Source organism: Molossus molossus, unplaced genomic scaffold (assembly GCF_014108415.1).
Source record: "Molossus molossus isolate mMolMol1 unplaced genomic scaffold, mMolMol1.p scaffold_m16_p_13, whole genome shotgun sequence".
Lineage (NCBI taxonomy): Eukaryota > Metazoa > Chordata > Mammalia > Chiroptera > Molossidae > Molossus > Molossus molossus.
The window spans coordinates 81,267,353-81,338,680 of record NW_023425348.1 but is presented as its reverse complement, the minus strand read 5'-3'; the positions used below and the strand labels follow the sequence as shown (position 1 = coordinate 81,338,680).

The window sequence follows — 71,328 nt, the reverse complement described above, 5'->3', positions numbered from 1 at the left end:
CTGCTTTAGCTCTCAGCAGTCCCCACAGGACTCGAGCACCCAGTGCGGAGCCCAGAAAATAAGGGTTTGAATCAGTAAGTGTCTCCGACCCTTAATGCCTGAGTCAAAGACCCTTTTTTTCTGGCAGACTTTTTACAGTATTTAAGAGAAAAAGAAAAAGGCCCCAAACCAAATAATTTGTCCACATTTTATAATGGCATTAGTCGTGCATTTTCAGAGCACTTTTGATGTTTCCGAGAATTTTTATGTTCCTTCGGCTTGAACCTGGAGTGTAGAGTAGCGACAGGAGTGAGGCAGTTGGTTTTGCAGGGAAGTAAGCGGAGCTGCGGGCGCTGCTTCCAGCATGGACCGCAGGGCTGAGGGCCAGGCTGTGGACCCGGGGGGGCCGGGTTCAAGCCTGCTTCGCGACCCCTGCCTGACCTCACGAAGAGCCTCACTGCTCTGAGCCCGCGGCCTCGTCCCTAGAATGGGGACAGTGACAGCCGCCTTATGGAGCTGTTGCTAGGATGACATGAGAACACGTATACTGTTTAGAATAAGGACACAGTAAACTGCAGCTCTCTCCTGGTATCAGTGGAAAGATGTTACTGTGGCCTTGGAGTTGTCACCAAGCTAATGCACCTAAGATAGTGAGCCTTAGAACGGAATTCTTTTTCCGACTCAGCCACAGGCCTGGAACAGGACCCTGGCTTCTCTGCACCTCGGTTTCCTGGTCTTCCAAACAAGGGGGGAGGACCAGATTGGGGTGCAGGGCTCAGCATTCTTTCATCACAAGAAAGTATGTGCGGAATCCATTTGAAAACCAAGTCAGGTGCCCAGTTTAGAGACAGGTGGGACCCCTCACCCCAAGGAGCTCTTGGGGCACTGCTTGAAGACAGCAGGGCAGCTGGCTTGGCCAGAGGTCAGCCCCGGAGAGTGGGGCCAGATTAGACCTGCAGACTTCTCTTGGGTGTGAGGAGTTAAAATAAAAGGTGTGTGTGCGGAAGCAGGGGAGGGAAGGGGAGGAATCAGTGGATTTCAGTGTCTTTAGACGGGGTCCTGCTCCGGACAGTAACCCAGTTTGATCCATGTTCAAGCTTCCCCAACCAACTTTTGGAGAGCACACTTCTCTCAGGGAGTCAGATCTCCCCACTCATCCTCCACACACCTCCCGCCCTGCTCTGTTCCCTTCTTTCCTTGATCGAACCTCTTACAGTTATAAACCTTAAAGCAGCGGTTCTCAACCTGTGGGTCACGACCCCTTTGGGGGTCAAATGACCCTTTCATAGGGTCGCCTAAGACCATTGGAAAACCATATTTCCGATGGTCTTAGGCACCGAGACACCGCTCCTCTATCCGTCTCCAGGCGGGTCCGCCACATGCAGATACGCCCACACACAACAAAAGGAACAGTATTCAAGAGTCGTGGCTTAGGGAGGTTGAGAACCACTGCAAGGGTCCTGGTAGCATGACACCGGGCGAAAGGCTGACACAAGGCGGAGCAGTGATCAGAACCGGTGCAAGAGCCCCACACCAAGGACCAGTCCAGATTCTACTTAACATCTGAAAATCTTGGAAAAGTTTTGCACCTGCCTTTCCCCTTCCACCTTCACTGCTATTACCTACACCTGAGCAAAAGAAAAATAGTCCCGAGCCCCAGAGACAGGGCTTCCTGTTCTTTATATTGTTAAGCTGTGGCGAGGGAGGCCGGGGCCAGGGGAGAGCAGACGGTGGCCATTACGATGCTAGGGGAAAACCCACTGAGCGGATCTTCTTCCCCAAACGACTTTCCTTGCGTAAAATTGTCTGCTATTATTGCCGAAAAAAGGGTTTTTGAAAGAGGTTAACATGCGCTGTAATGAATATGGGGTAATAATGTTCCTTGTATCGAATTAAAATTCTAAGAGTGCCACATGAAACAAGCGCATTATGAGAACCCAACATTACATATTATTATTATTATCAGACTGCTTGATTGCCCTACAGACTTGGGAATAAAAGAAACAGCTCCAAGTTCTGCATTTGAATTGGCCAGCGCCACCCTCAGAATGAGCATCTGGGCAGACCAGGAGCACCCCCATCCAGCTAAGGAAGGTTCTGGAATATTAAGAAATAATCTTGCCCTGGCTGGTTTGGCTCAGCGGTTGGAGCGTCGGCCTGCGGTCCGGAGAGACCCGAGTTCGGTTCCCGCTAAGGGCACGTACCTCGGTTGCAGTTTGTCCCCAGCCCTGGTTGGCCGTGCGGGTGGCAGCCACTCGATGTGTCCCTTCACGTCGATGTTTCTCTCTCTATCTGTTCCTCTCTCTCCCTCCCGCTCTATCTGAACAAAAAATGGAAAAATGTCCTCGGGTGAGGATAAAAAAAGAAAAAAAAGAAAAAGAAATAATCTTTATGAGAAAGCAGAAGGATAATGGAACAGACCACAGCACCGGGTTCGTGGAGGCAGCAGAAAGTGAAGGGTGTGGCTGAATTTAGGTCCCACCGGCCCTGTCCTCGTGCTGTGTGACTTTACGGCGGTCGCTTCACCTTTCTGAGCCTCCACGGTGCCGCACTGCTCTTTAGTCCTGATGATGGACTGTTGTGAGAGTAGGATTGTTGTGTCGCAAAGCCAGTGTGAGGATGCGTTAGGATTACAGATGTGAAAGCACCTGTAAACTCGAATGGGCGACTGAGGTCTGGGGCCTGAAGATTAACCAAAGGTCTGTTCTTCCCTAGCACCTCTCCCCCATTTCCAAAGCCTGGCTGCCATCTATAACACTAACAATAACACATTTATTAAGCAATTACTAAGGGCTCAGTATTATTTCACTCAGGTTTACTGTAACTTTATGTGTGGTAAGTATTGTTATTAACTCCATTTTATAGACTAGGAAACGCAGGCTAAAAATGGTCCTAGGCAGCCCACGGCCTCAGGACTGGTAAGTGGCAGGGATTTAAAGCCAAGTCTTTCTGACTTGAAAACCTCTTAGTTCTTATGCTATATTTGTCTCTAAAATATGCCTGACAAGCTGCTTCCAAACTGTGCTTGAATACCTCCAGGGACGAGGGGTTCATTACCACCCCCATCCCGGTCCTCACGATGAGCGCTCTCCCCTGCCACATCAAGTATTATTATGGTGATATTATTATGTGTAAAATAGAGTAATTGGAGAAGATGCTCTCTTAAGGTCCATTCCAGAAACACCGCGTTCAGAGCAGGAGCATTTACAGACCAATCCAGCCTGGCTACAGAAGAAAGGATTAAAAATCTCCGCGTGAAAATGGAACACAGTGAGTAAGAGGTGTGTGTGAATGGGGGCAATTAATCCTCTTTTGCCGATCGCTGTAAAAAAACATTTGCTGGAGAGGAGGCATTTATTCCCTGCAGACACATAGTGCGATTTTGAAATATCTCCACAGAAGGCAAGATGACGGAGGAAATACAAATCTATTAAATGTGCAGGGCTACAGAGAGAGGGGCTTCCATAAAAGGACTGCGGAGCCATATCAAAGGCTGCCGAGGTCAGGGAGGGCTGTCGGAACACTACCAATTAGAGCTAAATGGGAAAGCGGCTTAAATCTCAAAATTAAAGATAAAGAGCTGCAATTAACCCATCTTCCAACCGAAAACATAGCCCTTAATGCTCAGCGTAATTTAATATTTCAGAATCATGACCACAAGCCTCTGAAGCTCCTGTCCGGCGATATAAAACGGACAATAAGAGTCTCAGCGGGCTCTGGGTGCCATGGGTGAGAGGGCGCAGGAATAATGCCAGTGCAGGGTGACTCTGAAGTCCCAGCGGCTGGCCTGGCGCCGGCTCGGAGCTCGCCGCGGGACCCCGGCCCGCAAGGCTCAGCTCGGCTTTCCAGACCCGTTCTCTGGCCAGCAGGAGCCATTTGATCTGTGTGTTGTGGGCTTTAACAGGGTGGATTATGCTGATGTGAGTGGAAAAATCACCACCCCAGGCTGTGCCTAGAGGGGCCACAGACCGCCCCAGCGGGTTCCTCCAAGGCAGGGCTCTGAGAGCCCGTCACCCCGGCCTTCGCCACACCAGGCCGGTCGGCAGGGCTGTTCGGCTCCCTAGTTACTGTCCATGGCAGGGTGGAGGACCCTGCTCTGAAAGACGGGCCCACAAGGAAGAGAGAGTGGACGTGTGGGGAAAGATCAAGTCTTCATTAGACTAGAACCAATAGGGCAGGACCTGCCAGGACGGGACAGGACCTGACAGGACAGGACCTGACAGGATGGGACAGGACCTGACAGACGGGACAGGACCTGACAGGACAGGACCTGACAGGACAGGACCTGACAGGATGGGACAGGACCTGACAGGACAGGACCTGACAGGATGGGACAGGACCTGACAGGACAGGACCTGACAGGACAGGACTTCACAGGACGTGACAGGACCTGACAGGACGGGACCTGACAGGACAGGACAGGACCTGACAGGAGAGGACCTGACAGGACAGGACAGGACCTGACAGGACGGGACCTGCCAGGACAGGACAGGACCTGACAGGATGGGACGGGACCTGACAGGACAGGACAGGACCTGACAGGATGGGACAGGACCTGACAGGACGGGACCTGACAGGACAGGACAGGACCTGACAGGACAGGACAGGACCTGACAGGACGGGACCTGCCAGGACAGGACAGGACCTGACAGGATGGGATGGGACCTGACAGGACAGGACAGGACCTGACAGGATGGGACCTGACAGGACGGGGCAGGACCTGACAGGACGGGACAGGACCTGACAGGACGGGACCTGACAGGACAGGACAGGACCTGACAGGACAGGACAGGACCTGACAGGATGGGACAGGACCTGACAGGACGGGACCTGACAGGACAGGACAGGACCTGACAGGACGGGACAGGACCTGACAGGACGGGACAGGACCTGACAGGACGGGACCTGACAGGACAGGACAGGACCTGACAGGACAGGATGGGACAGGACCTGACAGGACAGGACCTGACAGGACAGGACAGGACCTGACAGGACGGGACAGGACCTGACAGGACGGGACCTGACAGGACAGGACAGGACCTGACAGGACAGGACAGGACCTGACAGGATGGGACAGGACCTGACAGGACAGGACCTGACAGGACGGGACGGGACCTGACAGGACGGGACGGGACCCAACAGGATGGGACCCGACAGGACAGGACCTGACAGGACGGGACGGGACCTGCCAGGACGGGACCCGACAGGACGGGACCCGCCGAGTTGGCGGGCGTGCGGACGAGGAGGGGGTACTTGGAAGGGTCCCTCCCAGCAGGCAGGAACACAGGGCGCTGCGCAGAGCAATTACCGACCACGCAGCTTCCAGCCCCTGGCAGAGCCTCAGAGCAGGACACCAGGGTTCAGACTCCGGGCTGCGAACCGGGCTCCGAGCTGCAGTGCAGACTGGTGGGCACAGCCAGTGTGTGAGGTCTGTGGGTGGCTGCCTTTCCTGCGCAGGATGGAGCTCCCCAAGTCCTCCTGGCCCCGAACCAGCTCCCCCCGTTCTCCTTGACCCTGTTCCTGTTGCCTGGGTGACAGTGTGGGGCATGGGGAGGGTCACCAACTCTGCAGACACAGACGCCTTGCCGCCCAGAGCCACCACTTACTGGGCGGTTTGGACAAGGAGCCCCTCTCTGAGCTTGCTTGGTTTCCTCGTCTGTAAAATGCGGATAATAGTAGGACTCACGCCCTGGCCTGTGAGTTAAGTGGTTAGAGCATCGGCCCGAGGACCAATGAGTCCCGGGTTCCATTCTGGTCAAGGGCACGTACCTCAGTTGCCGTCTGTCCCCAGCTCTGGTCGGGGTCACACAGGAGGCAGCCAGTCGATGTGTCCCTCTCACGTCGATGTTTCTCTCTCTCTCCCTCCCACTCTATCCGAAGATAAATGGAAAAATATCCTCAGATGAGGATTTAAAAAAAACCAGTAGGACTCACAGGGTTAGTGTGAGGTGTGCCACCCCATGCTTTCCTGCCTCCATGCTTTGTCAGCCAGGTCCCTCCTCCTGGAGTGCCCTTCCTCCTGGAGTGCCCTTCCTCCTGGAGTGCCCTTCCTCCTCCCGTCCTGTCCAGTCCTACACGACTCGCCCTGATGCTGGCTTAGGCACTAGATCCACCCCTTTGTTTGAATCTTCTCCATCCTGGAGTTCAGGTTATAGGGGGCTGCTCTCCCCGCTGCCCACTTCACCCACCTGCGTCCTGGGTCCTGGAATTCAGGTTACAGGGGGCTGCTCTCCCCGCTGCCCACTTCATCCACCTGCGTCCCGGGTCCTGGAATTCAGGTTACAGGGGGCTGCTCTCCCCGCTGCCCACTTCACCCACCTGCGTCCTGGGTCCTGGAATTCAGGTTACAGGGGGCTGCTCTCCCCGCTGCCCACGTCACCCACCTGCGTCCTGGGTCCTGGAATTCAGGTTACAGGGGACGGCTCTTCCCGCTGCCCACTTCACCCACCTGCGTCCTGGGTCCTGGAATTCAGGTTACAGGGGACGGCTCTCCCCGCTGCCCATTCCTCCTACCTGCGTCCCGGGCCCTACTGTATGGTGACCATCGTCTGCCTGATTCACACGTTACTCCCACTTACACTGAAAATTCCCGGAGTACAATACCTGTGACTTTTATCACCCAGAGGACAGTGTGGAGTTCCAGGAAAAAACACGCGCTTTGGCACCTAATTCTCTCAGTAAGCTATAAAGTAGGTCCTATTAAAATCCTCATTTTATGGACGAGGAAACTGAGGCAGAGGTTAAGTCACTTGCCAAAGTCAAATAGGCAGTTCAGAGCGGGGACTGGAACCAGCAGGCTGGCTCTCAACCGCCTCAGGATACCCCGGCAGAGGGAGGGCCTCACAGACGGAATGAACAGGAGGGAGAAAGGGTCGGCGGGGAGGCGGGCTGGAGACCCTGAGCCCGCTCGCTGGAGCAGGAGCCTCTCACCAGCACCAGGGGCCTCCAGGAAGCCACATGAGCACTGAGTTTTTTCTTCCCATTACTGTCTGTGTGGCCCACCGGAGAAGGTGTCGGAGGTCACTGACCACGCATCCAGTCTGGAGTGGCACCAGAGAGTGCCCAGCCCTCCTCCAGCCCACCCTGCACGGGCACCTCCGAACCCAGCAGTCTAGGACACTTGCAAACTCCCCCAAATGGAAGGAGGGGCCCTGGGCCTCTGGAGCACTGGTGGAGGTGTGAAGGGGGCACGAGGCCCTGATGGAGGTCAGAGCTGAAAGAGAAGTCACGTGAAACCTCCAGCCCGCAGGACAGCTGGGGACAGAAGCAGGCGCGCCTGTGTGCACATGGCTTTGGGGCCAGACCCTCGTTACCACAGCCGCAGCCCTTCTCTGCCCCGTGTCTCAGGCCGGGCTCAGGGCCTCTCGATCCTCGGCCTCCCTGCGCTCACTCCTGGGGCCTGTTTCGCCCCGTGCACGGGGCTCTCCTTGGGAACTGGGTGCTCTGCCTCCTCGCTGCCCGCCCGTGCCCCCCACAGCGAGTGCCAGGAGGCCCCCGATAACCGGTGGTGGGGGCCTGGATGCTGCTCCCTGCCAGTCAGCTGAGCCAGCTGGTGCGGATCACCTTGACCTGTGGGACACATGTCACCTTGACCTCTGGGACACATGCATTCCAAGACCCGGCCCAGCCCCTGGGAACCCCCTTCCAGTGTTTCCCCCACCTCACCACATAGTAGGCTCCTTCGGCCATTCTGGTTCCACTGCCGTCATCAGCTGTGGGTCTTAGGTGAGTCACGTACCTTCTCGGAGCCTCATCTTTCCCATCTACAGAAGGGGACAATCGTCCTTGCCTTAGAGTCAGTTGAGGATACAATGAGCTGCCAGGGCCTGGTGACAACAGGGCACGCAGCCACCGGTTCCCTGTCGGGGTCTTCCCTTCCAAGCTGTCAAGCACATGGTTTTCATTCCGCCCCACGGGTGTCCCTGTCTCAGTTTCTAGGCAGTGCGGGCTCCAGGCCCATCCGGTGGGACGCCTCTCCCAGACCCCTCCAGGATGAGTGAGAAGAGCCCCAAACTAGGCCCTTAAGGTGTCCCAGGACCCCTGCCAGAGGGACACCAGTCTCCAGCAGGCCCTCTCTGCACAGTGAAGGCCCTGGGCCTCCTCAGCGTCGTCTCCCCTGGGAAAGCTGGCGTCAAGGAAGGGCATCCAGGGGGGCAGGACCCTTGGGCAGAACCCAAAACTGGCTGGTGGTGGTCAGATGCCCACCCTGCTCTGAATCCCAGCAAAGTCCCTGCGGGTCCCCCAGCTGCGTCTGCAGAAGCAGCTTTTACGGGCAAAGCCAGAGCGGGAACACTGAAAACTCAGAGTGGCTTCAGGCCGAGAACCAAATGTTCAGAACAGGGCCCAGACCAGTTCTGCTCCGCGGAGTGGGGAAGGAAAACACTGGTCTTTTATTCTTCTTCTCCTCAAGCAAAACATAAGCAGTTAGGATTTTCCAGGGCTTGGCCACCTCAACCATGAGCGGAAGGCCTGCTTCTGCCACCTGTAACTCTAAAACCAAAAGGACCCAAAACTCAACACAGTTATTTTCCGATTCCCAGCCCAGGCCAGCCGTTCGGGCTTGTTTTCTCGGTCCAGAGCCGGCTGTGCTGGTCACACAGCGGGTGGGTGAACCCCATCCCTGCCTTGTTTTGCGGAGGACTAAATGGAGGCTCAGCGAGGTGAGGTGACATGACTTTGGACACCTGACTAGTGACTGCTGGGTGGGATTCGAACCCGTCTCACCACCAACTCATAACTTTGCTATTGCATTCTGGAGTTCCCGGGGCTCGGGGGAGTTGAAGGCAGGAAGAACGAGCAGGTTTGGGGCCTTTCACCCTTCTCTTTCTCTCACCAGCTGCAGCAAAGCTCGCCCGGAGGACAGCCCTTGAAGAGCTGTCTAGAAAGCAAGAAGCATGGGATGGGAGGAGGTTGGGGCTGTTCACACATGGGTTAATTTCGGTGTCTGTTACACAGTCGAGATATTTGTTCCTCTCACATTTCAATTGGGTTTCCGCGTAAGATTTCATTCGAAGAAACAGATAAACAGCTTAAAACTAATTGGAAACCTGTGCACCAAAGCAAGTCAGTCTGCGGTGTGTGCCGGCTGGACTGGTTCGGGATGGGAGCTCTGGGCGATGGTGTCACAATGAAGCTATACGTCTCGTGGAGGCTGGGGGCGGAGGTGAATGCCGGGCATGGTGCGTGGCTGGAGGTCGTGTCTCTTTGCTGAGTTTGAATTTAAAATCTTTAGCTATTAGCCCTGGCCGGTTTGTGTCAGCCCGAGGATCGAAGGGTCGTGGGTTTGATTCCTGGTCAAGGGTGTGTCCCTGGGTTGCAGGCCCTGGTTGGGGCTGTTTGGGAGGCAACCAATCAATGTGTCTCTCTCACATTGCTGTTTCTTTCTCTTCCATTCTGTCTAAAAATGAATGGAAAAAATATCCTCAGGTGAAGATTAACAAAAAATTAATTAATTAATTAATTAATTAAATATTTAGCTATTAAAAAGTGAGCACCAGCCCTGGCCAGTTTTGCTCAGTGGTTAGAGTGTCGGCTCGCGGACCGGAGAGTCCGGGTTTGGTTCCCGCTAAGGGCATGTACCTCAGTTGCAGTTTGTCCCCGGCCCTGGTTAGGGTCATGTGGGTGCCAACCACTCGATGTGTCTCTCTTACGTCGATGTTTCTCTCTCTCTCTTCCTCCCTCTCTCCCTCCCGCTCTATCTGAAGATAAATGCAAAAAAATAAAATATAAAAAAAGCGAGCACCAGTCCCTTGATGTTGGTGATACCCAAGCAACCACCTCCCAGGACAAAGCTCTGAGGGAGGTTTTGTAAGATTTGGGTCCTGGGGTGTGGCCCTCCAGGGAGGTCAGCTCCCGATCCCATGCCAATGTCTCCCCTCAGGCATCGGGTAGCGGGGTTCTCCCTCACCCAAGCACAGCTCGTCGGGGTTCTCGGGCACCTCAGTCCGCCTCGGGCATATGATCTGGCAGGGCAGTTAGGAGAGGTGGACGCTGGGGAAGCTTCTGAAGCAGCTGCAGAGGCTAAAACAGCAATTTCCTCTTGGTGGCTGGGCACAGAGGAACACGTGGCCCCCAGGTGCTGTGGGCGGCCCCTGTCATCCTTGACCCCTTCCTGCTGCTCAGACTGCTCAGGGAAAACCTGCCTAAGAGTTGTCCATTCATACAGAAGCAAGGGCCAGAATCAGGGTCACCGGGACGAGTAAGTAATGGGCCAGGACCCTAGGGGGCAGGGACAGTACCAAACAGGTCTGCCCCCCCGGCCAGTGTGTTCTGGAAGTAGTGATTACAGTAACTACTACAATTTAATGAGAGCTTGTTGTCTGCTAAGCGCTCCACAGGTCTCTCACCTCATTGAATTAGCATCGGCATCCAGTGTAAGCTTAGTCCTGTTTCTAGTCCTGAGGTTCAAAGTCAAACAGAGCGGAGGCTTGAATCCAAGGCTGATGCCCAAGACTTTCCTCTCGACCCAGCTCCACTGCCCAGACCCGGTGTTTCTGGAATAAATGGGACCCCACCTCCACCAAGTCTATATGCCTGGGCTCCTACTTCAGTTTCTCTACGCCACGCATTCTCCGTGGGGGCAATATTGTCCCCAAGAGGGCAACAATAGATGTTTAAGGGGTGGCAAAAAATCGTACTTTTTATGTACAAAGCACTCTATCGATATATAGTCTATTTGTAACAGTAAAGTTTGGGGGGGTGCAATTAATAAAGCAGTCCCTGGAACATAGTAGGTGTTCAGTGAACTGTCCGCCCCTCCTACCTGCCACCGGAGCCAAACGTGGATGCTCTCATTGGGAACGTCAGTGTGTCAGCCTCGTCTCTGCCTGCCTCACCCAGCTCTACCGCCCTCCCTCTCGTCTTCCACGCCAAGGCCCTGGCATGCTCTAAGCCAGCGGTCCTCAACCTGTGGGTCTCAACCCCTTTGGGGGTCGAACGACCCTCTCACAGGGGTGGCCTAAGACATAACAGTAGCAAAATTACAGTTATGAAGTAGCAACAAAAATAATTTTACGGATGGGGGCCATGAGGAACTGTATTAAAGGGTCACGGCACTAGGAGGGCTGAGTCTAAGCCCACGTCTGCACCCACCAGAACCCAAGTTCACCCCCAACACTCCCGGTTCCTTCTTGGAGGCCCCAGATCCCCCGACTTGCCTGTTGAGACTTGTTATAGGTTAAACAGGTACAGGCTTAGCTCAGCTCAAATGAAACTTGAACACTTCAGGTCATTGTTGTCAATTCTCCCAACACAGGGAAAAAGGTAATTGTCAATTAACGAGCCCATCAACTGAGGCGGGAGGAAAATCAATAACATGGACCAATACAGAGTGTTCTTATGCCAGTCAGGATTCTAGGAACAGGCTCCTTTCAAACAGGTACACGGAGTAATTGCCGTCTCCCTTGTGACCCGTCCCGCAGACTCTACAACTCTCCAATTAACATGTACCATTGACAGACACACAATTATTTGGGTTCACTGTGCCCCAGCCAGTGTTTGTTCAATCAGAACTTGCAAATACGTGGGAAGTGCACAGAATAGTAAGTGCAGAACGGCTCTGGGGGAAGCCAAACTGCACGTGGGTCATAAGGAAACTGTGGACACAGGACTTCGTTTCCAGAGAGCTGCCCTGAGTCGCAGCTCAGATGCTGGTCAAAACCCCTCCTAGGCCTGTCTCCATCCCCACGAGGAGCTCAGAGGGGGCTGCCGCGGCATGGTTGGGACTGTTCCCGGGAATCCATCAGAGAGAAGGGCATCATTCCCCTTCCTGTCCTATTAGAGTCGGGAACTAGCTGGGCTGTGCCTTTGCCCCAGAGGCTCCTTCTGCCTGGACGACCACTTCTCATCTTTCACCTGAATCATCCTGCCCCTCTCAGCCAGCCCCCAAGTCCTCAGGGATTCCTCCCGGACCTCCTGTGGCCAGGCTAAGGGCCCTTTCCCCGTGTCCCCATAGCATCCTGGGCTTGCTCCTCCGTGCTGGGTTAGCTCTGGTTCATCTCCCAGTTTCTCTCACAAAAGAGTGAGCCCTTTGATGTCAGAGACTAATCATCACTCATCTCTAAGCACCAGTACTTAGCATGGAAGATGCTTAGCAAATGGTTGTTGGATGGATGGGTAGATAGTGTGAAAAAGAGTGGGTAAGTGGGTGGATGGACTTGCGGCCCCCGGAAGAACATAGACACGCGGGTAAGAGTTGGGGGTGAAGATGAATGAGAAGGTAGAGGATAAGTGGGGGTGCACGGAAGGTGGGCGGAGAGAGTGGGCAGGTAGATGGGTGGACAGAGGGTGGGTAAGAAGACTGCTGGGGGGGGGGTGGAGGGCGTGCCGGCGGATATTGGGAAAGCCATTTAGCACACTGGTGAGGGTATGGGGTCTGCAGCCAGACAGTTTGGACTGAATCTTAGCTCTGGTGTTTCCTGGCTGTGTGACCATGGGCAAATGAACCATTCTCCCTGGGCCACAGTTTTCTTATCTGTGAAATGGAAATAATAATGGAATTTCCTCCTACGTTTACTGTGAGAACTAAACGATACCTTGCTCCTAGCCCCTGCCAGCTCTCTCTTACCGAGACAGATGGAGCAATGGAAGGCATGTCCTTTGTCACTGGAGAACCCAAAGCACAAAGCGGCGAGCTGACCGACCCCGGTTCCTATAACCAGGAGCAGCAGTGCCTGGATTACGCATCTCTCCATCCTGGGCGCGCACATGACCCACTCAACACACACTACGTGCCCCCGGGCGCCAGGCACGAGGCTAAATCCTGGGGTCACAGCTGCGATTGATACAAACCCTGTCCCCTTTCCCCTACATCCACCATCCTCTAGAGAAGATAGCCATGGATGAATAATTTGCATTAGTAAAATGTGCAGAAATAAATGAAATGAGCCTCTAATACTTTCAACAATAAAGATTTTTTTTTAAAAGTAAAATCAGTTAGAAACCAGATAAATTAAATGAACAAAAACGACAAGCGTGAGCGTGGTGAAGGAGACGTTTCTGGCACCAGGAGGGTGTGGGGGGGGGCAGAGACTGCTCCAAGGAGGAGCTAACCTTTAAGCTGAGGCTCCAAGAAGGCTCTTCTAAAACAAACAAACAAAACTGTAATAGAAAAAAGACTCCTTTCAAAACAGCAAGCCAACCTGACAGGAACCTAGGAATAAACCTAGCAAAGGATGTGCCTGGCTTTTATAGAGAAATGTATAAAGCATCACAGAAGGAAATAAAAGAACTGGGCAGACTGAAGGGACAATAGAATATGAGAAGGAGGGAGGGGAGGCAAGAGGGCTCCCCAGTGCCCACGCCAGGGGGACTCTGTATGGACGGAGATAAAAGTCAATGGGAAAAAGCAAAGAACGAATTTAGATTCTGGACCCCAGGCACGTGCGGAAGATTTTCCTTCTGGTAACGGGCTGTACTTTATGCCCACTTGTTACCAGCAGAGCCAACACATGCAATTTTGCAACCAGCTTTTCCCCACCTAACAATACAGCACGGATATTTCCCCTATCATTAGTGTTTGATAAAAAAATATATATATACTGTGAAGAATGATTCTCCAAGGCAGACAAGGACGGTGCCTCCCTGTGTTGGAGGCAGTGCGGGCGGGAAGGTAACCACCACCGATGCAGCACGGGTTCCGTGCAACCCTCACACCCACACTGGGACGCAGACTTTCCCTTCCTCTTGCACACGAGAGGATGGGGCTAGGTGCTTGTTCCCAGGCCTGGGGCTCAAACCTGGGTCTCCGACGTCTTGGCTCTGAGCTGCTTCCCGCAGCTAAGGATGGGGACACCGATGTCTGTCCTCCTTGGCTTCCCTCAGTGCCGTCTCTGTGCTGTGGGGAAGGACATCCTTGCAGTCGTTCAACACGTGGGTGCTGACTGCTCATTCAACCTGACATCGGGCGGGAACGCGGGAGGCGGCAGGGAACAGAACCAAGATCCTGCCTTAGTTTCCGAGGACTGATACAGCAAAGTGCCACTCGCTTGGCAGCTTAAAACAGGAGAAATGTGTTCGCTCTGAGCCCAGGAATCTGGAACCAAGGTGTGGGCAGGGCTGGGCTCCCTCTGAAGGCGCTAGGGGCCGATCCTTCCTGCCTCTTCCAGCTCTTCGTGGCTCTGGCGTCCCTCTTCCCCCTGCCTCCGTCTTCACGTGGCCTGCTTCCTCGTGTCCCTGTGTCACTGGTGTCACAGCGCTCTCTTTTCTCTGCCGTGACACCGTTCATTGGACCTGGAGTCCACACAAAGTCCAGGGTGGCCTGGTCTCGAGATCCTTAACTCACTGATGTTTAAAGACTACCTCTAGATAAGGTCAGAGCACAGCCACAGGGGCTTGGGACTTGGATGTAACTTTTTGGGGGACACAATCTGACCCACTACACTGACCCACATTCCAGTGCAGGAAAACGAGGAACGAACGCGTCTGTAGCGTGGTGGGCGGCATGAGCGCCATGGCAGAGGGGAGGAGGCAGGGCGGAGAGGGGGTGGGGGCGGGCACCGCAGAGCCAATGGGATGCTGAGGGAAGGCCTCGCTGTGGCAGTCACATTTCACCAAATATGTAAAGGCGGTGACAGAAAAAGCCACATAAGTATCTGCATGAAAAGTGTTCCAAGGAGAGAAATAACAAGCGTAAAGAGCCCCAGGAGGGAGCAGGAGGAAGGAAGCCCAAGCAGTGGTGGGACCGGCTCGGGGGGGCCTGTGGGGCGGGTTACCGGCGACAGGGGCCACTGGAGGGTTTGGAGCAGAGTGGCTGACACAGCAGAGGGACGCTGGCTGCTGTGTGGGGACCAGTGAGGAGGCAGCTGCAAAAACCCAGGCGATGGATGCTGGCCGGACCAGGAGGGACGGTTGCGGGATCTGGGCACATTTTGGAGGTGGAGTCAGCAGGATTTCCGGATGGATGTGGAATGTGATAAAGAGGGAGGAGTCCCAGGTAACAGCAGGTGTTTGGGTCTGGGGGACGGGAAGGATGGAGTTGACATCATTAGAGTTGGAGGAGGCTGCAGGTGGAGTAGACAGGGGTTAGATTAGGAACTGAGTTTGGACATGTAGGGTGTGAGATGTCAATTAAAAAGAGATCTGGGGCCCTGGCCGGTTTGATTCAGCGGTTAGAGCATCAGCCTGTGGTCCAGAGAGACCTGGGTTCTGTTCCCGCTAAGGGCATGGACCTCGGTTGTGGTTTGTCCCCGGCCCTGGATGGGTCGTGCGGGTGGCAGCCACTCGATGTGTCCCTTTCATGTCGATGTTTCTCTCTCTCTCTCTTCCTCTCTCTCCCTCCCACTCTATCCAAACACACACACACAAAAAGGAAAAATGTCCTCGGGTGAGGATGAAAAAAAAAAGAGAGAGAGAGAGAGAGATTTTGGTTGTCCAGCCAGTGTGGTTCAGTGGTTGAGAATCAACCCATGCACCAAGAGGTTGCCGGTTCAATTCCCAGTCAGGACACATGCCCAGGTTGTGGGCCCGATCCCCAGTGAGGGGCATGTAAGAGGCAGTCAATCGATGTTCTCTCTCATTGATGTTTCTATCTCTCTCTTCCTCTCTCTCTAAAGTCAATAAAGGAAAAAAGAATTTTTTAAAAAATGGTGCTGGTTGAGCAGTGGATATTTGAGTCTGGGGTTTGGAGCAAGGTCTGAGCTGGAGGTAAAAATATGGGAGTTGTCAACACAGAAACACTGTTTAAAATTATGAGTGGAGCCCAGCTGGTGTGGCTCAGTGGTTGAGCGTCGACCCACGCACCAAGAGGTTGCCGGTTTGATTCCCGGTCAGGGCACATGCCCAGGTTGTGGGCCTGATCCCCAGTGGGGGGCATGCAGGAGGTGGCCAAGCGATGTTCTCTTTCATCGATGTTTCTATCTCCTTCTCCCTTTCTCTCTCGCTAAAAAAAAAAAAAAATTAATAAAGAAAAAAATGTTTTTTAAAAATCATGAGTGGAGGGAATGTAGATAGAGAAGATACCCAAGAAATGACTTTTACAAAGGACACCCAACGTTAAGAGATTGAAGAGGGGAACCAACAACGGAGGCTGCGAGGCGGGACCAGTGAGTTGGGGAAGAAACCAGGGACACCTAGTGGAGAGCGATTTAAAAGGAGGCGGCGGTCGGTCGAGGGTGCTGCCTGCTGCTGCTGGTCCAGCAGGATGAGCTCGGAGGAGTGACTGTGTCTCGGGTGGGACGGTTCCCTGGAGCGGTGGGGATGAGGCTGATTGGAGTGGGATTAAAACAAGTGGGAGGAGAGGGACTGGAGGCAGCCCACAGGGCCACTTTAACGGGTGCCTTGCCCTCGAGGGGAAGAGGGACACGCAGTGGCACTGGAAAGGGTAGTGGGTCCAGAGATGTTTTCTAATTTTCTAGGGAGAGATCACACATGTCTGGATGCCGATGGGGGTGATCTGGTAAGGGGAGGAAGCTGGCGACACGGGATAAAACAGAGAAAAATCTCTGGACCACATGCTCCAGGGAGCCAGAGTGGCTGGGATCCCGGAGCACCGAGCTGGGACGGCCTTAGGTTCAGGGACAGTCCATCCGGCGACACAAGGGAAGGCAGAGGACTCAGGCACCAGGGCTGGAGAGTGGGCACGTGGGGATGCAGGAGCTTGCGGAAGGTCTGCTCCAACTGCTTCTCTATTCTAAGTGAACCAAAGTAAGGCCCGCCGCTGAGGGTGGGGCACTGAGGTCTGTCTGCAGAAGGCGGGTCTGGGCGAGGGGCAGAGGGCGCGTGTTGAGAAAACACATGAGGAGGTTGGAAGCACCATAAAAGGCTCATTTTAGAGCTGTTTGCTATGTGCTGGTTGAAAGAATAAATGAACGAATGAAGGGTTTTGAGCTCCATGAGGGCAGGAAGCCCTCTCTTTCGGCCACTGCTATGCTGTGTCCCCAGCATGGAGCCTGGGACTTAATACATTTGATGATGGAATGGATGAAGGAGCGTGTGGCCAGTGAAGGGAGCGGTTGTCCTGACTGTCCGCGAGTGGTTTTCTTTTGACCACCATAATCTCCTTCTCTTGGAAGACGGAATGAGACCCCGGGCAGCTGTAAGACACGTGGCACCAGCCATATTGCAGGAAGTTAATTAACTCCGGGGTGTTTAGCTTCTGTTCAAAGCGGTGGAAAGCGAGCCTTTGTTCCTGACAACCTCAATTAGCTCCCGCTTTCCTTGAGTTCCCCCCACCCCTCCACACTAGGAGGCTGGTGCTGAGGTCGCCAGCCTGTTTCTGGGCAAGTGAGATAGCCTGGCTTTCCCTGAAGCCTCCTGCCTTGTCAGACCCAGTGGCAGTGCTGGTGCTGAGTGTGCCCAAGGACGGCAGCCAGATGGTGCCCCGACCGCTCCCAGCTCTCCCCTGCTGGTCAGTCCGCACTGTGAGGGGCTGACCTGGGCTCACTGCAAAGCCTCGGACCTCGCCCTGCTCACCCCACAGAGGCCCTCTCCTGGGCTCTTCCTCCACCTCCCCCGGGACCCCCTGGCCTCTGCTTCTTTAGTTCCTTGTGTAACAGTTCTCATCCGGTCCAGAGAGCGGGTCTTTGACTACACACACACCTGAGCTAAATCCCCAGAAGGGACTGGGGTGGGGCCCAGCATCTACAGTTTAAAAAATTCCCCAGATATTTATTCATCGATAAAACCGGACGCACACTGCCTCTGATGACAAGGAATAACAGCAAAGCAGAGCAGCTAGCATTTATTTTATTTTATTTTATTTTATTTTATTTTATTTTATTTTATTTTATTTTATTTTATTTTATTTTATTTTATTTTATGTTCAGATAGTGGGAGGGAGAGAGATAGAAACATCGACGTGAAAGGGACACATCGAGTGGCTGCCACCCGCATGACCCAACCAGGGCCGGGGACAAACTGCAACCAAGGTACATGCTCTTAGCGGGAACCGAACCCGGGTCTCTCCGGACCGCAGGCCGACGCTCTAACCACTGAGCCAAACCGGCCAGGGCGCAGCTAGCATTTATTGAGCACCTACATGTGCCCAGCCCTTGACACCTCCTTCAACCCCCACAGCGGCCATCAGTCCCATTTACAGACCAGGAGCGCGTCCAGACAGGGCTGGACTTGCCCGTAGGCTCTCAACAGGCTAAGTGGCACAGCAGAGTTGAACCCAGGTTCGTGTGACTCCAAGGTAGCTTTGCATCTGCACCCGGCACATGGTGGGCCTTCATGCACAGGCTCTGTTTCATTTCTCTTCTATTAAGTATACAAGTCATGATAATTCCAGGCAAAAAGGGTAGAGTGGGTTATGGACACCCTCACGTGGAGGTCTGAGAGATGGTGCAGCCTGCCGACCGGGACGGTGTGGGAGGGCTTTGTGCAGGAGGGGATGGGGCGTCTGAACTGGGGATTGAGAAAACTGGAGGAGGAAAGGCGTGCGATCTGAGCTGGAAGAATCGAGTTGGAAGAGGGGTGGAGAGCAGGCGGTAGGGAGACCCGCTGGGAGGCTACTACGCCGACTAGCTACTGGATTAGTCCTAGCAGGGAAGAGGGAGAAGGCCAGAGTCAAGCTGCAAACCGCCCAGCAGAAGGCACACAGGACAGGCCCCTGTGCCCAGCTGCCCTTCTGCTGGTGAGCCCCGCCGTCTTCACGGGGCTGGAAGCGCTCTTGGGCAGTCTCATCTCGAGGGGACTGCATTTCATTGTAATGTAAGTCTTTCTTGGTCTTCATCAAAGACTACGAGGATCTGGAGAGAGAGAAGCATCTCTTTCTCAGGTGAGGGGAAAACATGCCAGAGTTTTCTCTTCTAATATACACTAGACAAGGAGATGCAGCTGAACTTGGCAGAGCCTGCCGGAAGACGCTAATAGACTGGACGAGACGAGAATTATAGAGACAGCCCCAGAGGGTGGGGCGGGAGACAAAGAGCCCCAGGACTGCCAGCCCCCGTGGGCTCCCAGGGAGCTGGGATCAGTGTCCACAGCCGCAGCAGCCCCGGGGCCTGGCCAGGCTCAGCCTCTCATCCGGCTCAGCCTCTCTGCCTGGAGACCGGAGCGACAAGACCCCTCTCCCCCAGCATCCTTCCTGGTTGGTTTCCAGTGATCCCATTAATTGTGGAGGCTCAGGGGCTGGAATGGAATCCATGGCGTTTCCTGCAGGGAGCTCTCAGTGGGGGAGGATGGAAGTGACCTAGAAACATTTAGCTAGGAAAAAAAAAAAGAAACCCATGCAGGTTTAACACTGCCACCAGAGGCTGGGAAGGGGTGGGGGTACCGTGTATATGTGCATGTTTTAAAATATTATCTCAGACAGTTAGATGTCCCATGGAACACTTGGCTTATAAGAAGGTGCTTTGCTTTTATAAAATCAGATTGTTGTCCTTCTGCCTTTAATAAAAACCAGCGTGGTCTCTGACTCACAGGCTCAAAACAGCTTTCACCGGTTACAGAGGCCGGGATTTCAGCGGTGGCACAGGCTGGAACTGTTCTCAAATAGGAAATCGAAGACCGGAGACAAAGGAGGGGAGGGGCACGGGGCAGAGAGAGGCAGAGCAGGAAATAAAGGCCGAGTTAATGCTCAGCGAGGACTCCGTGGCTGGCTCCCTGGGGGTGCCCCTGCAAGGCTGCTCAGACTCGGGAGCAGGGAGCAGGGAGCAGGAGGCTGGGGTTCTCGGCTCCCCATCGGCAACTCATTTGTCCCCTGCCAGCCAGCCCTCTGCACCGCCAGGCTGCTCATCCTGGCTCCTGTCTGAAGCTCCGAGTGTTCAGCAGATGCCCCGTCATGCTGAGCGGGAGGCTGTCACCTCCGCAGGGACGCAGGGACGGTGTGATCACTCAGAGTTGATACGAAGGCTGCGAAGGCTGCGGGGCTGTGGTCAGCTGGGGCTGGGCGGCAGGGCTGGAGGTGGGCGAGCCCCAGAAGTGGCTTCTAAGAGGTGTTCCCTGTTTCATCTGGCCTCTCTCTCTCTCTCTCCCCCTCCCTCCCTCCCTTTGAGTCTCTGGCTCTTTTTATCTCATTGTCTCTCTCATGCTTTGTCTCCTTTCCTCTTTCTCTGCCGGAATCTCTTTTATTGTCTTAAGAAAAATGGCTGAACTTGTTAAGCCAGAGATCAAACACCCCAATGGGCTGAATGTGTGAGAAGGGAACACCACTTGAACAACTGGCCTCTGTTTCTCTGTGACACAGTGGGTCCCCACGGAGAGGGCAGGCCGGGAAGGGGTAGAGTGGGTGAGAAAAATCAATGAAACCGTGTCATTTTCCGGCCTGGTAACAGGGGCTGGCGGGGTGGGAAGGCAGGGAAATCCGATGAGGGCCAGACGCTCCTCCAGCCAGGCCACTCCGGACCACGCGAGGCCGCCAGCCACGGCAAGCAGGTCTGTGAAGGCCACGGTGTCCCCGGGAGTCAGGGGCTCTGAAGCTGCTGCCTGACCAGCCGGTTCCCTCTTCTTTGCAAGAAGTGAAAGGAGACATTTACAGGGGTGAAGGACAAGCACAGCAGACCCCTGAACGAGGAGCATTGGGAATGTCATTTTGGCTAATCCTCCTAACAGCCCCTTGAGGGGTATTATTATTCTGGTCTTAAAGGTGAGGCTTAGACAGACCACAGAATGCATCCGCTGCCCCTGCCTGGGAGAAGCAGGGCCGACGCGTTGGCCTGTTCTTTCTCTAGAAGCATTTATTCCTGTAGCAGATGGAAACTCGGCCCACGGGAGTTCAGAATAAAGGTGATCAGGTGAGGATGCACTTCCTTAAGGAAAAGGCTCGAAGGTGATGATGGAGGGAGGAGGGGGGAGGGTGGCCCGAGAGCCTGTGGAAGGGGCCTGCCCCCAGAGTCTGAGGCAGGTCCGGAATGCAGGTCCCTGCGCCGGCTCGGCCCGGCTCGTTTGAGAGATGGAGACATTCTGTTGCTCTGAGGACAGGGGAGGGGGCGGAGGGGAGGACAGACAGACAGAGAAGCAGTTTCCCCACTTGTTTTGGCCCCCGCCCTCCCTGGAATGCTGCCCGTGGGACATTCACTGAGCCTGCAGCCTGCCCCTATCTTACAGAGAAGTGGCGTGGGGCACAGAGAGGTGAGCAATTCGCTGAGGGTCACACAGCTAGTACGTGGATGTGCCAAGGCTCTCGCCCCTCCAGGTCCCTGGTCCCAGGCACGGTCCCAGAGGCGGTGCACTTCGCCCCCTGCCCTCTAGGCATGGAGCTGGGGGCGGTTGGACGGGTGGGCGGGGACACAGTGCCCAGTCTACCCAGCTCCGGGGCTGGCTGGGAGCACTAGAGGCTGAGCCAGCCCCTGCCACCAGGAGAGGAGGGGACGAACGCCACAGCCAGCCCACGAGGCAGCCCCCGCCACCTCCTTCCCAGCACCCACCAGCCTGGTGAGTGTCATTTGTAATAGCAGCAGCCTGTCTTGGCCCCTCCTTGCCAGCTCACTGAGCAGACTGCATAAAACATCTCCAGGGGCTGCGCTCGGCTGCGGGCTGAGTGGATGGGCAGGTGGGCAGCTGAGTGTGGGAGGGGCGCGTTGTGGGCGGGGGCCTGTCTGTGCTGTGGCCCCTGACTGAGGGCTGTATGCCCCGAACACCCTGCTCTCGGGTGTGCTCTGACCCCAAACGTGTAGGCTGGAGGTAGAAGGTGGGAGCTTCCTGGTGCCAGCTGGACAAGCCCTGAGACGCAGAGGGCGTCATCTCTGTGAGAGGGGAGCAGGATGAGAAGAGGGGGGCGCCAGACAAGTCAGCAGGGCATGCTTTTGGCACCAGCGTGTCAACTGTGAGCCGACATGTGACCCTGAGATACTCGTGTAACTAACAGCAGCCACTGTGTAGCTCTAACATGAACTGACACGTGGTTGATGCACACAGCGAACGTCCACCCCCGACGTGAACCACGTGTGTCCAACTCTAACAGGCTCATAGGAAGGAAACTGAGGCACGTGCTCCCAGCATGCAACGTCTCAACGGTACTTACTTAACCTGTGACTCGCATGTGGCTTTCACAGCTTAAAGGGTTTCTGAACCTTTTTTTTTTTTTTTTTTCAAAATTAGGAAATTGATATATAAATCATAAGGTCTGGTTTCCCCCGATTCCTACCAGGCTTTGCTGGCTGATGCTGAGTGGGCGCTGTGAACCTTGTCCTGCCTACTTTTCTCGTTCCTACTGCCCGTCTGGCCCACAAGCCCCGGAGTCTGAGACCTGGGTCTGGCATATGCATGTGGACTCATAGTGAGTTCCTTCTGGTCCTTGACAAAAACTCAGCCACGTCCCAGCTCAGGAAAGGGAGGAGGCAGCCTGCTGTAAGCGAGGAAGGCTTATCCCGGGTCTGTCTGTTGCTGCCTGATGCAGATGACAGGTGACATGTTTCTCCAGGGGACACCCAGACTGGACACGCAGATCCTGTAACTGTGGCAAATGAAGTCCCCATTGCCTGCTCCTCTCGGCTGTCCATCACACTCTGGTAGCCGGGCAGGCCATCCTGGGCACTGCAGCCAGGCTGGCATCTCCAGTGGTTGCCATGGGAACCAGAGCTGGGGCTGGGCTGAGGAAGGCGGGCTCTTCGCCCTGTACAGGTTGCACCTCCTTTTTCAGTTCTTGTTTAAGGAATGTTTGCAGGGCACCCGTCACCTGCCAGGGCCTGCGTGACTTCGTCTCTTGCCTTAAGAAACCCCCGGTTCAGGGAGGAGATAAGAACAGACCACATGTGACTTCACATACTGGCTGGCTTTACAGTTCACGGTGGGGGGAGGCCCGTCTGATGCTGAGAGCCGAGGACAGCACTTCAGTTGGGTGGAATCAGGAACATTTCATGGTAAATGTGACTTCCGAATCGGGCCTTGAGATGTTTCAATAGGGAGAATGGGTCAGAGAGTGGGCTGGGGTGGGGAGGGGAGGGAGGGCGGGAGCAAGAATGTGGAGGTGGGCAGGTGCGGCTGCAGGAGTGAGTTCAGAGAGGTGATCTGCAGACCCTTAAGTGGCTGCTCTTCCCTCTGTGGTCCAACAAAAATGGGCAAGATTAGGTTAATTTCCTGGGATGACACAGAGACTAGAGAATCACTCAAGTTTATCTGTCTACAGGCCTCCCCTCTGCCTCCTCACTTTTCATTTTATTATATATTTTTTTTCTTTGTTGATTTTAGAGAGGAGAGGGAGAGAGAGATAAAAACATTAATGAGAGAGAACATAGACTAGCTGCCTCCTGCATGCCCCCCACTGGGGACTGGGCCCACAACCTGGGCATGTGCCCTGATGAGGAATTGAACCGGCGACCTCTTGGTGCATGGGTCGACGCTCAACCACTGAGCCACACTGACTGGGCTATTTATTTATTTATTTATTATTTTTAATTCTCACCTGAGGATATTTTTATTGATGAGAGAGAGAGAGAAACATTGATGTGTGAGAGAAATATAGATCGGTTGCCCCCCGACCTGGGAATTGAACCCACTACCTTTTTTGGTGTACGGGACAACGCTCAACCAACAGAGCCACCCAGCTGGGCTGCCCCCTCACATTTTATTTGCAGCTGGGGGAGCACTGGGAGGGGTGGCAGAATTGGTGATGGGCAAACATCTGGAAGGGAGGCAAAGCCAGGTCTGCAGAGCCTCCGGTGCCAAGTAGCAGCTTTTCCCAGCAGGTATTGGGAACATGAAAGGTTTCTGGGCAGAAAGTGACAGTATCAGGTTTGCTAGTATTTTAGAAAGGTACAGGGTGGGGGGTTGCAGCTTAAAGAGGATGGAGACGAAGAGCAAGGCAAGGAGTGGAAGGGGCAGGGGTGGGAAGAAGGCCTCAGCCTCGGACCAGCTAGAGGAGAGGGGGCCACGTGACAGGCGGCTGTGGCTCTGGAGGGGAGCCGGAGGGGGAAGCATGTGCTGGCTTCTCCATGGGGCAGCAGGCCCTGCTGTCCTTCCTCGGAAAGGAACGTGGCCAGTGGTTCCTTCCCCAGCAATTTGGGGTGTTCCAAGAGTCTGAGAAGGCCGCCCACCCACGTAGGAGGACCTTTCTCGAAGGGCAGGGATGACCTCTGTCCTCCGCAGGAGCAGAAAGACTCCTGCGCTGTGTGCACTTGACCTTCTGTGCCTGCGTCTCTTCAGCCAAATGGGAGAGAGACAAGTCAGGGTGCTGCGAGGATGGAGAAGCTGCGCAGTCGTCAGGAGAAGTTATGTCCGTGGTGCTTAGGCTAGCAGCTGCCAAGGCTCTGGACCGGGCGGAGCTGGGCTCAGACCCTAGCTTTGCTCGATGCTGACGGAGTGGCCTTGGCCAAGCACCTGACCTCTCTCAACCTCAGCCTCCTTCTCTGAAAACAGGGCTAATGATAGTATTCCACTCAGGGTGGTAAGGATTAAGTGAGATTGCACTGTGTAAGGTGCTATAATAGTGCTGGACACAGTAAGTGCTCAATAAATATTGGCTATTATTAATTTGAATAGTAATGGGGTTTTATACTGTTTGTAATAAAAGTCCAATTTGAATTTCTATTACAGAACTTTAGAATGCAGTTTCATTACGTCCAGGTACACACAGTGACCCCTACTGGGCTCCAGCAATATTGGTAGGAAGCCTTGGGGGCTGTCTTAGTCTGTCCCGCGGATATAACTGCACACCTCAGACTGGGTGGATGATAAACAACAGGAGTTTTATTTCTCACGGTTCTGGAGGCTGGGGATCCAGCTCAAGGTGCTGGCAGATTTAGTGTCTAGTGAGGGCCCCCTTCCTGGTTCACAGAGGGTGCTTGCTAGCTTTACCCTCACATGGGGGAGGGGCAAGGGATGTCTCTCAGGCCTCATTTATAAAGCACTGACTCCATTCATGAGAGCTCTGCCCTCATGACCTAATCACTTCCCATACACCCCCCCTCCAAATGCCGTCACAGTGGGAGTTAGGAGTCAGTATGAATTTGGGGGTACCCAAATATTCAGTTCATATCAGGGACCTGTATTAATCACTGAATAATAATGATTTGTAATTGTTGAGTCAACAATCATATCCTAAAAAGTGCCTCTCAAGTACTTAAAGAGTTCCTGTTACATGGTCCCTACGCGCCATTAGGATGAGGACCCTGATGCTTGTTTGCTGACCAAGGCTTTTTACTGAGCAATAGGGTCAAGGCCCAGGTCTGGCTCAGAGTCATCACCGCCAGGAATGAGATGAGGAGGGACCTGACCACTGAGCGCATCATTCTAGAAAAGAGACAGACTGAGGTCCGGGGAACCCCACAGCCTCTCCCTGGCAGCTGGGGTGGGGGCAGAGTTCATGGCTCCACTCACTTGGATGAAAACCCAAGGCACCCGGAGTTCCCCACAAGCCAAGCCTGTAGCCACCTGCTTCTGGCGGCCTGCAGCCTGCCGTGGCAGGTCCCTCCGCAGGCTGTCCACTGGCTCCCATCGTCACTCTCCTCCAGGGCAACAGAATCGTAGGTGGGCACCTAGCCACCCGTGACACTGCACTTCCTGGCCTTCTGTGCAGTTAGGTCAAGTCCTTGCCAATGGGTCAGCAACGTGATGTGTTCTCCAAGACAGAGCCTTTGAGATAATGGCTTCTCCTTGACCTCTTCCCCACCCCCACCCCATCTACAACCAGGACGTGGCTGAGACCCAACTTCACCCATAAAGATGTCTGCACACCTCAGGAAATGGTGGAGAAACAGGATAGAATTTCCTCAGTCTCCAACGACTGAGAGAGATCTACCACCCAGAGCTATTACAGAAAGGAGAAGAACATTTCTTTGTACTTCGCAGTACTGGATTGTGGGGGAGGCATAAGAAAAGTCACTTCTGAATCTAGGACCATTGGTTTCTCCTCAGTAAAAGAGAGGTCACGTCTAGTATGATCAGTTTGCATCTAGTACTTTTTATTGGACTTCCACCATATGTCCAGCATGAGAGAAGGCAGGGACACAGAGAAATAGCAAACAACAAAGACATTCACTCTCCCTGACCCATCACAGTGGGACCTCAGTGAAATGTCCCAGCTCACCTCCTCCAGTTCACCACACACCTGAGTTCCAGCGTCACTGGCCTACACCTGCTCCCTCAACAGGCTGTGGACTTCCACGTCTCAGCCTGCGCTCATGCTGTGCCCTCTGCCTGCAATGCCCTTCCTGGTGAAATACCTCTCGTCCTCCGAGACTTCCTCTGTGGTTAGCTCTTCCTCGTGGGGCCATGTTACCAGGAAGGTGCACATCCCTCTGCTACCTATTTGGGCCATTCAGTGGTTCCTATTAAACTCTGAATGCCCAGTACTGAGCACAAGGCCTGGCAAAGGGAACAGCCATTCATTCATTCGGCAAAGGCTGATCAGGCCCCACACTAAGGATAAGAGAGTGGTGGTGAATAAGACACACCTTTGCCTCAGGCAGCTTATGTTCAAGTAGGGAAAATAGACATTAAACAAACACACACACAAGCAAATGCAGAATCACCCGCAGTGGTGAGTGATGTAAGGAAACGCACAGGAACGGTGCCGGAGTGCCTGGGGTGGACCTATGGCGGCTTTTCGACGGCAGGTCAGGGCGGGCCTCCCCCAGGAAGTGCCATCTAAGCTGAGACTCCAAGGGAGTGGGCATTAGGAGGGTGTCTGGGGTGCAGATGGTGCTCCAGTGCTCAGGGACAGGAAGGAGCTCCGTGTGAGGTTATAGGGTGATGAGTGGGGCCAAGGGCAGGAGAAGGGCAGGGTGGTGTGAGGATTTAGGGTTTCATCTCCTGAGCTCCAGGCAGCCATGTAAGGGCTTCAGGTAGAGTCATGACCTGGTGGTTTCCATCAGCAAAAGGGGAGGTACTGCAATGGTCCAAGCCCAACAAGGTGGAGCCCTGGACTCAGGAGGTGGCTGGGGGAAGGACAGAGGTGGGCAGGGATGGGGAGTGGAAGTAACACTGAGGTTCTGGATGTGGGAGCTGGTAGAGGTGGAGGGTCAGAGTGAGTTTCTGAAGACTTCTGGCTGAGGGGACAGAGAGGTACAACAGCAGGAGGAGGAAGGGAAGAGGGCCTGTGTCTTCAAGTGCATCTGGAGCTGTCACAGAGGGGGGCAAGGAAAGCTGAATGACTAGCAGAGCTGGCAAGGGAACGACACCATTGTCCCTTGAAATAAGCACTTCAACAGCAGGACGAGGGAGAACAGAATTTGTTAAAGACTCACGTCTGTAAAGAATAGAAACGACCTGCACATCCATCAGTAGGGGGCTGGTTAAACACATTAGGGGGCCTCTCTAAACAGACGACTGTGCAGCCTTATAAAGGAACAAAGAAACTCCAGGGGAAAGATAAGGAGCCGGCTCCACCGGAACACCGAGAAAGCAAGGCACAGCCAGTGGGCATTGTGTGCAACCATTCGTACTAGAATTGGGGAAATTTACAAATAGAAATATACAAATATATGATATAAATATAATTTCTTTTTCAATGTAAATAAACTGTCTCTGGGACGCACACAGGACACTGAGAACATTGATTGCCTTAGGAAGGAGAACAGAAATAGGAAACTTTTCACTCTATAGTCTTTTGAGCCTTTTGGATTTTCAATCATGAGAATGAATGAACTATTGACAATTAATAATTATCATTAAAGAATATATTCCAGTTTAAAGATTAATCAGCTGTTGCACAAAATGTGTAGATCTGAAGGGCTGCTGCCAGGTAGAACTTCCACCCACCCCGATAAGCCCCCCTCACTCCCGCCTCACCCCCTCCGCTCCCCCTTTGGTGCTGGGGACGCAGCAGTGAGCTGGGGACCCCGGCTCTTTGTCTTCCTGTCCTATAAACTCAGGTGTAAAGTACGACTAAGGCATCAGTTGTAGGTTTCTATAGTTTTGATTGTTGCTATAAAAATTGATTTTTTCCTTAAAATCACCTAATATACAGAAAATATATGGTCAGTTCCACAGCAGCAAATAGCTTAAATCAACTCACTCTGAGGTCAGAATTCCAAGCCCCAAATTTTCTACTAAAAACAGCTCCACGTGTCACCCATGGGGGGCAATCCCCCTTGTGCCCTTAGGGGCCCAGAGCCTGGCGAACCCAGGGAGAACCCAGCGCCTGCTGGGGAGCGAGAGCCAGAAGGAGCTCCTTGAATTCTGCACACGGTGTCCATAATGGGCCGGTAATGGGCCCCTCTGCACAGGGCGAGGCATGAGAATGGCAGGCCACAGTGCGGAGTATTGGTGTTAGCTCAAAAGTATGCAGATTTCAAGATGGCAAGAGCAGAACATTAAACCAGGGGCAGGTCACACAGGTCACACACCCATGAAGCAGGTCCTGCAACCACCCTGCAGGGTAGGCAACCCAGATAAGGCTCAGATGAGCTTAAGAGAGACCTCTAAGGTCACAGGGCAGCTTAATGGAGGCACCAGGATTTGAACCCAGGTATAGCCCTTGCTCCTTGCACAACACTACACTCTAACGATAGCAATACCAACATGGGCCCTCACTTCCACTCTGGACCCTGCTCTAGGTGTTAGCCACAGGTTCATTGAATGCACACAACCACCTGCTGTGTATTATAATCCCCATTTTCCAGAAGGATGTAAGCACAGAGGAGTTCAAGGACTTTTCCAAGGACACAAGCTAGTGAGCTACAGAACAAGGGGTCAACCCTAAAGCCCACTGTCACCTCCACACTGTCTTGGGAGAGGTGGTCAGGGGACCGCAATCAACCCAGCCGGCCCAGTGGGCAGGTCAGTCTTGGAAGTAGAAGAGAAAAGGCCAGAGAGGGCTTTACTGTGACCAGTTTCTAGGTTTGTCTGGGACAACGCAGGACGTCTGCATCATCACTGGCCTGTCATGCAGGTCCTATACATGCCGATGTTTACAGGAGCAGGGGCATCCCATCCACCTCCTCAGGCTCATGGGACAGCTGCTCTCAAAGAAAGGAGGTCACAAATAATGGAAAATAGCAACAGAAGCTTAAATGTTTCCTCCTCGCCCCGCCTTTCTCCCACGAGGACAGGCAGTGACTAACACCAGGGAAATACCCCATCCCAGAACCTCCTACAGGTGACATCCCCACGCAATGGACACGGAGCCTGCCAGCCCACTGCCGCCTGCATGCTCTCGCCAGGCAAGGGCGCTCTGCAGGGCGCTGAGGAGGAGGAGGAGTGGCACCCGGCAGGTTAGGGCAGAAACTGGCATTTTGTGCCTGTGGCTAGTGGGGAAAGAGAGTGCTTTAGTGGGGGGCACGGTGGACCCCAGAGAAGCAAGACTTGCTGATTTTAAATCCTCACTCCTCGTCTTGGTTCCACGGCAGCCCTGTGCTGAGTGCTTTGCCACGTGGTTCACGCATCCTCACACAAACCTTAACAGGTGACCGATTTTATTCCTGCTACGTGGATGGGGAGGTTGAAGCTCTGGACCCCCAGACGACAAGGGCCAGAGCTGGGACCCTCTAACAGGTCTGTCTGACCCCGAACCTGAGCGGGATCCGCTATGTTACTCTACCACGTCGAGTAACCTGCACAGGTTTCCGGTCCTGCATCTGTGAGTGAAGCGTGAGCTGCGACACCACGTGGAACTGTGTAAACACTGAAGACTGTGCCCAGAACAGCAGCTGGTACATAGTAAGTGCTCAAGAAAGGGACCTTGGAACAGCCCGGTTGGCTGTAGGCCTGGTAAGCCTCCGTATCTGCTGCGAATCTAGTCACAGCAGGTTGTATGATTTGCTTTATCTCAGACACCCAGAGCTGGACCTTAAGAGTTGCACACTAATGGTGTAAATGAGATGCAAATCAACCTGTTGCCAGATAAATGGTAAACCAAGTATCTTTGACTATAGCTCTCTCCTCTCCTTGTGGAGATCAAGACGGTGGGCTCTCTCTGAAGATGATCCAACACTCACGTCTGTCTGATTTACTGGTCATCACTGGTTCCCCCAAACAAATGAGAGCATCTCCAAGCACTTACATGACAGGGGAGCCTTCCGGGGCCCGATTCTGGGGACCTCCTTCCCTCTCTGTGCACCAGCAGGAGCAGTCCTCACAGGCCTCGATCAAACCCACTCAGAAGATACTGTGAAGTTTCCACTTGCTCAGGACTCAGCGACAGATCAGCGGTAAGTGGCAGGCCTACCAGGAGCACCCCCGTGACAACAGGAACTCTGACAGCCACAGGAGTGGCTAGAACTCTCCACAGATGAGATGCAGAGTCATGGGTGCTGACAGCATGCACGTGCCTGCAGGTGACACACACAACTAAACCAGGTGGGCAGCCCAAGATGGTCAGGGCAGCACCTGCTGTCCCTCGGTGTCTGGGAAGCAGCAGGACTGGGGTGACGGGCAGCACCTGCTGTCCCCAGATGGCAGCCCCCACAATGTAAGAGCTGCAGGCCCAGATAGTCTGGTATTTCAAATGAAGTCAAGATTTACAAATCTTGACTTTTAATGTGACATTCTTGATTTCTGGTTCAATTTGCGATAATACTATTGAGCTTAACAAAAGTTTGGGGTTTTCTGACTCAGGGGCTTTCTGTTTATAGAACCTCTAATATAAGTGGTTCTCAATCTTTCCTGGGATCACGAGCCCTTTGAAACCACAGTGAATGTAACCCAGAGAAAAGCCATGATGTGAGAAGCTCATAAAGCTGCAAAGAATTGATTTCCATAATATTAAAACAGAAACTAACAAAAAACCCTATGTGAATCAATCAACAACAAAAAATACAACTCAGTAGAAAAACGGGCAATAGACTCGAACTGTACTTTACAGAAAGGAAACCCTGACGGCCAGTAAACATATAAAAAGTGCTCAGTCTTGCTAATCATCAAGCACATGCAAATTCAACAACGTCGCCAATCCACACACACATCAGACTGGCAAAAATGAAAATGCCCGATGACGTGGACACCGGCGAGCTGTGGCGGAACCGAACGCGCACCCACTGCCGCTGGGAGTGTAAACTGGCAGCCACCCTCTGGAAAACGGTCTGGCGTGTCGGGTAAGGCTGAATGTGCGTGTGACCCAACCTTCCCTCTCCCAGCTGTCTTCCTTAGAAACACCCTTGCTCGCGTGCAAAACAACGTCTGCAGAACGCTGTTCACAAAAGTCAAATCCTGGAAGCAGCCCAAGGTCCAGGGCCTTTTGAGCGGTGGCCGAGTTGCGTGAAAGCAAGAGTACGGAGCAGAGCGAAGGAGCCAACCTCAGATGCGCACTCACAGGGAACATCTCAAACAATGGACTGCGGCACTCTGGAAGCAAGCCCATTAAAACCTCAAAAACAGGCAGAACTAACAATGTCGTTTGGGAACAGGTTCATAGGTGGGCGAACTGTAAAGAAAGCAAGGGGATAATAATTTAAAAAAAAATCAGGACAGGAGATTTAAAAATCTGGTGGGGGGAGGAGATACAGTGAGGGAGGGGCCATGGGGCATCACATGGGAGACTGACAGTGTCCCATCTCTCCAGCGAGAGGACTAGTGCACAAGTATTTGTTTCATTATTCTTTACATTACACACACAGTTTACATACTCTTATTTATGTATATTTCATAATAAAATAAACAAAAAAATAAATCAGTCTCCCTTCTTTCTGCCATTTATAAATAGCTGATGAAATCCAGCAGTACTACTTCCAGTACCGTTAAAAACCACCCAGCTCCATTTAAGTGCAGAGGGCAGACAGATTCCCTAGCGACTCGACTCTCCGTAGGAGCAGCTCGCATTGTTGCTACAGCTGATCCGCACATTGGTGGAGGTGGCGTCGTGTTCATTCTGCCGGGCAGTGATGTGACTCTGGGAGCAGCATGGAGGGGAATGTCCCAGTGCTGACCCGAGCCAGCACCCCTGAGAAGGAACTCTCCATGCCTGCACGACCCCCACAGCCAACCACAGCCCCTTTCCTCCCTTTCTGGTGCATTCCATCCCCCAAGATCTCAGCACCCCCATTGCCTGCTCTAGGACAGCAGCTTGGATACCAGCACCCCTAATTGCTGGGCCCTCTGCAACCCCCCTCTCCAAAGCTCAGTCATTTGGAGAAGAGGGAAGTAAGGAAACACCAGAAGGTAGCTAATTGCTTGTGTTACAAATAGTAATCTTGCTTTTTAAACCTTAGGAGGATAATGATCTGTTTTTGGTGTATTAAAGCTTAATTGTTTAAGTGAGGCCATAAAAATCAACTTCAAAACAGGGGAGCCTAGAAGCAGAACAAACTTCCTGGAGAAGCAGTGTTTCGAGGCAGACTCAGACTTGTCGTGTGGCTGGGGAAGCCGCTTGCTCCCTCTGGGCCTCGGCCCATCTGGCTAGGGGAGGGGCTGGGCTTCCAGAAGGTGCCTAAGTCATCTCCAGCCCCGACACCCCACCAGCTTCATTCTTTTCCGTCTGGGTTGTAACAGGCAAGAACAGCCTTCCTCGGCACAGCCCAGCGCCTGGCATGCGGCAGATGCTCCACTAATGAAGTGTTGACTTGTGCCCTACCTGTCCCTCTCCCTCACAGGACCGACCACAGACATGAGCCTGGAGCTGGCCCCTGATATTGCTTTCCTCTTCTATAAACTGGGAAGTACTGCAGAAAGCCATATTCACGTAAAATATGGGAAAACCAGAGCCCAATGCCTAGCACACCCTCAGTTTCATCCTTCCTTGACTTTCATTGGTCCCCTGAAATAGCGCCTCTGTTCTGGCTGGGTCCCCCCTCCCCCAGCACACACTGAGCAGCTGCTCCATCCCCACCACTGACCACCATCCCACGGGCTGGCCAGACCCTGATGCTGGCCCAGAATCCCGTGCAAGTGGAAAGCTAAGCCTCTCCACCCGATGTAGCCTCTGAGAGCCTCTGTTTGTTAAACACTGTGCTCAGGGTGACTAGACAGCTAACTCCACATCTCTGTCCCTTGCACCAAAGCCTCAAATGTTAAGTGCAAAGTGAGGGCAATTCTGAAGGAGAGTGGTTCTATTAAGGTGTTGGCTGTTAGGAAGGTCAAAAGTGGGGGACCTGGGAGAGAAGGACAGAGGGGGAAGGAGGAGGAGGAAGGGGAAGGGGGGGTCAAGAGATAAACGAAAGGAAAGGGGGTAGAGAGATGGAGCATGGAAAGAGATGAAGGTGATTTCAGGTCCTGGTGCCGAGAGCTTTGGATACATGTAGTTTTGTGTCAGCAGCTTGCCTTGGCCTGGGTCAAGGAGGCTGGGGTCAAGATGTGAATCCATACCGACCTCCCACCTCTGCTTGCTGGGGCTACCCCCTGCTTCTGCCGTACCCAGTCTCCTGGGCAGCTGGCCTGGGGCGGGGCTCAGCACTGCAATGGTAAAGGGAGGCTGCCGCCCCTGTGCTGAAGTCTCAGCTCCTGCCAGGCGGCCGTCCCCACACAGGCCTGGGGGTGGTCCCTGGAGATTTCCCCATGTCCCACCCAGAGCTCTATAAACAGTCTCTTTATTAAACTCTCCCCGTTACTCAGTTTGAGTGAGCTGTTTCCTGCTGGGACCCACCTGAAACAAGCACATCGTTTGTAATCCTCAAGGTGGCCCTGCCTTGTCTCCTTTCCAGATGACACTGGAGCCCAGAGGCTCAGAGAAGGGCAGGGACTTGCTCGAGGTTTCACAGCTGGTAACAAAGGAGTTGGGATTAGAACCTACCTCTACTAAACTCCCAAATTGTTACAGTACTTGGGTTTCTTAATGGGAGAGAAGAGGGAGGAAGAGGGAGGAAGAGAGATTCAGCGATGGTGGACCAGGCCGGAGGTCAGGAAGCCCCAAAGTTAATACTGTGACCACCTACCTGGGTTCTCCCTAAACTGGAGCCTCACAGGCAGCCGGGAAATAGCCTTCCTCACCCCCCAAAGCCTGTCCGTCCCTTCCGTGGGAACGTCTCCATCAAAGCTTCCCTTCATCCTTGTCCCCCCTGCCAGTGCCCTCCCTCCCTCCCTCCCGCCAGGCCACTGCCTGGCCTCCGGCCTCCTAGTCTCACTACAGTGGGGGAGAGCTTTCCAGAATGCCCACCTCATGATGACACCTCTTCCTAGGGTCCGTCTCTGCCTCCTCCCAGCCTGGCCTCCGCTGGCCTCCCCAGCTGCCTGCTCGCCACCCGCACGGCAGCCACTGGACCGCTCGCCGTTAGTCACGTGCCCTGCTCTTTCCCGTCTCCGGCCTCGGCACGGACTTTCTCCCTCACCTGGAGCATCTTTTGAGTCCTCTGTTCCGGGTAAACTCCCGTTTATCTTCCAAGAGCAAGCTGAAGCATGATAAAGAGGAGTCTGTTGAGTTCCGCCACCATTTCCCCTGCCCCAAAACACAGAGACCATCTCTCTCATTGTCCCCAGTCCACCCCCGAATCTTGATCCCTGTCTGCGGTACATTTTTTCTGCTGCCTCAGATCCCTCAGGAGCAAACCACGGCAGTGGATCGAGCAGAAACCGTGCTCTTTACCAGGCACATGGACTGCTCTTTCTTCCTTGCTGACCCATGGCCTTCTGAAGGCAGGGGTGGAGCGTCATCCTCTGCTGCCACGTCCAAGGCCAGGGGCTGGTCCCCAGCAGGGCTCAGGACGTCTTGCTGATGAGCCACTAGGATGAATGACTCCTGACTTCATGAACCAGAAGCCCTTGGACCTGGAGTTGCTGAGTGGCCTGAGGCAAGTCTCTGAACTTCTCTGTGCTTATTTCCTCTCCTTCAAGTCTGAGTAGGAAGATCTGCCACTTGCTCATAAACATTTAACTACCCTTTCCTCCCTTTCTTCAGAGCCCAAGCCCTCTTCCAAGTGCTAAAGCACTTTATAGTTTATGTTTATCCAGAGCCTCCTTTTAAATTCTCCTCTTTGAATTTTCGTAAGTCCTTCTGCCGTTGATTTATTTCCGCTCACAGGAGAGCGGGGAGCTCCCATGCGTGCCCATGTGGGTTCTCTCATCCATAAAGAATGCTGGTCATAAGCAGGCATGATGGGCCATAGGAACACCCAGGCTTCTTGGTACCCAGAGGACGAGGACTCTGAATCCTCCGGAAACCCAGCTTGGGGGATCCTGGACAGCACTCCCCCTCGGTACGGGGTCATCAGCATGGTTTGAGGCAACGAACGTCACTCCGTGTCCTGACTCATTTTTACTGGCGGCCTTGCCTGCCCCCCCGCCGGCCGGTGAAGTGCTCCCCTCCCCAAGGCGGAAGTGCTCCAGAAGCACACTGCGAAATGTCTCCTGATGGAAGACCCCCGGGAAGACCTGGCGCCCGTCACCTCATTATGGCACGGTGTCCCACACACGCCTCCGACCCAGAGCCCGGGAAGCCGTCTGCTTACAGGAACATGACTTACAATTTATGGTTATGACTATGATTTCTCTTTTTTTCTCATTTTTCCCCTCTCTCTTTTATTTTTTTGCAAAACATCTGATTTAACGGGGAAAATGCTATCCAGAGGAGCTGTGGGCTGTAAAAATGCAATCACAGGGAAAAATGCTGCTAATGGTCTGTAGTAAGGAGCCCGAGATCAGCTCTCAGGGCTGGAAGAGGCTCCTCAGGACTGGCCAGTCATGGTCCTGCCCGAAGAAGACCTGGGCTCAGCCCCAGCCGAGGAGGCAGCCCTCAGATCTGGGCCTCCCTCGAGGCCTGTCTCTGCCGAGCAGGAGGCTCCCAGAGCCAAGAGGGAGCCCACACCCCATCCCTATGCCTTCCATCACCTCCAAGCCCCATCTGGTCCACGCTGTAAGTGACGGAAGGGGGTAGGACCCAGACGGGGGACCAACAGCCCCTTGCCAAGCTCCTTGGCTGAAGGAGGCAGCCAGCAGCTGCTGCCAGGGCTTTCAAAGCTACCTCTTCCCTCCAATCACAGGCTTAGCAACCCTGACAGAGGTGTTTTCGCCTACTCTAACTCCTGCAAGCAGCCCAGGGTAATGGGACCCTGCTGGGTGGCAGCCAGGACACCTGGGGTCAGAGGTTTGCTGTACGACCCTGGGCAAGTCCTTTTCCCTCAGGGTCTGCTTCTCTGTAAGAGGAGGTAGTAGGACGAGATCACAAGGGACTCCTGGTGAGCGAGGCAGGCAGCAGCACACCTGTCTTCTCTTCACTGGGACAGCAGCTTCAAGAGAACAGGCTGCTTCTTCTTCTTCTTTTTTTTTTCCTTTATTGATTTTAGAGAGAGAGGAAGTGAGAGGGAGAGAGATGGAAACATCAATGAGAGAGAACATCGATTGGCCGCCCCCTGCATGCCTCCCACTGGGGATCAGGCCCACAACCTGGGCATGTGCCCCGACCAGGAATTGAACCAGGGACCTCTTGGTGTTTGGGTCAGCGCTCAACCACTGAGCCACACCGGCCAGGCGAGAACAGGCTTTTTTTTACCTGTGATGTGCCCAAACCTGAGGTAGTACCTGTCACCTGTCACTCGAATAATATTCAATGTACGAATTTTGTACAGCAGCCAACTGAAGCCCTGAAGGTTCAGGGGCAGAGGCTCGAGAAGAAACTCAGAGCCACTCAGAGTCCCAGCTCATGAGGGCTTTTCCAGAGCCCTTTGTGGCCCCCACCTCCACCCCCCACAGCAAGCTTCCTCTTCTTGCTCAAAGAAGTCACGTTCCGGGGGCTGGTGCTACCTACCCTAGGTCTGCCCCATAGTTAAGAATCCCTAAGACTCCTGCCTCCTGCATCCTTACAGGTCAGAGAGGCCTGGCCTGGCTCTTGGGCCCCAGGAGCTTCTACCTCCCTCTGCAGAAGCTCAGCCCTGACTTTGGGGGTTGATCACTGTGAGCCCTTCAGGACGGGCCTCAGGAAGCAGAAAAGCAAATGGACAGTTTCCAAAACAAAATCTTTGGCCTTTGATGGGCTGAAGGCCAGGATGGATAAACAGGCTAAAGGGATCTTGGCCAGGAGAAGTTAGGAGCCTGGGGGACCTTGACCAGATGGTCAGTAAGGGTCCCACTGCCCCATCTTGCCAGTCCGAGGGAGATGCAGGGACCTGAAGGGGCTAAAGGGGAGAACAGAGGACCTAGCAGTGTTCTCCAGACCAGCTAGTCTCCGCCCCTCCTCCCACCCGACAGTCCCCGTTCCCACTCCCTTCTCCCTCCCAGCAGAGGCTCGGGCCCTCGCTCTTGCCTGCCCTTTCTGCTCCTCTCTGCAGCGTCAGCATCACGCTCCGCATCTCCACCGAGACCTGGGCCTCGGGAGGCTCAGAGGGTCCCTCTAACTCTCGTTCACCGTATCATCTCTGAAGCAGCGACTCAATCTGGTTTCAGGTTCTTCAACTTCAAAAACAGAAATGATGATGGTAATTCCACCATCTCAAGACAGTTATGAGGATAAATGAGATGAGATGTGTGTAAGTCAAGGTCAAGAGCACGAAAGCAAGCAGGTCAGCAAGGGACCCCCATCTGAAGAGCTCAAAGTGCTCCTCTGACACTGTTTCCTTCTGCTGTCACCCCCACATCGCCGTCCCCACTGCGAGGAGCTGAGCCGCCGGCCTCCCAGGCTCTCGGGCTCCAGGAAAGCGGAGGCTCCGAGATGAAAAGCGGAAGCAGGGGCAGCCCCACAGTCAGCGAGGAAGGGCTGGAGCAGGGCACACACTCTGTCTGTCCTTGAGACTTCCCAGCCACACGACTTCCTAGACCAGTTGGAGATCATCTGTACCTTGCTCTGCCCTCAGGCAGGGAGCTCCAGGGGCCCCTGAGGCCCGGGAGCCAGTTTGCAATTTTTGCAAACCACAGAATGATAAAGGTTCTGCCTCGTCACTGCATTCCAAGAAACAATCTGGTCTTTGTAACCATCACTTTCTCGTGACTGAAAGTCCACCAGTAGAAATACCACCCCTTGACGTGCTGCAACAAGGAAGATGCTCGCGTTAGGACAGTGAGGGACAGAGCAGCCGGCGACGTGGTACATTCATTCTGGCGACACCTATTTCATAGTCTACCTACCTGGAAGGGAATTAGCCAACACAAAAACTGTTCACAGGCAGTTCTTGCTCACAGTGTGCTTCAATATTATTGCCGCGCTGTGTTCTTGCTTTTGGTTTTAAGTTGTGTTTTGGACCTTCCTGAAGCCATAACAACCTTCCCGTCTCCTCTGAAAACTCTGAAAGCAACTTTTGGGGAAGAAGAAGAGCTGGGTTGGAGCTGGGTTTCAACAGAGAAGCAACCAAGTAAACAGGTGAATACATACATAAATTGGACTCCTCCTTAGCCTGTTTTCTCCTGGTGAGCTGGGGGTGAGGTTAAGGTTCCCGAAAGGGGAGAGTCGGAGTTGGCAGCTGCAAGCTAACCAGGCTCAGCAGGTGTCTCCGAGCTGGGCATAGGGCGGGACCTCTGTGGGAATGGCCTTGTTACTGATGGCTCACCTGGGTCAGAGGGCCAGCCCGTGTAGAGGGACGGCCCTGCCTGACTGCTTGTTGCTTTAAAATTATGCTAAATACTAAAGGAATCTCCCACCATAATTCCCAAACTACTTCAATGGCTCAGGGAGAGGAAGAGATGTCTCCCCACCTCGGGGTGTGAAATCATATACCACAGAGGGACCTTCAGGACTCTTGAAGGGGACAGTGTAGCCCTTCACTGGAGGATCCCAAAGCTAATCCCAGCATCTCCAAGGCCGAGACTTGCCTCTGGGGGAGAGACTGAGTGGCCCAGCACAGCAGGTAGGTCTCCTCCAGTATCAGCCCCCCTGGGACCAAATCCTAGCTCCCTCAAGTCAGGGAAGCTCTCTGAGCCTCAGTGTCCTCATCTGTAAAATGAGGCTGCTAGGTCCCTGGCCTGACCCCCACCGGGATCCTTGAGAGCCTATCCAATAGGAGCATGGGTGTGAACGTGCTTTAGTGGTGGTTCAAACCTGTGTGTCGTTTGTTCCTATGTGACTGGCAGACTTGGCTCGGCAAAAACTGCAGTGTTTGTGAAATCTGTGCCGGCTCAACGCACATGGCCCCAGATTCGAGCTTGTCTCCCCCCACTGGGGAGGTGTCCTGGCAAAGGCTGCCGGCAATCTGGGCTGATGGAAAGAAACAGAGGCTTTTTGGGGGAAGGACTGTTCATCAATCACCACAAATAAAAAACCAAAATGTCATGTCGAGCACTCTTTCTGTTCCATGCCCTTGACATCCAAAATCCTTTCCAATCCTCACCACAGCCCTGTGACACAGGAACTGCTTTTGCAGATGGGGATGTTGAGGCACAGAGTGATTAAGTAACTAGCTTAGTAATTTGCCCCAGGGCAAGTCTCAGCCTTGGAGTTGCTGGACTGAGCTCTGGAGCCTGGGTGAGATGCTGGACCCTCCACTTCCAGAGTCCTGAAGGTGCCTCTGTGGGTCACAGCTGGGATCCCGGGACCGTCTGACACTAGTAGCAAACTGCTTCTCTGTTCTGGCAGCAGCTCTGGTGACCAGCAGGAAGGACATCAGATGTTGCTCTGTCTCTTCATGGAGAATACAAAGATCAAAGAGGCTGGGGGGCAGATATAATCACTGTATCAGTTAGCTATTGCTGCATAACAAACCATCCCCTAAAATGAATGGCTTAAAATGCTAGCCATTTGTCCTTCCTCACAATCTGTAGAGTGGAAGGATGATTCTTCTGTTCTCTGTGGGAGATGGCTCTGCTGATCCTGGCTGTGGGCTGGTCTGGGATGTCTTGACTCTTCACCACAGGTCCCTGGATCCTGTCCGCAAGCTGCCTGGAAACATTCCTGTGACAGAGGCAAGGGGGACATGCAAATGAACGAGAGCTTCTTCAAGCTCTGTTTGCATCAACTTTGTGGCTGTTTCACTGGACAAAACAAGTGACAGGGTCAAGCCATTGTCAGTGTGGAGGGTACTACTCGAAGGCAAGGATACAGTGAGGCATGAAAACTGGGGCCATTATTACCATCAGCCACCATGATTCTGTCTCTGCTGGCTTTAGGAGACCCTCCAGAAGAGGGTCCTGAAGGTCCCAAGGGAGCTCGTCCAGTCTCACAGACAATGCCCTTATAACCAGGGGAAGTCTTTCATTCATCCTCAGGTCAACCCTGAAAGGTTGGGACCAAAAGCCCAACCTCTGAAGAAACTGAAGCTGTCCGACATTAACAGCTCGTCACATAGCTAGAAAGTGGTCAAGTCTGATTGCTTATTCATTCAACAAACATGTACTCAATGCCAACTGGGTCAAGCACAGTGCGAGATGCGGGCGCTGTACAGCCAATCAACACCCCAGTCCCGGACACAGGAGCCCGGGTCTGCTGCCTGGCGCCAGAACCCTGGCAGGGAACCTTCTCGTGGGCAGCATGGAACCATTCCCAAAGCCTCTCCCCTTCACGCTGCCATGTAATCCCCACCAGGCCATGTGAGGTGGGCAGGGTGGGGGCATTTCTTCTCTTTTGTAATGAAGGCACTAAGGCCCAGAGAGGCCCAACCAGCTCGCCTGGGGTAACATTACAAGTGCACAGCAGTCTGGACTAAAATCTGGGTCTCCTGAAACCCACAGGGGCTCTTTCTAGAACACCAGCCTCCTGATTAATCTAATTCTACAGGTTCTTTTTTTTTTTAAGATCTTCAAAGAAGTCCTGTTCCCCTCACACCCACTCCTGCACTTTCTCGGCCCCAGCCCCCACCTCGCTGCAGGACGGGGCACCTCTCTGCCCTCACCCTCTGCTGGCTCGCACTGCCGGGGTCACGAGCCCTGCCAGAGGGGGAGGCGTTGCACGGAAGGGGTTAAATTTCCAGCCTCTCTGATAAATATTTCATGAAAAATATCTGCTGAGATAACCCCAGACTGTTGATGTCGACATTATTGCACCTGCACATTTTAATTGGTCCAAGAGAGCTGGCCCATAATTGGTGCCTGGAAGCTGGCACAAACCTGACTTGGTTGTAAAGAGGAAGATTGGGCTCTCCAGAGAACTCGGCGTTTTAACTCCTCCGTGGCTGCGGGATAGCAAAAGGTGGTGCGAGTCAGCCAGGGAGGGAGGGAGGGGGCAGTCTCACCCCGAGGTACCCAGCCCCCAGGCTAGTCCAAGCTGGCTTCCATGGCTGGGCACCTGGGAGGCAGGGAAGGTGGTGAGGACCACAAGCTCCAGGACAGGCATCTTAACCTTTGCTGTGCCACGACCCGGGGCTGTTAAACACTGTGGGCCCTTTCTCAGAACAATGCTGTTAAATGCATAAAATATGCACGATAATAAAACGAGCCAATTACATTAAAAGGACAGTTATCAAAACAACTTAAAAATTGAGCTGTAGCAATGTATGTGCTTCTTACGAATGCATTAAATCACAAGACCTAAAATCGGGTTTAATAACTGCTGTGATTTCAAAGGAGCGCTGGGCAGGAACGGTATTTCAAGGTATCTGCCACAACAGTAGTGGGGCATTAAAGTATCTGTGGTTTCGATTGGCGACAAAGTCACAGGTGCTGCTAATCTGGTGTGTTGCTCACACTTGAAAGAAATGCTCCATTTTAGTGAGAGGTGTGTGAACGTTGAGTTGTGTTTCTCTCACTGAAGTTCACAGACCCCGGGCGGAGGCTCTTGGCCTCAGCGCCTGATGGCTCTGATATTTACTAGCTGGTGGCCTTAGCCTCCCCTGGCCTTGGTTTCTTCATCTGCAAAATGGGCTTTGGAAGGAGGTTGAATTGGCTTTCAAAACTGCTCTGCTGCTGTCCGTCCGGTGTGGCCCAGTGGCTGCACCAAGAGGTCACTGGTTCTATTCCCGGTCAGGGCACATGCCCAGGCTGTGGGCCCAATCCCTAGTGGAGGGCATGCAGTCGGCGGCCAATCGATGTTCTCTCTCATTGATGTTTCTATCTCTCTCTTCCTCTCCCTTCCTCTCTCTCTAAATTCAATAAAGGAAAAAAAACAAAAACAAAATTGCTCTGCTGCTTGTGTATGCCCTTGGAAAGGGGCCCGACCTCACTAAGCCTCAATGCATTGGCTGGAGAATGGGCACAACGCTCCTGACAGACAGACCTCCCCCCGTCGGTTCTGGGGCTTGGATGAGAGAGTGCAGATAGGGGGCCCAGCAGAGGACACAACACACGGTGACCTGCTGCAACCCGAGGGGATCTGCCCAGCTCAGGGCTGCCCAGTGCGGCAGGCAGACATGAAGACGGCCCCTGCCGCGCCTGTCCTGGCCCCTGCTACGTCCTGCCATCGCCCGGGCTGAGGGCCCTGGAGCTCTGGAACAAACACACTGTCTCTGGGCCACTTTCAAGTCAGCGCCCACCAGCAGCTGCCGTGGGGAAGTAGACATAGGCCCATGTGGCAAGTGGCATGTCCCTACTTTGGAAGGGAGTGCCACCTTTGGATTGTGAGTAAGTTTCCAGCATGCATTCCCCCTCCCCCTTGCACTCCCCATGTTGCTCGTGAGTGGGCATCAGGCTTCAGGACTCTGTGCTGGGGAAGCGGGGTGCAGGACAGTCCTCAAGAGAGGCAGCCCCAGAAGGTCAGTAAGGCCACAGCCAATGTTGGCCCCACTGGCCATTTCTGGGCCTCATCTGGACACAGAAGATTGAGGGGCATCTCCTGTTTTGGAGCATCAGGGAAGGTTGCCATGGCTACCTGTTCTGATTCCCACCCAGCAGAGCCCCCCCATCCTTGATTGGCAGCTGCAGCTCTGAGCAAGAGCCCCTCCCCATCCTCTTTACCTCAAAGGTATAAAAGCATCTACAGCCCCCAGCAAGGCAACATCTCCACCTCCAATCTTGGGGGGGCCATCCATTTCCTAAGAGACTTCCTCTGGCACTTGCTGTGGGCTCTGGGGGAACCATCATCTCATTTTGGAAACACGTAGGGCCCATTAGTGCCAAAGTGAGCAGAGAGATGGGGCCCTGGGGGAGCTGAGGCTGGGAGGAGGTGGCTGGGGGCTGACTTGGGGAGGTATGGGGAGGTGGGAATATCCTCGGGGAGCACCTCCTGCAGGCCCAGACTGGGTAAGTGGGGCAGAGGGGACAGGAGGGATGGCTGGCTGGAGGAAGAGAGACCAAGGGCCCTTCGGCAGCGTGCCTGCCCTGCCCTGGCCTCTGGGCCCGGCAGGTGCCTGCTCCTCAGCACGCCCAGCCCTGTGGAAAGAGGGAAAGGAAGAGCCAGTACGCTCTGCACGCCTGCTCCGTGCCAGGCACTGCGCCCGCTTCAGGGCACCACCTCACACCATGCCACAGTGACTCTGAGGTGAGGGGTGTGATGTTTGAGCCCCATTTTACAAACAGGAAATAGAGACTCAGAGAGGTTAAGTGATTTGCTTAAGGTCACAAAGCTAGGAAGTGGCAGCACCAGAAATCAAACCCAGGTTTTCCTGAGCCTTGAAGCCTCCATGAACCCCTGAATTCCCACTCCAAACGTGACCTCAGCAGCCTAGCTGCTAGTTACTGAGGAGTGTCTGTGCCAGCCGCGTTCCGGGCTCCACGGGCATCACGCTCCTTGGATCCCCGTGGACACTCGACTTTACAGAAGTGGGGAGTGAGGTCATGTCACAAACCCAATGTAGCCAGCTAGTGAGGACAGGGAACTTAACCTGGATGTGTTCCTCGCCAAAAACAATGACCTTAGTTCAAGCCAACAAAAACCAACTGAGCACGTGCCCAGCCTTGGCCTAGCGGGGCCACAGCCGTGAACAAACCAAGACAGCCCTTCCCCGCAACCCTGGTCATGGAGCTTCTCTTCTAGTTGGGAGAACAGACAAAAACAATAGACAAAAGCTAAAAAAAAAAAAACCTAGTACACTAGAAGGTGATAAGTAGGGGAATAGTCAAGAGAGTAAGGGAGGGTGGGCAAGCCCAGAGCTGGGCAGGAGGGGACGGCTGTTGAATAAGGCAGACCGGGAGGCCTCAGTGAAGAGGTGACTTTCTAGCAAAGACTTGAAGCAGGTGAGAAAGTGAGTCAGCGAATAGCAGTACCTGGCACATAATAGGTGCTTAATAAGCATTTGCTAGAATGAATTAGAGTGAGCTAATTCTAGTAGAAAGTGCATGCTGTCTATAGATCGTATTTACTACATAGGAGCCCTACTGTGTGCGCATGCTCCACTTGGCGTTTTGTGGGCTTTAGTCCCGTTGTCTACTCCTTTATGGTGCGTGTGGGCCCTACATCGTGTTCACTGTCTGTGGACTTAGGGATGCAGGCGTGGAGGGCGCACGTGGCCCGAGCGGAGCACCAGCCTTAGCTCCTCCCCCAAGATGGCTCAGCTCTGCTCTGGGACTCCTGACTTTTCTGTAAGGGAGAAAACTGCCAACCACAGAAAGTCCTGCTGGGCAAAGACCTGTGGGCAGGCCAGACAGTCTGGGGTGGGGGCGGGGCGGGATGGCTCCACGGCTGGGAGTTAATCCAGGGGCCAGGCCTCTGGCTCTAAAAGGAAAACCCGGGACCCAGGTTCCTCTCAAGCTGCTGGGGGTGAAGGGGGTTTCAGCACAGCCTGGCTCCCTGCCGAGAGGCCAACAGAGATGGTATTTTTGAGGTGAATGCCCAGTGAGATTTGGGGGGCTTTGGAACATTACTGTAGATGTGGCTTGCAGGGGAAATCCTGACGGCACAGCAAAAGTAAACTGTGCCTTCCTATAATTAGATACATATTTATTTTAAAAGGTTATAATTTCCTACGGGTTTGCTGCTTGATAAATACAGAGCTTATTATGTTTTTTCTTAACTGCAGCTCAGGAAAAGCAAATTCAGGCTTGGACATGAATAGGGGTGTTATGATGATCCCAGCAGCAGTGTTGCTCCAAACCTCACCCAACCCGAGAGCAAGATGGGATGGCGCTGGAGGGAGTCGGACTGCACAAGATCGGGGGCGGGCAGGCTCCGGGTGAGAGAGAACTTTCTGAGTACTGCTTGTCAGTGGAGTGACATAATCACCCCTACGGTCCCCTCCCCCTGCTTTCACACAAGCAGCTCACACGGCCAGGAATGCCTTTCCTTCTCCACAGCTGCAGGTCCAAATGCCACCCATCAATGTATGGTTGAAAGGCCACCTCCTCCAGGAAACCACCCTGGATTCCCCCTCTTGGCAAGAGCTCTCTTTAGTCTGAATCCCCACAGCCCACCCTTGACTCTGCTAAGGCAGTTGCCATAGTACATTGTGGTTACTTCGTATGGGTCGAATTTCATCCCCTTTCAAAAAGAGATGTTGAAGTCATGATCCCCATTTCCTGCGAATGTGACCTTACTTAGAAATTGGGTCTTTGCAGATGCAATTAGTTACCAGGAAGCATCCTCAACAGGACTGGTGTCTGCAAGGAGACACGTTGCGATGGCACGCACGGAGAATGCCATGTCACGAGGGAGGCAGAGATCGGACTGATGCATCCAGATGCATCAAGGAACCCAGGATTAATGTCCTCCCCAGAAACTAGAAGAGGCGAGGCAGAGCTCCTCAGCCTCAGAGGAAGCACAGTCCTGCTGACATCTTCCGCCGGACTTCCAGCCCCTGGAACTGGGAGACAGTAAATTTCTCTTGTTGGAATCTCATGCTCATGGCTTTCCTTACGGCAGTCCTCGGAAACTCATATATTTGGGCACAGGCCTCTGGGAGAAAGTTCCCTGCTTAACACGATGTCGGGCACAGTCCATGTGCTCAGTTAGTACTTATTGAGGAGTGAATGCTGGCTGGTGGTCAGTCCCTGGAGAGGAGGAGCCACATCTGGCTGGTCTTTGTGTCCCCAAATTGCCTACTATGGGCCGAGGCGCTGTCCTGTTGATGCTCCTGTGGCCTCCAGTCTGGATCACCGGTCGACTCCCCACTGGCCTCCCTGCTTCCACTCTTGTCTTTGAGCCACGTCCTTCAGCGCTGCTGAACTCTTGGGTCACCAGACTGCTTTGACTGTCCAGCAGCGTTGCCTGTGCTGCACCCTTGGCCCGGCCTGCTTCCTCCTCCCTTGTCCACCAGGAGAGCTGCCACCCCTCTTTCGAGTCTGAGCTCCATCATTCACTTCTCGCCAGCTTTCCTGACCGCTGCCCACCCTTCCCTTCCCGGCCGAATCTGCTTCCTGTTCTGTGTATTCTGTCTCCGGGACAGCTCTTACCAGCTCTTACCAACCTGGAGCAGGTACTTGTTCACTTGGCTGTCCATCCTGCTGGCCTGTTAGTATCTCGGGGGGAGACCCTTCATGTCCCCTCTCCGTGTCCCAGAGCTTTCTCACAGAGGAGGGGCGGTGGATGCAGAGGGACGAATGAGGCGTGAATCGGGATGAGTGGTGAGGAGGAATGGTCCTCCCTCATCTTAGGGAGCTTGTCAGATTATTTCCACATCTGCCTGTCTCCCTTCCAGGGCCCAGGGTTGCAGAGGACCAGGAGGCGTATGGGGAGACCTGATGGCAGAGTCAGAAGGAGCTTCCAAGAGGCTTCCTGGTTTGCCTTTTGCTGGCCTGAGACAAGGGACCCAAGATGAGAAGAAAAAGGCTTGTCCCAGGTCACACAACCCACCTGGAGGCACGTTTCTCCCACCTCCTCGTCCCAAGATTTGACTGGGGCCTCGGGTCTGTTTGCTCACTGAGTTCTTCAGCATCAGGGCCAGAACTGGAGCGTGATGGAGAAAGGAGAGAGCACGAGTCCTCAGGAGGGGATGAGAAGGTAGACTTAGAGGGTACCTCGTGTGCCGGGCCTGGGTAAGCTGCTTTGATACTTTATCTGGATCCTCAGAACAGCCTACGAGGGAGGTACTATTTACAAACAAAGGAACTGAGGTTCAGGTGGTAAAACTGTGATTTGTACCCAAGCCCACCTGAGCCAAAGGCTACGAACTTTCTATCATATTACGGCGCCTCCTCCATGAGAGGCACCAGATGTGGGTCAGGTCTTGGCCTCAGAGATGGCCAGTCCGAAAGGGCAGCAAACCCTGTTTTCTCACGTGCCTGGGGGAACATCCTGTAGTCTGCGTTTTTCAACATGGAAGAGAAAGCTCTGGAGTCCACAGGCCCTTGAAGACGCTCCTCTTCCTGGTGGGGCAGTTACAGCAAGAGGAAGGAGAATAAGGACCCAGGCTAGGAGCTCAGACGTGGAGAACCCCATCCACGGTGTGATGGGGCTAACACCAGAGGCCAAAGGCCACATTAATTGGGGTGTAGTGTCCAGAGGAAGGGAGGTGATTACTCTGCTGGGCCTTGCAGGAGCCAAACAACAGTCTGAGAAGAGTTGCCTCCTGGGACCTCACACTGAGAGAGACCTTGCCTGATTGAGGGGGCTGGAGATTTTTAGCCCAGAGACACAACAGGAAATGAGAACTGTCATCAGTCCCTCAAGGGCTCTCCAGTGGATGAGCAATTGCACATGTTCCTTCTGGCTCTCAGAGCCGGAGCAAGGACCAGCAGCCAGAAGGTAGCGGAAGGCCGACTTCACATCTCTCCTCTTCACACAAGGGCTCCCTCTGAGGAGTAAGGCCTCCACCGCTGCAGTCATTAAAATGAGAGGGTGGAAAGGTGAGTCGGTGTGAAATTGGGGGTTGGACCAGGTGCCTAACCCTTGAGAGAGGACAAGGATGGCCTCAAGAGATGCTCACAGCTCCCCTCTCATTCTGAAGTCTTCTATGGCAATATATTAATTACTTGCTAGAAATTCAGATGCCCTGATCTTCTGAATCAGGAATTTCCCTTGATAGTGCGGTCTGAAAACCTGCATTTTAAGATGATTCTGGTATACAACCAGGCTCGAAAATCTATGGGGTCGTGGGAGGTTACAACACCCATCAACCTCTTCCCCCAAACCCCGTTATAGAGATGCTCAGTGCCTCCCACGCAGCCCCCAGCCCCAGGCCCAGGCCTGGCTGCTACAGGCCAAGAGGCCTTGACCAGTGGAGGCAGAGGTTGCGCTTGGTGGTTGGTCCCGTTCCACCATGATCCTCTGGGGAAGTGGGAGCCAAGTCCTGATATTGTCTGGCCTGGAATACAGAGTGGAGAGAAGTATCCTCGAGGCCTGGGATGTCTCTCTGGTATGTCTGCCAACAGGATGTGATGGTTAATTTCATGTGTCAACGTGGCTGGGCCGTGGTGTCCAGGTATGCAGTCAAACATCATTCTGGATGTTTCTGGGAAGGCACTGTGAGCACATTAACATTTAAATTAGTGGACTTTAGGCAGAACGCCTGGAATAACATGGGTGGACCTCATCTAATCAGTTGAAGGCCTGAGTAAAACAAAACTGACCTCCCCCAAGCAAAAGAGAGTTCCGCGTAGATGGCCGGCAAGCTTGAGCTGAACAGCGGCTCTTCTCTGGGTCTCTCCAGCCTACTGGCCCAACCTGCAGATTTAGGACTTGCCAGCCTCCATAACTGTGTGAGCCAATTCCTCTAAATAAATCCATTACACACATACACACACACACACACACACACACACACACACACACCCCGTTGGTTCTGTTGCTCTGGAGAATATGACTAACACACAGGGAGATGGACCAAGGGGATGAATAGAGGAATCAGGTGAAGCTGAGTTCTGGGCTCCAGGAACTACCCGGCATAAAGGAGGTATTGGGAACGTGAGAGCTCATTCTGCCATGGCCACCCCCTCTGCTCCGAAGTCACTTTCAGAAACACAGAGCGCCGGCAGGCCGAGAGATGAACACGAAGTTCCTACATCTCCCCGCAATGCAGAGTGAGCCAAGCCAGACACCCAGTAATTGGGGAGCCAGCGGGTGGGCTGGGGCAGCTGACTGTGCAGGCCGGAACCTGTCTGGACACAGGAGGAGATGCAGAAGGTGCGGGGTGGAGGGAGGGAGCCTCCAGAGAACTTGGAAAAACTAAGTAGTGACAGAGACCACAGAGGCCAGCTCCCTAATTGCCACGAGAGCCGAAGTAAGAATGTTCACAGAGAATATTCTCAACCCTTTGAGGTCCCAGACTCCTGAACCAAAGAAACCTAGGGGTGGGGGTCATTCAGTCCAGCCCTCCAGATTTTACAGTGTACACCCTTGTATTTGGGGGTATTTGCAAAAAATAAGAGGAAGGGAGGGAGAGAGGAAGGATGGTCATCTTGATGACCACGACCTTGGCAGCTTTGAGCACCTACTGAGTGCCAGGCACTGGGCTAAGAGCTCTCACGCATCATCTCGTCGACTACAGAACACTAATAATACGCTGTCGGTACCATTACTACGCCCACTTTACAGACGGGGAAACTAAGGAACCAGTAAAGTAACTTATACAGGTAAAAAGTGGGGGAACTGCCCTGGCCAGTTTGGCTCAGCTGTTAGAGCATCAGCCCTCGGACCAAAGAGTCTTGGGTTCAATTCCGGTCAAGGGCACGTACCTTGGTTGCGGTTAGATTCCCAGCCCTGGTAGGGGTCATTTGGAAGGCAACCAATTGATGTGTCTCTCTCACACTGATGTTTCTCTCCCTCCCTCCCACTCTATCTGAAAATCAAATGGACAAAATATCCTCAGGTGAGGATTAAAAAAAAAGTGGTGGAACAGAAATTGATACCCATATCTGCCTGATTTCAAAGCCCTTGTTCTTAACCACCAAGGAAGAAGGAAGAAAAAGGGGTGCAGGGGACTGGAAAGAGTGTAATCTTGCCACTTTATGAATAAGGAAGTAGGCCCAGGAAGGACACAGAACTTTCCCAGGGTCCGGTGGCTGGTGGTGCAGACTCCCGTGGAAGTGGTCAGTGGGGAGCCTGGCCGCAGGGGGCACTACTACAGGCTGCACAGCTGAACCAGGACAAACAGGAAAGGACACAGAGGAAGGGCCCGAGGCCTGGCCGGCCCACCAACCCCAGCAAGTGTGTCCTCAGGCCCCAGAGGAGGACTCTTGCTAATCTACCCCCTAATCATCCTGGCATTACATCTTTTATGTCCTTTTTGGCCTGGATTTCTCCTTTAAATACAAACACCCCAGGGAGTCATGGCACATTGGGGTTCAACTCGAACCCCTTCAGGGGTGCATCTATCTGGTGACATTTTTTCAAATGTCTCTGGAACCTTGAGGTAAAAACAACTGGCCCCGCTTCAGGCTGGCCCCTGCGCAGGTTTTAGACAGGAGGGCCACAGAAAGGGAACGAGGAGGGAAGAGCTAGTGGATGCACCTGGAGGTGTCCCCAGGCTCCCCAGACCAGCGTGTCCTAACCCTTTGCTTGCCAGACCTGATCCTCCTGCGCCAAGGGCACTGCGACCCAGAGTGACCCCGCCTCGCCCTCACCCACCCCCATCAACGACTGCGTCCCACCGGTTCCAGCTCCTGGGCACATCTTCATTCCTTCCGCTTCTCTTCCCTCCAGTGCTCCCGCCTAGTCCAAGCCATCATCTCACCTGGGCTCAGGCCGCCGCCTTTGACCTGGTCTCCCTGCTTCACCTCTTGCCTCCCAACCACCCGTTTTCCACTCCGCAGCCCAAGTCATCTTTCAACACAGATCCGGGCAGACCCCATGCCCCCTAAATACTTTTCCATGGCTCCACCCCCCTCCCCCACCGCAGCAGGACGCTCAAACTGCTCAGCAGAGCTTCTTGGGCCCTCTGTGATCGGACAGGTACCTGCTTGCCTGACTGTACCTCCTGCCACTGTCCCCACTCCACCCTCCACTCCAGCCATCTAAGCTCCTTGGGGCTCCCTCCCTGCAAACTGCTCTCCCACATCTCGCTGGACTGGTACATGCTGCTCCCACCACCCTTTCATACTGTCTCCCTCATCCTTTTGCCCCTGGAAGAACTCATCCTTTCAGACATAAGCCAGGCATCACCACCTCTGGAAAGTCTTCCTGGATTCCCTGCCCCCCAGCCCCGACTGCAGGGAGATGCCGCCGCCTCCTGGCATCCAAGGCAGTCTGACGTCCTCCACACCGTGTTTGAACTGAGTTGACTTGTCCATCTCTGCTAGACTGTGAGCATGTGAGCTATTAAGGAACAGAAATTGTATCTTTCTTATCACCAGTGACTAGCTCTGGGCCTTCCATGTAATTACAGCTCGATGAGTATCTCTGGAATGAAGGCCGGTATATAAGCAGCCATAATTCCAGGTAGAAGGTAGCAAGAGATGAGATTATAATGAGAGCTACAGGGAAGAGAGAGGAGGTTAAGTCTAAGTGTTTCAGGAAGGGGTGGCATTGGGGAGGGGTCCTAAAGCGTGGGTAGGGTTTCAACCAACAGAGATGGGGAGGGCGAGAGGCAGCTTGGGGGCTCTGCCAACTGTTCGCATAAACACACAGCAGACGCTGGCATTGCAGACTCAGGGGCAGACCTGAGACCGGACTTCAGCATCCCGTCCATGGGGACTCTCATCTAGCCATGACAGTAGGGGATCCAGGTCCCCCGGGCAGACTGTCCTTGGGGTCACTGGAAGAGGAAATAAATTTGGACATTTAAATGGCTTGGCCTTTCTCCACTGCTCTGATTTGCCTTTATTCCCAGTGCCGCTCGGCCCCACCCCCCACCCCACCCCCAAACAGCCGCTCATTTCTATTTCCTCACTTTATTCCCTGTGAACTCCAAGCCTCAAGTAGCCAGAAGGAAACGGAGCCTCAGGGGGTCAGGGCTCAGGAAGACCCAGCGGCTGAGCCTTTCCTGCTGCTTCCTGAGATCCTGCTCTTCGGGGCTGCGCCCAGACTGGCGAGAAGACGTGTTTCTGTGCTAAGAAGAGCATTTAGGTGTGTTGACAAGATCTCTATAGTAACCAGAACTTAAACAACTGTCGCCAGAAACCCGCAAACTAGATGGCGTATTTTCTCCCAAAATGGTCAGTCAGAAAGCTGGCCCGTGGGCTGTGGCGGGGGGTTAGCACCCACATGTGCCATGAGAAGCCGGGCGACGGTGTCCCTTGGCTGACTGGCCCTGGAGCGCAGCTGAGCACAGGACTGAGAGATCTGCCTCGCTGGCAATGCAGTCGTGCTTCTGAGTAAGGAACACAGAATAAAGACAGAGCAGAAAAAAGTAATTCAAGGTGAAATAGTCAAGCTGGGGGAACTTCTAGCGTCTGAGAAACTACAGCACACTTTCTGGAACCTACGGCTGGGGCAAGAAGGGGATGGTGAGGAAGGTGGGAAGAGGGAGGGAGGGAGGGGCGGGGAGAGGCTTGTGGGGCACCCATGTGGCGAGCACCAGTTTTTGCCTAAATCGAGAGGCCAAGGGCAGAGTGGTTGACTGGGCACCAGAGCCAGGCTACCTGGCTGGCAGCTGGGCACTGTCCTCTCCAACTGTGCCCTTGGGCTCTGCTTTGCCATGCTGAGCCTGTTTCCTCAGCCATAAAATACAAGTTGTGTGGAGGTTAGATGAGCAAACACATAGAAGGAGTTTAGAATCCAACCTAGCACATAGTACATGTTCACTAATGTTGGCTATTATTATTATTATTATTATATGAACTTATTTAATGTTCACAGTAACCAATGAAGTACATACTTTTATTCTGCTCAGTTCTCAGATAAAGAAACAGGGAGAGTTTCCTTGTCCAGATCACCCAGCTGGTAAGAGGCAGAGACAGGATCAACTCCACATTGGACTGCCCCCACCTTGATGCCTGGGGTAGGAGCCTGCTCCACCTGTGACTCTGGCTGACGACAGAACTGGTCCTGGCTCCTGAGATCTCAGTCCCATAATGAAGGCTCCATCCACCCCAACACATGACCCCCACATGATGGAGTTCACGTAGAGTGGGCTTTCCTTGGCGAATCCCTCACTGTCCTTCTCACGGAAGGGACCAAGACTGCATCCTATGGTCCTTCCTTCTCACCTGGGAGGACAAAGCAGTGAGCTGGGAGCCAGCAGACGTAGGCTCCAATCCCAGCTCTGCCACTAGCCCAGTCGGTGACCTTAGGCAAGTCACATTCTCTCTCTAAATTGAAGGAGCTGGAGTCAACTAGCCTCAGTTCTCAGAGACCTCAAGCGTATAACCCTGAAGATCAGCGTGTCACATCTCACATATTAAGATGAAAAGTGAGTGGCTCAGATGTCAGTTGACCCCACGAAAAGTGATAACCCATCGTTAAGTGCCCCTTGGAAGCACACCCATTTAGCACATGGAATAAATTCAATGGGCTTTGAGAAGAGTTGGCAGAGCCGAGAGAGAACCACTGTTTACTTTGCAAACCCCGGGCTTGAACGTCCATACACAGGAGCTTGCTTAATCCTTACAGCAGCCCAGTGACATAGGGACTGTTTGTGAGGCCAGTTTACAAAGGAGTCACCTGAGGCCCAGGGAAGTCAGTTCCAACCAGTAGCGATGATCTTTGAACACAAGTATTTCCGACTCGAAATCTATGTTCGTCACAAGATTCCAAGCAAACAAGTAACTTCTTTCTGTTCTTTTGAAAGCATCTTGCCTTTCAGGAGCTGCTCTTTCACCTGCAAAGCAGGAACCGAGACCCAGTTCATGTTTTACAGCCCCCAACCCTGGCTGTCCTGGAACAAAACCAAGTCTGATCGTGGCTCGGAAAGCTCATGCCCGAATCTCTAAGCACACGGCTGGCTGGTGACTTCTGAAATCAGCCCAGTGGGGGCGTGCCTGGGTGCAGAACCGCTCCCCACGTGTTTCCCATCTTCACAGCTCTCCTGTCCTGTCGGGAGAGCAGCTACCGGATGTCCAGCACCAACAGTGTCCATGTGGATTTGGCTCTGTCCTTCGCAGCCCCTTCCCGCCCTCCTTAGGGAGCAGAGCCCACGTCTTCCGGCAGAGTCGGGGGTTTTGGAGTTGAGCACAGCCTGGCTCTCTGCCCTTTTTAACTCATGTGATCCCGGACAGCTGTCCCACCTCTCTGGGCTTCAGCTTTCATATTTAAAAAATGGGATGGTATTTTCTCTGAGAGTTATACACAGATGAACGAGCACAGAGCTTCAGATCCCGGTTTTATGGAAGCACCAAGGGGCTGCTGGGAAGGGTGGTGAGGGCAGGGCCCCAGGTGCCCACCCATCCCCACCGGCTCCCCTGGTGACTGGTTTATGTGGGCGGGTTCAGCCTTTGATTTTGGATGGGGGGTGATGCAGCTGAAAGAGAGTCTAAGACCGCTGCGCTGATTATTGTGGGAGAGCTTGGCACCCAGCGGGCACTTAATAAATGTGCGCGCTTTCTTCTCTCCTCCTTCTTGCCCCATCATTCTCTCCCCTTGGCCTCTTTGTCAGGTGGCTCAGCTAAAACCAAACCCAAACGAATGGAGAGAAGGCGGCAGGAAGGGTGCAGAGCGCTTTCAAAATATCAAGTGAATCACCTGGGTGTGGAGGCCACAGCGGGGGGTGGGGCTCAAGGAGGCTGTGGCCCAAACACAAAATATCATGTCACAGATTCAACGGCAACTCCACGCTGCCAAGGGCTCCCAGAAACAGGGCTCCCAGGAAACCTGGGCACAGACTCCTGCTCCCACAAGGTGCCATTCACGGCAGGCTTTCCCCCTCCTCCTCCTCTCCTGAAGGGAGGACCCAAAGGGAAACAAAGAGCTCTGAAGATGTGTGAAGGGACCCAGAAGGCCAGGGGGCCTGGCTGATTCCTGCAAAAGAGCAGGGTCCCCCGAAGGAATAGAACTTGCCATCCACACCGCCCAGTTTCCACAGACACTCTGAAAACAGACTCCAGAGAGCAGCTCAGAAATTGGAACCACAGCACCACCTACAGGCTGACTTCTACCTTGCATGTTCCCTGCAAAACGCCCCTCTGGGCTTCAGGTAACGTGTTGGGGGTTCAAAGCAAATCCACTCAACCTGGGAGATGATGTGTGCTGATGTGTTCCAACAGACGAAAAGGTCACTGCTAACACGCGTATTGCAGCCACCATGTCAGGGTTGTGCTCCAGGCAGACACTTTGAGAGCTAGAAGCCAATCCTTCATCTCAGCGAGGGGGAAAGTGAGGCTCAGAGACTGGTCCTCAGTTGCATAGTGAGTTGCAGGCAGAGCTCAGACCAAGCTCTTGCAGCATCGTGTGCCTCCTGCCTTGGATGGCTGTTCACTTGTACGTTCCACAGTAACTTTACTGTGTAGGAGACGGCCACCATGAGCCTGGACCACACACCAAGGAGCGGTTCCTTCTCACTCAGAAAGGCCAGGAGGTGGGCCCGGTTTAGAGGTTACGGCTGCAGATGAGCATCAGAGCGTGGGCTCCACGGGGCCTGAGGACAGGCCTCTGCTCTCCTGGCAGGTGTGAAGGAATTTTGTTTACAGGACTCGCCTACCTTCCTACACACCCTCACACTTACCCTGGCCATCTGGCAAACTCCTACGCACCCTTCACAACACACTCACAACTGCTGTCTTGCGAGGGCTTTCCTGACCATTCCTCCAAGCCAGTGGAGTCCATCGTCTCTGCCTTGTACCACCACCGTAGCTACTCGAGACGCTGCTCAGTAGATGGATCCTCCTTTATTAGGATGATTTGTGTGTCTATTTGTCTAGGTGGGAAATTCTGGCCAGGAGTCAGATCTTATTCTTCTCTGTGCATCCAAAATTCAGCCAGAGCCAGGCATAGAGAAGTAGCTACTCAGAAAATGATGAATGATGGTTGGATGGATGGATGGGTTGGATATAAGGTATCAAGCCTAGGGGGTGGGGCATCACTCTTTATATCCTTTGTATTATAGAACATACATCTCGGAGCATTTGCTCCCAAGGCAAAGTCGGGAACCATACTGCAGGTGTGCACGAGAGGAGGAGCGGTGTGTTGGCGTTGCCCGTCGGCCCCTTCTTCTGACTGCCTTTCTCCTGGTTTCCCGGGAAACGTGTTGGAACTCAGACAGTGGTTCTCAAGGTGTAGTTCTCAGATGCCTGTAGCAGAATCACCTGAAGAGTTCATTAAAATGCATGTTCCGGGACCCTGCCCCCAGAGATTCTCACTCAGTGAGTCTGGGACAGGGCCTAGGAAACTGAATTTTTAATCAGCACCACTCAGGTGATTCTGATGCATAGGTATGTTTGGCAGCCACTCATGCTAGAGGAATGGCATATTGGGACATGCTGGGCATTGCCTTTGCTGACTGGCTCATCCAGACAGGCTGAAGAACTGACTCAAAGTCCCACAGATATTAAGTGGCAGAAAGGACCTGTTGAGTCCTCAGACAGCTAGAAGCCCAGGGAGAAGGGGGGCTCACTCCTCCATCCCTAGCCCCAGCAGGAGAAGGCTCGCACACTCCCTGAAGACATGGCCTTTCCTTGCCCACCAGCTGCAGTGAGCGGGCCTGCCTCGTGTTGCCCGTCCCCCTGCAAAGCCAGGCTGGGCTTACTGGGAGCTGACCAAGCCAGAGGAGCCAGCCGCTGTTTTCGGGGTCTGTTTCTACCTAAGCACGCTTTCACTCCCAAACACGGGCTCTGCCAGCAAATGTCACCAGACCTGGAACACTACTCCCAGCTGTGTTCAGGCTGGAAAGGGCTCACGGATGATGACAGAACCAGAAGATCCTCCTGGACAGGGGAATGGCCAGACACCCTGGCCACCAAGGGTGGGCAAGCGGCTCTCCCCGGCCAGCCGGTGAGCTCCTGGAGGGAGGAGAAAGGCCCATTGGAAGGCAAAAGAAAACATAAGTGTCACCCAAAGCCCTGCTTGTCCCTGTGGTCTAATAGTCCTATAGTGGCCCTTTTGTTGAGCACCTACTATGTACCAGGCCCTATGCTGCTGCCTTTCTGTTTCGGTTCATTTCAATAACTCCAGAGACAAGGGTTATTTCACATTGTTTCACATACAAGGAAGCTAAGATCCAGAAAGATCAAGTGACTCACCCCAAACCTAAGCTGGTCAGACTAGATGCAGAGTCGGTACTTGAATCCGAGTTTCTCTACTTTTCCAGGCTCCCTTGCTCTGGCTGAGCTGCTCCCCACACACTCCGGGCTGTCTGGCCTCCCTGTCTCCCTCAATCTAGAACGTCTTGTCCCTGATTGCTGCTGCATATAGTCCTTCTGGGTCCTTAGACCCCAGTCACTGGCCACTTCTTCCCCTAAAGCCCATTTCCCATCAGAATAGAAGCCCCTTTTTCCTCTGCCTTGGAGTTGTTGATTTTCATGACAATCTCCCTACATCTTAATCTTCAACACCACCCTACCAACCACACCTCTGGCCACCACACCCTGCCCCAAGTGCCCAATTCAGAGTCTTTGTCCCTCTCCAGGTTCTCGGGCTGTCCCTTGGGTACAGTGCATGGGCCCGGGACCCAAGTGCAGACTGAGCGCTAAATGAACTCCAGTCCCTCCCTGGCCAGTGGCTGCTAGCCCTCACCGAGGGCGGATGGTCTGTCTGCTCATGGAAGAACACTGGATTCTCCGCTACAGGACCTGGCTTTGAGACTTGGTTCTGAATCAATTCACTGTGTGACCTTGGCTAAGCCAGTCAGGTGCTGTCTGTAGAATGGGTGGGTGGACGAAATGATGATCTCTAAGTCCCAGGGCTCTGTCAGCACCTACTGTGCCCTGAATGGGGCCCCCGATATCAGGCATTCGCCTCTTTATCAAGGATGTAATCCATGAGCCCTCAGAGGGGCTGTGGGGCGCCTGCCTGCGGGACACTGAGGCAAACTCAGCTGGAGCAGGGTTCTGACTGCACATAGGAAGAGGCAATTGGGGGTCGGCTGAAGAGACCCAGGAATGCCAGGAAAGGACAGCGGAGCTGATTAACATGCCGTGGGGAGTAGCTGCTGCCCCTCGTGGGGAAGGCAGGGGCGTGGGCAGGGACTGCTCCTCTGGCTCTGGGCAGTGGAAAGAGCCTGCGTGCTGCGGGAAGCCTCGTGGGGAAGGCAGGGGAGTGGGCAGGGACTGCTCCTCTGGCTCTGGGCAAAGAGCCTGCGTGCTGCGGGAAGCCTCGTGGGGAAGGCAGGAGATAAGGTTCTGGGCCAGCACGAGTGGCAGTGGGACTGAGCAGAGAGAAGTTCTGGAAATACCTCGAAAGAGGCTCCCTGGGACTCGTGGTGCCATAACGCATCAGGGAGGGAAAGGACAGGAAAGACGGCCCTCCGCTCCATCCTGCCCAGTGATGTCTGGAGAGTGATGGACAGATGGAGAGAAGCAGGCTGAGTGCCTGTGAGCCTGCTGCTGCCGGGAGAGCGGTGAGGGGCAGGGACGGGCAGAAGACCTGGGTCCCCGGGTCTGTACTGCTCCTTCCCTCAACGGGTCACTGGTCCACGCTGAGCCTGGTTTGTCTTCAGCGCGAGGGGCTGAGTGCTGCCTGCCCGACCTGGATGCCACGAGGCTTTCCTGCAGGGTAAGCCCCAGAACACTGGCTATGCGTTTGCAATCAATTTCTATTCCACACTGTAATAATAATAGCTATCATTTATTGATCACCTGCCATGTGCCAGGCAGTGTGATAAGCAATCTGTTTATACTCATGATCTGCCTTCTTCCACACAAGAATTCTGTAAGAGCCCTCTGCGTCTGATGGACTATAACACTGAAATTCAGAGAAATAAGGCAACTTTCCCAAGATCACAGCTGGTAATGAACGATCACCTTCAACAGCATTTAATAAGCACCTAACAGGTCTGGGCTCCGGCTGGAACACTAAGGGGTATAAAACCTGCCTTGGGCCTTCAAGGCACCTGATGACAGGTACCAGCAGAACAGGTCTCTTTCAGCTGTTTCTTCTGGAATTTCATTTTCTCTGCTGTGAATGTTGACAGACAGGGCACAGATATCTCCTGGCTTGACCCGCCGAGAGCTGGGCACTGGGAGAGGATGTCAAACCCTGGGCCATTGTTCACGATCAGCCGCCGCACCTGCCCGCCCACCTTTTCTCCAACTTCGCTGGGTGCTATTATTCAGCTCCGAGCCATCACCGGGAGCTGCAAAGCAGTTAATTACAGAAGTATAATCCCCTTTTTCACAAGAAGCTGATCTTCTAAGGTTGTGAGAAGATAAGATTTATGCCTCTTTCAATTCCTTTATTCTCTCATCAACATAGATTCATATTTCAGTTTCCCACGTCGGAAACAAAAAGGAAACTCGCTCAGCCCACTGCTGCCTGAGAGAGATAAATTAGGCTACACAAAGAGCCAGTCCTATAAACTCAATCTCTTTCCCTTCCTTTCATGTTTGTGATTATAAACAGAGTCAAGGGCAGCTGAAATATATCCCTCTGCCTGCCTGCCTTGTCCTACTCAAAGAGGAGACACAGCAATAACAGTCCTGGTGGAGCCACGGAGAGAGGCCTAGAGACCCCCCACGGTCCACCGCCAGCCTGGTGAGCGGAGCAGATAGGAAGACCTTTGTCTCCTGCCATTCTCTGGTCACGGAATTGTTTCAAAGGGCTGCGGAGGGGAGCTGGATGCCCTGCCACTGTGAATACTTTCATGTCCCCAGTAGCGACACGTGTGATACTATTTGCTCAAAAGAACAAGCCTTTCAATTTGGCCACTGTGTTGCGTGACTGTGCCCGGGCCCCAGCCAGCTTCAGAAGTATGTGGACATAGGTCGCCAGCAGATCAGACTACAGAACAAGGCCGGCGCTCGCAGCCCTGCGGAGCAGATCCCAGGCTCTGTGGAGAGAAAAGGCCCATTACTGGGGAGTGCGGCCCCAGTGCGGTGACGTCATCCTTCTACAGAGGAACTGGAGAGGGATACTTTGATTACTATTGCTGTTATTCACCTGCGTACGAGGAACAAGCGGACCACAGACATGAGCTGATTTGCCCGAGGAGCAAGTTGGTGGCCGAACTGGGAACGACAAAGTTCTGTTGATAGCAATCCATCGGGCATTTGGCACAAAGGGCCAGGCACCTACGTCATCTTCACGACAACTAAGAAGTCAACGTTGTCATGCTTTACCGGTTAGGAAGTTGAGTCTGAGAGGAGGTCAGAGCCTGCTGAGGGCACAGTGGCAGCTCCCAGAGTCCCCGGGCTGAACTGCCAAGCAACGCCGCCTCCCGGGGCTCCTCTCAGGCACCCTCGCTCTCCTGGGAGGCTTTCTTTGCAACTTCTGACTGGGGAAGGGAAAATCTAATTTCTGAAAGATAATGATGAAAGGGAGGAAAGGATGAGAAGAAACTGAATACGAGAGTCAAGTTGGCCTCTGTAATAAAATGTCATCCCACAGGACGTAAGACAATGGTCTTGAATAGACTTTGAGATTCAATTATCCCTTTATATTTCCAGCAGACTCGTCGTCGTCTAAATCATCGTCTCGTTGTCAACACACCCTAGTCCACAGGTAGACTAGAAAACAAGTCATGTTGGAAAGTCGGGGGCTTTCTCAGCCATCACAGCACAGACACACGCCTCGGCACGCTCCTGAGGGGAGGGTAGGAAAAGCCTTGGGCACTGTCTCCAGTTCAAGGCCTGGCGCCTGGCTCACAGAGGAGCAAGTGCATCTGAGGCAGAGGCTGAATCCACCTTTTCCAAGCTGGAGCTTGTACAGGCCGGTCCTCTGCTCCTGGCCACCCTCTCTCAAGCCCTCGGAGGAAGGACAGCAACTCCTGACTGTCGGGATCATTCCAGTAATTTTTTCCAGAAGCTTTCCTCCTTTTTTCCAGTTACAAAAGTTACACATGCTCATTGTAACATGTCCTCCAATAGAGCTGCATAAAGCAAAACTCTCTTCATTCTTCCCTGATCCATTTCCACTTTCTGGAGTGAGCCAGTTGCCAACAGTCTGATGTGTGACTTTCCACAAATTTCTTTTGGTTCATGTAGATATTAAAATCCCCCTAAACCCATTGTTTTGCCTTTTTTACAAATATGGGATCAAACCACACGTTTCTCTACAACTTGCTATTTGTAATTGACACAAGAGTATGGACATCTTTTCAGATCAATACAGAGAAGTTGGACTCATCTGCTTTGGAATTTTGCGGCAGGAGATTGTGTAATGAGACAGCTCCACGACCCTCCAATCCACCCTGTGTCGCTTCGCTCCTCTGTGCATCACATTACATCATGCCTGCACCCTCGCCTGCACCCCCATCTGCACAAAGGCCAAGGCTTCCCTCCATTTACAAACTGTCTTTGACGAGGCCCCTTCCTGGCTGGCCGGGCCCTGGGGAGAGAACTTCTTACTTACAGAACGTTCCCTAAGCAGTCTCTGCCCAGGGAGCCCCGGCCTCTCGGGCAGGACTCATTTCTAAGCTAGAAGACTTACAAGAACAATCCTTGAGAACGCAGACATTGTTTACCAGCGAAAGAGTTTTCTAATGCTGCTGCTGCATTTTATTAGGGCGGGGTAGGCCCGGCGTGGAGATGGTCTGCAGATTTCTGTGCTCATTTAAACCGAATGCTAAAACACTCGGGTCTGAAACGTCTCAAAACTGGAACGAGATTCTCCCAGGCAAAATGCCATTCTAGAGCTCTTTTATGGAAGTCACATTCGAACAATTTTAGAAATCAAAATGAAATCTCACAGAATATATTAAGAGTATGTATCCTTTAGAATTACTTATTCTATTTCTAGGATTCTGTCCTAAAGAAATAATCAGCCAAGCCAGCAAAGATACCATAAAAGAATGTTTATCCCAGCATAACTTATAATTTTGGAAAATAGAAAGTAAGCTAAATGGTCTACAACTGGGAGGCGTAATAGCACGACTATTAAAAAAGATATTACCAAAGTGTTGACTATTAAGAGTAAATGTTTATGTTATGATGCTGAGTTAAAAAGAGGTATAAAATTGTATATTAAAACTATGTAAAAATATTCATAGAAAATACTGGAAGAAAATACACTGACGGTGGTTATCTCTGGGTGATAGAACCACGTGTTAGGCTCCTTCCTCTTCTCTTTTACTTTTCTGTAACTTATACATTTTCTAAAATGAGCCTGTATAAATTTTTATAATGAAGTAAATGAGTCTTAAACCACATCCAAAAAATAGAACCGACTCGACTATTTTTAGGATCTTGGGTCATCATGCTTGAGAAAAGATGGGCCTGGATAAGGCAAGGTTTTCTGGGTTGGGGGAGTGATGGAGAAAATCCCACACTCTTTGGAGTCTTTTTAAAAAATTGATTTTAGAGAGAGAAAAGGAGAGAGAGAAAGGGAAACACTGATGTGAGAAAGAAACATACATCGGTTGCCTCCCATGCATGCCCCAACCAGGGATGGAACCTGCAACCTGGCTATGTGCCCTGACTGGAGTCGAATACACCACCTTTTGGTGTACAAGACGATGCTTCAACCAGCTGAGCCACCTGGCCAGGGCTCGTTGGCATCTTTAAGGGTGTGGGTCATATAATGCAATACCTTCTGCAGAAGAACAAACACACAGAGAAAATGTAATAACATTGAATAGATGACACTGTCAATTCACTCAACGTTTAGTGTGTACCTACTATGTGGCAGGCCCTTGGGGAAAACCTCGAATTCTAGTTTATTAAAAACAAGACTACACTCTGTGGCCATTGTCATACATGATCTGTAGCACACTGATCACCTTGATTTTTCCCTCTACTGTTCTCAGAAAAGCAAACAAAAAGGAAAATGAACAAGTTGAGATTTACAATGGATGTCAAGAAAGAACATATTGGAAGTAACCTCCTGACCTTCAGCTGGCTCTGCAGAGTGTGTGTGTTCTTCATTAGAGGCAGCTCTGGGAAAGATGTAGCCAGGCTGTTCTCAAACTGAGGTCTGTGATTTCTCTGGTCTGTTCTGAAAATTCTTGACTGATGGGTGCTATAGGCAGGACCAGTGAACAGTTACTAATCCTCTCATTCACAAATAATTTATTGAATGCCTACTATGCGTTGGTGCTATTCTAGAAGCCGGAAGTAATACAGTGAATCAAAGTCCTCCCGCAACTGCACTCCCAGTGCAGTAATAGGCAACAAATAAACACATAAACTATTGTCAACAAGGTCATGATCACTGCTGTGGAAAAACTAAATAAAACTGACTAAGGGAACAGAAGTTACAAAAGGCTCTTTCCTAGATAGAGTATTAAGAAAAGTCCTCCCTAAGGAAGTAACATTTAAGCAGAGGCATGAATAATTGAGTCATGTTCTACAATTGAGTGACATGAATATCTAGAATAGTGTTCTATGTTGAAAGAACAAGTGCAAAGGCCCTGAGGCAGGACTGCCACAAGAAAATGAATCTGGCTGGAGCACTGTGAGCAAGAAGGACAGTGGGTGGAAATTGAAGTCAGGGATGCAACCAGGAGCTAGACCACACAAGGCCTTTTAGGACCTGGCAAGGACTTCAGGTTTTATTCTAAGAGTAATAATAAACCACTGGTTTTGAGATGGGGAGTAAAGTAACCTAAAAAGATTGATGTAGTTGCCCTGGCCGGTTTGGCTCAGCGGTTAGAGCGTCGGCCTGCAGTCCGGAGAGACCAGGGTTCGATTCCCGCTAAGGGCATGTACTTCGGTTGCAGTTTGTCCCCGGCCCTGGTTGGCCGTGCGGGTGGCAGCCATTCGATGTGTCCCTTCACGTCGATGTTTCTCTTTCTCTCTCTCTTCTCTCTCCCTCCCACTCTATCTGTACAAAAAATGGAAAAATGTCCTCGGGTGAGGAAAAAAAAAAAAAAAGATTAATGTAGTTACCATGTGGGGAGTAAGAATATAAATAAGAATTGGGGCTAGGAAGCTGTTGCTGAAACCCAGTGTAAGATGATGGTGGAGATGGGGAGAAGTAGTAGGTTTGAAGCCATTATTTTGAAGATAGACACCACAGGACTTGGGATAGATTATATGTGAGGCAGGAGCAAAAAGTGTCAAGGAAAATTCCAAAGTCTTTGGCTTGAGAAACAGTAAATGGTGGTGCTGGGTAATGACATGGGGACCACGGAGAAAGGAGTGCTCTGTTTTGTCTTATTTGAAGGGGACACAGTGGATGCTGGCGGCACCAGCCCACACCCCCCAGCCGTACCACATCAGTGCACACTGGTTGACTCCACCTGCCAGCATTTGCATCTCTTTGCCTGAGATCTTTCTCCCAAGCTGCAGACGCCACTGTGAGTGCCCCAGCACTCCGTCCTCGGGAAGCAGCCTTCCATCACTGACACTCAGAAGTTGGTGAGTGGGTACACCAGCGCCCTCCCCGGGTGGGATGGGGTATGTGCCCTACCCCAGTGCTCTGCAGGGTTCAGCAGTGGGATTGAGCTCCGGCTCCACCATAGCAGCCAGCTAGAACACACATCCTTATTGGACCTTTCCAATTTCTAGCTCATTCTCCCCAATTCCCTACTACTGGTTCCTGCACCTTCCAAGTACATTACCTACACTTGACTCCTTGACACTGGGTCTGGTCTGGGGGAGTCCAAACTAGGACAGGGAAAACAGTATCTTCTGATTCCTATACCCCGTTCTTCTTCGCTCTGCTCATCTCACCTGGCCATTCGTGCTCACTGCCTCTCCCAGAAAGAGTAGCAGAGTCAAGATCACCAGTGAGCCTCAGTCACATAACATGGGGACAGAATGGAGTGATCTTGATAAACCAGAGGGTTCACTCGCTGATTGCCCTAACCTGGGCCCCGGGCCCACTAATAATCAGCTCGCCTTTTCCAACCACTGAGCGCAGCTGGCACATCTGCAAAATGAATATAGAACAGAAGGAGCAATGATCTGAGTGCATCTAGGGAGATGTCAACACGGAGGTGCAGGAGAATGACGGACCTTTCTGCCTCCTCCTCCTTCACTGGACAGTTCAGCAAATGCCCTGCGACATGAGGGCCACAGACTATTAGCAGTAGCATCAAATGCTATTTATTAAGCAATGACTCTAAGGAGGAACTAAACTCTCTCATCAAAACCCGGGGCAGAGACCTGACTTGCCACATGCCATATCTCTTAGGGGAGCACGCTTGTTTATGCAGAAGCATTTTCTATGTCACAAATGGTTCAGAATGATCACTTTCCATATTCGTTCTGTTGACGTGGATTGACTGTGTTAGAGGAGGCAGTTAAGCAAAAGCGGCACAATGGTCCTTTGGTTTGAGCAAAATACCGCTTGCTGCAAATGAACTGCTGTCAGTGTCCATCAGGCATGATGTGAACACGATCCGCCTCTCTGGAAACGAGAAGATAACAGCACAGTGCTGTCGGGGTGAGGATGCTGAATCGGTACCCCTGGCATATCAAGAGGTATTGAAGACTGGGCACAGGCTTTGGAATCAGTTGGATCTGGGATCCAACTCCAGGCTAGCCATTTACTAGCTAGTTACTTTGGGTGTTCTCATGAGCTAAGTGGCGAGAATATGCCCACTTCATAGGGTGGCTGAGATGAGTAATGACCAGCAACAAGCAGAACAAGATTTCGATATTACTTCCCATTTCTGATTAACTTTTTGTAGCTGAAGGAGACCTGGCAAATCCACCCTGACTCAGTAAAGACCTGAGAGAAACCAGTCCAGGGATTCTCAAGGCAGGGAGCTTGCCACCCAGAAAAAAACGATGACGCCCCCAAGTAGAGGTTCTTTTCCAGGCCGTCTGTGCCTCTTCCAAAGGCCTCCTGTGCTGCAGTATCTCTTTTTGAAACGTGTCTTACGCTTCCGTTTCCTCAGCACCGATCATAGTGCTGGGAACAAGTAGGGGAGCAAACTTGGTGCTGTGGAAATCGCACACTTTTGCATTAGACACGCCTGGGTTCAAGTCCTAGTTCTGACACTTGCCTTTGAGCAACATACTTCCTTAAGTCTCAGAATCCCTATCTACAAAGTGGGTAATAATACTACCTGAAAGTGTTCTGTGTATGAACTAATAGACAGCTTCGTACAGTGCCTGGGAAATTGTAGACACTCAAAAATGTTAACCCTTAATGATAAACATTTGCTGAATGAACTCAGGAATAAGAGGAACTCCTTTCAATTAACAATGTACACACACCCCTCAGCAATATAAACATGCCATATCATTTTCCTTTATGGATATCAAGATGTAGCTACCGTTCTTTCTTGTACTGGCATAATCATAGCAAGCTCTGGTCTGTTCTCAGAATTACACAGAACAAAACACACTGCCATCCCAACGTACACACAGATGGAAAACCTGGTTACAAATAATGTGGGGGGAGTATCACAGCCTCTCCCCCGGCTATATAGTAATTACCAATGGAATTCTCCACTGTACAAAAACTGTAAAAAAACCTGACAGACACCACCTTCACCAGATGATCAAGGTCAACATCACCGGTGATAAAACATATTGGAATTATATATCCCCCAGTATGGTGCACTAAGGAGGACACATCACTTCTGTGGTTTTCTTGCAGAAACTTCAAAACCCCAGTCTAATTTTGAGAAGACATCGACAAATCCACATCCAGAGACAGTCTACAGAATAACTGAGCAGTACTCTTCCAAAGTGTCAAGGTCCTGGGAGACAAGGAAATAGTGAGGAGCTGGCACAGACTGGAGGAGTCTAAAGGAACATGAAAACTAAGTGCACTGTGGGTCCTAGACTGGATCTGAATAAAGTTTGCCATCTGTTTGTTTGTTTGTTTGTGAAATGCCAAGGGCAGCCTCAAAGGGGAAAAGGATTGACACGAGGTCCAAACGAGGGGCGCGTGGAAGAGAGAAGGCTAATCCCAGGAATTTGACTGACCAATTGGAGGTGAGAAAGATTTAGGAAAGGATTGGAGTCTAAGCAACATTTCTTTCACACCTGAGCACCAATGATATACTTTCTCTCTTCAGCCCAATCCCCTCAAACCCAACCTAGAATAAGGAAAAAATCTGGGCCACTTCTCAAGAGACATATGAAAACATGTTCAACATCACTAAACATCAGAGAGATGCAAATTAAAACAACTATAAGGTATCCCCTCACACTTGCCAGAATGCCTGCCATCAATAAATCATCAAACATCAAATGCTGGCAAGGGTATGGAGAAAAGAGGACTCTAGTATACCGCTGGTGGGAATGCAGATGGTATTTCCTCAAAAAATTAAAAATTGAACTGTCATTTGACCCAGTGATCCCACTTCTTGGAACCTAGGTATGTGCCCTGACTGGGAATTGAACTCACAATTTTTGGTGCACGGAATGATGCTCCAACCAACTAAGCACCCGGCCAAGGCAACACTGACTTCCTTTTCAATTCCTTAAGAGAAAGATAACTGAATAAAATACTCAGTCTTTTGTAAAACACTTCAGAGGTTTGGTGGTTGAGCCACATCCTTCCTGGGCAGGTGTAAGTAGCCAATCAATCGCCATGTCATACCAAGCAATTGTTCTGAGTGCAAACTAATTAAAAATTTAATCCCATGATTTTCATCTTAATCTCTTTTCCCCATTAGCTTTAATCAATGCCCACAAATACAATTTAGAAGAACTTTTCATTTAGATAAATGACTGAGTAGGCTACCTAATTAGTCTGTTATGAATCAATTGATAACTAAAATTATGTGCTAATTACTAAAATCCACACACTAATTTTTAAAGTATTTTATTAGCACAACGGCTATGTTCCTGTTATCAAAATGTCCTTCCTATGTTACACTTTCCAATTGTTCAAACCTGTTTCTCTTAACTTTCCAACATCAAGCTGCGTAGGTAAACAATACACTTGACAAATGTCTGCCTACCCCTGCCTTGCACTGTAACACAAGCAATAGTGAAAGCTGTAGCAATAAGTAGATTCCACAAACTTCTTAGCTACCTGGGGGCTTCTCTGCACTCTGCAAAATAATAATAATAATAATAATAATAATAATCAGGCCAGATTTTTAAAACAACTAAGCAAAATTGAGCATTAGGATGTGAGGACTGGTTTGAGGAAGGGCAAACTTTTCACCCTGTTCCAATGCCAAGGTGGCTGCTCACTAGGTCTGTGAGTTATTTGGTGACCATCTTTCTTATCTACAGCAAAATTTCTACTGCTTTCAAGTCCCACGGCACCTCTTAGGATGCCCAATCCTTAGGTTCCTTCAGGTAAAAGAGATCTTTGGGGGTCAGTGTAGGGGAAAGGAGGGACATCTGTAGTACTTTCAACAATAAAGGTAAACATAAAAAATAAAAGTCGCTTTTTTCCCTGACTTTCTCCTGTTGCTTCTGCTACCTTAAGCTCTTCCTCTGTTTCACCATCTCCAGCTTTAATAAACATACTTTCAAAAACAAAAATAAATAAATAAATAAAATAAAAGTCAATGGCGCTAGAATCCTGTAGATGTTTCTGCCACTTCAGCAACGGTGCTTTCTCCACTTGAGTTTTCACTGCTATTTCAATAAAAGATGAGAAGAGTAAAGAATGGTGCTTGCCATCAATGAAAACCAATAAAGACTCCTTCTCACGCTGGACCTGGCCCCAGAAGCAAGAGAAAGGGCGGCCAGACAAGAACATTTAATGAATAAACCTCAATGGAGAAGAAAATGGTCTTCAGGCTGCGGAGGCCGCTGCACACACACACGTCAGGGCGATGAAGTTCGAGATCATCGCCTCTGCCCACACACTGCATCTGCCACTTCCAACAGCCCAGTAAGAACCACTTGTGCGGTGGGTTTTCAATACAAACTTATTTGACCTGCCTCCCAGCCACCTCCCCACTTCGCCCCTCCCCTGTCCTGCCCACCCTCGGACACCCCCACACCCGGGCGGCCCTTCCCCTCGGCCCTCCTCTCACCGACAAGCCGCTGCGGGTCGAGACTCGGAACTGCTCCGTCAGGCTGCGCTGGAGCGGAAGCAGGAATAGGGACACGCAAAGGAGCAAGGGGCTCTTCACTTTCTTAGCGTCCGAGGAGCTCCAGGGCAACCGGAGAGGAAGTGGCCGGGCTTTGCACCGGAAGCGGAAGTCGCGCGCGGATCCAGGCCGCCGCCATGTTGTGTGTGGCAGATAGGGATCGCCGCCCTGACGGTGAGCTCCAGCGGCACCGCGGAGAAGGCGAAGGAGCCAACGGGCGCTTACTGACCTCCGTGGGTGTCAGGCACCGTGCTGTGCACCAGAACCCACAGAACAGGACCCACAGGGCACTTTCCCTCCTGGCGTTCAAACCTCCTAGCAGTGGATACTGAAGGATTAACCATGCGGTGCCCGCTGTGGTTTGAAGCAGCGAGGCCCACAAAGCACGTGGGACCAGTTGGTTTGGGGGCATCTTCCAAAGCTCATTTGACTTTGGTTCTTTGGGCTAAGGAGCAGCATGGTGAATGGCAAGAGATAGTTGGGAGGTAGGCAGTGGTGGATGGGGTACGTGGAATGTGTAGAATTGGGCCACTGACAGTTGGGTGAGTGTTGGTGTGCCACACACTGAAAGGGAACACAGGAGGAGGAACAGATTTGTAGGAATTTTTGTGTCTAGACCTGTTGAGCCTGTGGGACCCCCTAGTGGAGAAGCTCAGCAAGGAAGTGCCTATTTGGATCTCTTAGGGAGAGGCCTGAGCTGGAAGGGCATGTTTTAGATTTGTTACCAAACTCAAGGGGTTTGCCACTTGGGGTGCTCTATTCAAGAATGAGACATGGTTCTAAGGTAGTTTTATTGACCTGCAGCAAGCCGAGGAGATGGAGCATTCATATCCCAAACCCTGTCTCCCCCAAGGAATGCTTAGCCATTGCTTATATACACTATTTGGTTAATTACATGTTGATTTCTTCTTTGCATTTATCTGATTGAGTTCCTATCAGCTTATCCTGTTTACAACTGCATCTGCAAAATACTGTGCGACATTTTAACATTTCGCAAGAATGTTAAATGGAAGACAAGTTTGAGATGCTTGTCCTATCTAACAGATTTATGCACGGGGATGGGAATGGAGCAGAAGCATGGAAAAAATTGCCAGGAGGGGAGAATACCATTTGGGAAAGAGGTTCAGATGGCCTCAAGAGCTTCTCTGCTTAAAGGAGAGAAAGAAGAGTAGGTAATCTTAAGAGAAAAACCAGGATAACATGGTATTTCAAGAGGTAAAGGAAAAGTGTTTTAAGGAAGGGTAACCAACTGGATGGATTTTCCTGAGAAATTAGTGAGATGAAGACTGAGAAATGGCTTGACTAAACAGGAATTGCTATTAGCTAGAGCAGGTTCACTGGCAAGGTTGAAGGAGGTCAGCTTGGGCTGATGGTAGAAAACATGAGGGTGGTGATGGGAAAATGGAGACAAATGAGCATAGACAGGCCTTCCAGGAAGTTGCCTGTGAAGAAATGAGAAGGATGCTGGATGGAGGATGTTCATATTTCTTATTATTTTTTAGATTGGCAAGACATAAACTTGTTTAAATATTGATGAGGAGGAGCCAGGGATTTGGGATGTTCATAAGCCCATGCTTAAATTTGACCCATGCCCAAGAGCAGCTTTTGAGAACAAGTCTTAAGAAGGCAGGGCAGGAGGAGAGAGGGTACGCAGAGCACAGTGAAGGGCCTGACCTCAGGTAGTAACCCTGGGAAAGAAAGGGGAGATACATTTGTAGCATCTGTGCTATTGAGCAGGTAGGTTGTGCATTTCACAAATCCAAAGGGTGCAACTGACAGCAATATCATCCTAATTTTGAACAGTCATCATGACTATTTCCTGGAATATCGCAGTATAGAGCCTAGAGGGAAGGGTACTCTTTTCTAATTCACACAAAGTGGCCCTAGCAGACATGAGTAGTGGAATTTGGATGCTGGAAGTTGAGGTTCTTCCTGTCTCATGGTGTGCATTCTGCCTGGAAAAAGGAGGTCGGTTTATTGAAGGAAGGGAATGGAGTCTTGGAGAGGCTTGTAGACAGGAAGAGGTGTGCTTGGGGAGAAGGCAAAGAACAAGCAGATTTTAGCCATGTAGAACCCAGACAAGTGAGCTCTGTATGGAAAGTGGATGAAATCACCAGTATTGACATTATCTCATTTTATTGAGGCATTTCTAGCAAACAAGTAGCTTTTTGCCTCAGGTGTAATGTCTTGGCAGGCAGATGGCGATGTCTAAGCCTTACTGGTCATCTTGTCTCCCACTGGAAACTTGTTTCCATTCCTTTTGAAGGACACTGGGATGCTGCCCCTATTTCACAGGGAAATGGTTTTTTGTGGAAGTGGAACCAGAGGCCATCTTTTGTAAAAAAAAAAAAAAAAAAAAATTGTTGACAGTATTACAGATATCTTCCATTTTCTCCCTTTTTGCCCCCCCTCCATCAGTCCCCGCCCTAGCCCATACTATTGTCTGTGTCCATGGATTATGTATATATGCATATGTGTTCTTTGGTTAATCTCTTCCTGCCCCCCACCCCTGGAGATGGGTTATTCTATTTCATGCATCCATACCTTTGGACCTATTTTGTTTGTCAGTTTATTTTGTTCATTAGATTCCACATAAGTGAGATCAAGTGATATTTGTTTTCTTCTAACTGGCTTATTTCAGTTAACATAATACTCTCCAGGTCCATCCATGCTGTCTCAAAGGGTAAGAGTTCCTTTTTTACAGCTGAGTAGTATTCCATTGTGTATATGTACCACAGCATTTTTATCCAGTCATCTACTGATGGGCACTTGGGCTGTTTCCTGATTTTAGCTATTATAAATAACACTGCTATGAGCATAGGAGTATATATTCTTTCTGATTGGTGTTTCAGGATTCTTAGGACATATGCCTAGAAGTGGGATTATTGAGTCAAACAGCAGTTTCATTTTTAATTTTTTGAGGAACCTCCATACTGTTTTCTACAGTGTTTTGAAAATGCATCAGGCGTTCTACTTCCAGGAAGATGGAATAGATGTACTTTCCCCTTTCTCTCCCACAAAGTACAACAAGAAACCGTGGGCATTACATACAAAACAAACATAAGAAGACTGAAAGGTGGAGAGAAGACACATGACTAGGAATGCTGGGACCCACAGAGCAGCAGGGTGGCAAGTTACCTGGGTTTTCTTT

General features: G+C 52.2%; 1 long non-coding RNA gene across 1 annotated transcript; it reads right to left on the bottom strand.

The window, feature by feature from the left end:
- Nucleotides 1–37,736: 37,736 nt before the first annotated feature.
- LOC118628970 lies at nucleotides 37,737–68,174 on the bottom strand. The gene is made up of 3 exons (XR_004959329.1): nucleotides 68,121–68,174; nucleotides 39,334–39,472; nucleotides 37,737–37,883 (listed from the first exon to the last, which is right to left on the bottom strand). It is a non-coding gene; the product is annotated as an uncharacterized LOC118628970 (long non-coding RNA).
- Nucleotides 68,175–71,328: the final 3,154 nt, after the last annotated feature.